The sequence below is a fragment of the Microtus pennsylvanicus genome, chromosome 8 (genome assembly GCF_037038515.1).
Source record: "Microtus pennsylvanicus isolate mMicPen1 chromosome 8, mMicPen1.hap1, whole genome shotgun sequence".
Lineage (NCBI taxonomy): Eukaryota > Metazoa > Chordata > Mammalia > Rodentia > Cricetidae > Microtus > Microtus pennsylvanicus.
The window spans coordinates 104,711,482-104,783,570 of NC_134586.1; the positions used below are offsets into that span (position 1 = coordinate 104,711,482).

Genomic DNA, 72,089 nt, shown 5'->3' on the forward strand with positions numbered 1-72,089 from the left:
CCGTCTGTGCTCTATGCGCTAGAACCCAGTGCCTGAGCTTTGGGCAAGGGGCTGGAGGTTGAGGAAACACACGCAGAGACAGACCGACACACAGACCTTCAAACGCTGGTACCAAAAGACCTTCTTTAATAGCACCATGGAGGCTTAAATACCCTGCAGTCAATGGCCAACAGGTGAAAATCCCATCCTCTGATCCTCTAGGCAAAGCACAGCTTTTAGTAACTTCCATTAGAAGGCTCTAGACAGGGTAGAGCAGCTGAAGGCCAGGATTCAATTAGTCCCAACATCTTCGCCCTAAATTTTTTATAAAACAGAAGACCTTCCTGTCTTAGGTCTTCTCAGAAGAGTAAACCCTTACCCGTCTTTGGGAGGCCCCTTCCCTGTCTTAGGCAGGCCCTCTTCTGTAGAAGTTGCCTACGGAGGAGTCTCCATTGTTGGTGCAGTATTTGCAACCAAACCTGGAGTACATTCGAGTTACTGACCAATAGGCTCAGAAGGACTTGCTAAGTGACCATATACTACATTCTCATGAGTTGTCTGATCTTACACAGAATTCAGAGATGAATGCCATGGCAACAGGCATTAAGATTGCCGGCAATGGGGTCCCCAATCACCACTAGACCCAGCCTCCCATTTGAGTTATGGTATTCTACCAACCCTTTGGCTAAAACAGAGCACACAGGTATCAACAATCTGGTGTGCTAATTGTAACATTTCAAGGGCTATTCAAGTAACCATGGAGTTGTTTCACCACCTAAGAGGCATTAGCAATATTAACAGATGTCATACAAGTAGAATGATAAATGGAATGACAAATGGAAGTGTGAACAAGACATTTGTTGTACTAGCCATAAATCTACCTGCTCCTACAATAGGACAGTCTCTTGATTTAAATTCAAAAGTCCAAATTTAATGTGGACATTCAGGGCATTCTGAGTCTGGAGAGCATCGTTGACTTGTCTCGCCTGTTTATCCACGGTGTCTGACACCAACGATGTTTGTGCCATTGCCAGTCCTGCGACCATGGCTGCAGCAGCAGACACCGCGATGACAGCAACCACTGCAGCTGTCTCTCCAGAATCTCGTTTCTCTCGATGCAGGGTCATCTCAGTCTGCTTAGTCCTTTTAGTAATTGGCAGTGGTATGATGGCTGGTACCCGACCCAACAAGACAGCACTGAAGTGGTCATCCCAGCAGTCGCTCAGGCCACAGTTTCTGAAAGAACAACCAAGAATATATTTTCCCCCAAAGGTGCTATTCCATACTACAAAAAGGAAAAGAAGAAAGAAAACTAAAACACGGAATTTAATAGTGCCTGGGCTCTCAGAGAAATAATCAAAAAAGAGAAAAAGATAGGAACTACACTCACTTGTATAGGATTCCTTTAAAGTAACATTCATAGCCCAAAAAATATAACAAAGCATAAAGCATTCACAAAGGAAAAGGTTTGATTAATAGAAGCCTGTTCTTTCGCCATATTGCTTAAAGCAGTTCCAGCAGTATAGTTTGAGGAATAGTAAGATGAATACAAAAGACTAGTTTGGCTCACTGATCAACACAAGGGGGTTCCTTACCAGGCTTCATACAGTGCTCTCCGCTTGACTGGGACTTACCAGGAGGCTCATCAAGAGAATGGCAGGTGTCATTCTCAGGCTCATCACAGGATCCTTTCCCATCATTTTCCACAGCCCGAACATATCGCTCTGAAACCCAAATGGGCTTGTCCGTTCCTGGAGGAAAAACACAAACAGCTCCTCTCACCCTAGCCAACAGAGGTGTGGGCTCCTTCCATTGTCCTGTAATAAGGTCTTTGGAACTGGACATGTCCACTACTGGGGTACCGTCCCTGCGGTTCAGCGGTCTTTGCTCCATACACTGAGGTTTTGGGGCCCTGAAGCAGGGCCCTCTGCCAGTTTCTCTGCTGTTGACTAATGGTAGGTGGCAAGGTTTCCCATCTATATCTGTTTTAGAGAGGTAATTATTAGCCCAATGTGCTCCCCTTCTGCATCTAGGGCACATGCCAGGTTTCCTTCTTCCCCTCATTATCAGCTGTGGTCATTCCTTTCGAAAATGACCAGGAGTTCCGCAATTAGAACAATTACGGCCTCTGGCCCTCTCTCCCAGTCCTCTTACGTTTCTCTGAGGTTGAATAGCTGCTGCTATAACCTGGCCTTAAATGAAATTTCTTTTTTTAATTAATTAATTTATTTTTAATTTATTTATTTATTAAAGATTTCTGTCTCTTCCCCGCTACCGCCTCCCATTTCCCTCCCCCTCCCCCAATCGAGTCCCTCTCCCTGGTCAGCTCGAAGAGCAATCAGGGTTCCCTGCCCTGTGGGAAGTCCAAAGACCACCCACCTCCATCCAGGTCTAGTAAGGTGAGCATTCAAACTGCCTAGGCTCCCACAAAACCAGTACGTACAGTAGGATCAAAAACCCATTGCCATTGTTCTTGAGATCTCAGTAGTCCTCATTGTCCGCTATATTCAGCAAGTCCGGTTTTATCCCAGGCTTTTTCAGACCCACACCAGCTGGCCTTGGTGAGCTCCCGATAGTACATCCCCATTGTCTCAGTGTGTGGGTGCACCCCTTGTGGTCCTGAGTTCCTTGCTCATGCTCTCTCTCCTTCTGCTCCTGATTTGGACCTTGAGATTTCTGTCCAGTGCTCCAATGTGGGTCTCTGTCTCTGTCTCCTTTCCTCGCCTGATGAAGGTTAGTATTCAGGAGGATGCCTATATGTTTTTCTTTGGATTCTCCTTCTTATTTAGCTTCTCTAGGATCACTAATTATAGGCTCAATGTCCTTTATTTATGGCTAGAAACCAAATATGAGTGAGTACATCCCATGTTCCTCTTTTTGGGTCTGGCATACCTCACTCAGGATAGTGTTTTCTATTTCCATCCATTTGCATGCAAAATTCAAGAAGTCCTTGCTTTTTACTGCTGAGTAGTACTCTAATATGTATATATTCCATACTTTCTTCATCCATTCTTCCATTGAAGGGCATCTAGGTTGTTTCCAAGTTCTGGCTTTGAATGAAATTTCTATCTATATCTCTACATATCCTGATATATTCATTTAAACTCTGTTTTGTGAGGGTGTAATGCTTCCTTACAGTATCTATTAAAGTTTTCAAATACAAGTTTCTTTATTATAGGCATGGCTGTTGTCTCATCTCCAAACAATCTACCTGCTAATTGTAACAGTCTATCTACATAATCTTGGAATGGTTCCGATGGTCCTTGTAGAACTTTTGATAATTGATCCCCAGCTGCTTTGTTAGGCAGGGCCTTCCACGCTTTAGTGGCAGTTGCAGCTATTTGGGCGAATACTCCTGGATCATACAGAATTTGTTTCTGCAAATCAGCATAAGTCCCAGCCCCAGTTAACATATCTAGATTACGTTGAGCTTGACCCACTGGAGCATTTAAGTGGGCCGTTTGCTTACAATTTTCCTGATATTCCCCTCGCCATAGGAGATAATCTCCCCCAGATAAGACAGCACGACATAATTGCTGCCAATCACTTGGTGTTAAATTCATAGCAGAGAAAGATTCTACCATGGCCAACGTGAACAGTGCTTGAGCCCCATATGCAGCTACAGCTTCCTTTAATTGCTTCATTTCTTTAAATTGTATTGCCAAATGCTGGCGAATTATTTGCCCTGGGTTGTTGGTGTCTGGCACCTCCATCACCGGTGTACAGGAAGGAAACAAACTCCCTTGTTTTGTTCAGTGCCAGAGCCCCTACTCAACTGAGACCACCAACCTTCATCATTATAAGCCGGTGGGGCTGAGGGAGTTGGGTGTGAATTTTTTCTTACTTTATGTTTTCTCAGTTTTCTTACGAGATTTCTTATTTCCTTACATATGATCTCCTCCTCTTCTTCTGATGAATTCACACTATCCTCATTATCCTCCACAAACTCTAAATCATCAAACTCCTCCCTATCGACTGACTCTTTTCTGAACAAAGAAAAGATACCTCCCATCTTAACTCCTCAATATATCCCCATCGGCCAGGAACCACGCTGTCTGCTTACCTCTCTGGCGGGGCTAAAACCTCCGAGGGTGACCTCTCAGCGTTCCCTAGTTCCTGATATCTCCGAGGGACCTCCAATTGCCGAGTACCGCGGCCCCCATCTGCACTCTATGAGCTAGAACCCAGTTCCTGAGCTTTGGGCAAGGGGCTGGAGGTTGAGGAAACACACGCAGAGACAGACCGACACACAGACCTTCAAACACTGGTACCGAAAGACCTTCTTTAATAGCCCAATGGAGGCTTAAATACCCTGCAGTCAATGGCCAACAGGTGAAAATCCCATCCTCTGATCCTCTAGGCAAAGCACAGCTTTTAGTAACTTCCATTAGAAGGCTCTAGACAGGGTAGAGCAGCTGAAAGCCAGGATTCAATTAGTCCCAACAATATTGATATGTTTTCCCACATTGCTTACACATGTACCTTTTCTCTCCAATATGATTTTTTTTCAGGGTTGATAAGGTTACCGAACTCAATGAAGGATTCTTCACTATGCTTAAAAACAAATGATTTCACTTCTGTATGGATTCCAACATCTTTCATTCTCTATGTGTATCTCCTTAATAAGTTCTGATTGAATTTATTTCCACATTGTGTTCTCTTGTTAGACTGATTAGAAAGGAGATTCCTAAATGTTTCCTTATGTTGTTGATTCTTATAAGGTTTCTCTCTAGGAAAAGGTTCAAGTATCTCTTGTGATTAAGTGATTCAGAATGACTTCTTTTTTTCCCAATGTTTCTGATGTGTAAAGGTTTCCTTAAAATGAGGTTGTTTCCCTTTATATTGGACTCTGAGGCACACATGTAAGAATGAATAACCAGCCGGGCGGTGGTGGCACACGCCTTTAATCCCAGCACTCGGGAGGCAGAGGCAGGCGGATCTCTGTGAGTTCGAGGCCAGCCTGGTCTACAAGAGCTAGTTCCAGGACAGGCACCAAAGCTACAGAGAAACCCTGTCTCGAAAAACCAAAAAAATGAATAACCAATGATTTTTCTTACATGCAAAGGGCTTTCACATCCTCTTATTGCAAGAGGCATTTCTTCATTAAACATATTCTTTGGAATTAGTTGGCGGTTGTATCACACTGGTTATTGTATTCATATCCCAGTCTTCTCAACCACCTGAGCTCTGCAGAAATGAGAGGACCATTACTGTAAACAAAGGAAATGTTGCAGGCTGAGTCATGAGGTCCCCTACATCTTTGCTATTAGAGAGTTAAGAGCAAAATGCCTCCAACAGTGAGGACAATATGTGCCACATGTAAAACCATGTCATAAGTAAAGAAGTCGAGTGTTGACTGCTTCACTAAGAACTATGAAAAGGGCGAGGTGGTGGTGGTGCACACCTTTAATCCCAGCATAGAGAGGCAGACCCAGGCAGATCTCCAAGTTCACAGACAGCCTGGGCTACAGAGTTAGTACCAGGACAGCTAGGGATACAGAGAAAAACCCTGGTTCAAACAAAAAAAGCAAGAAAATTTATGAAGGAACTATATTACCGTCTTAGAGAGTAAGAACAATTATTGCTCTCTCAGCAGATCAGAGTTTGATAAAACAACATTCGTGTGAAGGGCTCACAAGTTCCTGTTACTTGATATGAAAGATCCGTTGCCCTCTCCTGGCCTCCACAAATCATTTTGGCATTTGTGGTGTACAATTGTTGGACTCTAGCATCCAAACACCGAGAAGGAGTCGCCCCCAGAGACCATCTCATGCACCACAGCCGATGCAAAAGCATGAGGATTTTATTAATTCTGTCATGACAGGGTCCCCCAGCATTCGGGAAGCCGAGTCTACTTTTAAAGGGGCCACAGAAGCAAGGGGGGTTGTTCTTTGACTATTCTGATTGGCTTATTTGAAAGGACTATTACCAATAATTGACTGGAGAGCTGTTGCCAGATCAGATGAGGTAAGAGGTCATTTTGACCCCTTTTCCCAGGGGACTGAATCAAAACATACGTAGATGGGTAATTGTTCAGGAACTGAGTACGTGCGTGTGTAGCTGTTAGGTCCTTGGTTCCCAGGGGAGGAGGGGAAGCACTATGGCACAGAGGCTGAGAGGATTCAGAATTGTCAAAAATGGCTTCAGGATTGTCTTAAAGTCTTAAATTCCCTCCTCTTATTTGGTCAAATATCTCAATCTTGAGATATTAGTAAATTTGGAGGACCACTTGGATCTGTACACAGAGATTAACAAACCAGTGCTGTAGGCCCATCATAGATCAATAGAAGGCACCAGGTCCTGTTGTCCTGGGGGTTGGGAGAGTTAGGTTTGTCCCCAATTACAGGACGTATGAGAGGTGATATTGTTGAAACTGTCAGATGAGGCTATTTCTTCATACTAGGGAGGTCCTGCTGACAAGCATAGCCAGCAAGATTGTGTCAAGCTGGGGTCAGTACTATTTAGCAAAGAAAAGGCTCCCACTATCAGATTAAACAGTCGCTGGCCTGTATTAGAGCTTGCCAGCAGTGAAACAGGGGTAGCAGAAGAGTTCTTAGGACTAGGAGTGGAGCCCAGGGCCCTGGAAAGGGGGGCTACCTTGGCCGGGGCTAGCTGGCCCTGGTCAGGCAATACCGGATTGGGCCCTAGTACTATGATCATAAGAGCTGTTACAACTTGCAGGGTGAACAGAATCCCTATGTCTTCCCTTTCTGGATCATACAACCATAAACCCTAAGTATTGTATGTTAACCAGTTAGCTCTCTCTCTTTTTTTTTTATCCTCAGTGAAAGTGATTGTGATTTTAGATTTTTCTGGTGTGATACGGGTGAAAGAGACTAAGTCCTTTTTGTTAACCCTCAACCAGGAGACATTGACATTGATTTTACATCCCCAGGAGACATTGACATTGGTTTTACATCCCCAGGCAGCACAATAAAATACTTTAGGACCCCCATACTGCTTTTTCCCCCCCGGACAAATATATCATTCAGAATATTTGCATACAGGATAAAAGTTTCTTGGGTTTGCTCAGTATCCTCCCAAGAGGCTGTTGCTAAAACACACAGGTCAAAAGTTAGCTGGGGGAACCAGGCATCCAGGGGATGAACTGCAGTGGCTAGCTTTAAGGCTGGCCCAGTCTCAAAGTTAGTCCGGGTCCAGGTTAAGTCCTGAGGTATAAACATCAGGGCAAAGATCAGCAAGCCTGGCAGAATCAGCCCTCCTTGAGAGGATTTTGGGTACGCTGAAGCTTTTATTTGGATAGTCCTGGGTCGTCCTGTGGATGTGCAGCCTTGATGTGAGACGCATGGATCCAGACTGCAATACCGTCCACTTTGAGGACAGTAGGTGTAGGGTCCCTTTCAGCGAAGTCCAAGATTCTGAGAACGGTGTCTCCGAACGTACACAGAACCGCCAACCTGGAACCGGTGCGAGATTTCCAGGTGCCAGGGATGGTGTTGGGAGGTGCCGGCAGAGAAGCAGGGAGAGTAGCTTAGTCCAGCGGACAGCAGCAGGGATAGCTAGGGCCCCTTTAGGGAGGGTCTAGTCCGGCCGGCAGCAGCAGGCTCTGGTCAGATAAATACCATTTTATGTCCCAAGTCTTTCCCAACACCCATGGAGACAGTCCCGCTTCTCACCCCTGGGAAACAAGTGGGGGAGATGTCTGAACCCCCGTGTTTAAATATTTTTTTCCCTTCTCCGCCCCCCCCCCCCCCGTACACCCCAGAATCGGACACCTGGGTGTACAAAAGGATCTCACCCTAGGTATTTCTGGCTGATCTGGAACTTGCTATATAGAACACACTGTTCTTGGAAACCTAAAGAACAACACCTCCCACTGCCAACTCTCTAACATTGGATTAAAGGCATGCACTACCATAACGTATTGGACAATATTTGCTTAACCACGTAAAGATGTGTTGCAGGACTTCCGGGCAGGGAGAGTAAGTAGAAAGAGGAATTTAGGCTAGGAAGAAAAGAGAAAAGAGACACCAGGGCGATTTCAGGAGCCAGCCAGTCAAACACAAAGAACACAGGAAAGTAGGACTTACAGAATGAAAGAAAGGTAAAAAGCACCGAGGTAAAACACAGATGAACCGGGCGGTGGTGGCGCACGCCTTTAATCCCAGCACTCGGGAGGCAGAGGCAGGCGGATCTCTGTGAGTTCGAGGCCAGCCTGGTCTACAAGAGCTAGTTCCGGGATGGGCACCAAACTACAGAGAAACCCTGTTTCGAAAAACCAAAAAAAAAAAAAAAAAAAAAAACCCACAGATGAATAGGGAAAAAGTTAAGTTAAAAGAGTGCATGGGACAAATCTAAGCTAAGTCTGAGCATTTATAATTAATAATAAGTCTCCATGTCTTTATTTGGGAACTGGTTAGCAGCTCAAAGAAAATTCTAACTACAATACCCCAGTGCTCATTGTTTTGATTGAGGGTTGATGCAGGTGGGCCCAGTTCATTAGGAACACTTGTACCCCTGGGCAGATGGTCCTCCAGGGCGTAAAATAACAGACTGTGCTACCTGTTGAGAACAAGCTGCTAATTAACTCGCCTCTGTCTTCTGCTTCCATTCCTAACACCAGTTTCATGTCTTCATTTCCTACTCTGACTTCTTTTGATGGTGATAGAGTGTGATGTGAAAGTGGAAAACACCTTTATTGTCCAAATTGACTGTGGTTGTGGTGTTTTATCACAGCAATAAGAACCCTCACGAAGACAAGGGCATGTCTAGTACATTGGCAGAAATGGATACTTAGAAACGTGTGAGAAAGTCATGGGATTTTACCTCATCCCTTATCTTTGAGGTTTCTTATCAAGCCTTAGGTGTGTTTCCTATGTTTGAACCTACTTGGGGCCTGCTTCTACTCTTTAGTCCTTTATTCCCGTGGGGCACGAGATAGGAATGGACTGACCTAACTTAAGGCACTATCTCTATGGAAAGGGCACACGGCAAATACGGGGTGTGTGACGCAGTGAGTTGAGTGCATCCCAAATCCCAGAGTGTGTTGTCTTACAATGCAGTGAAATCCCGGAAAGGAACAGGTTCATTCCACAGGGGACGGATAATACGTTAGAGCTTTTGTTTTAAAATTTGTTGTTATTGTTGTTTATTTTTGCTTCCTTAATTGTTTTGGTTTTCCGAGACAGCTTTTCTCTGGTACTGTGGTCTGTCCGGGAACTAGTTCTCTGGACCAGGCTAGCCTCCACTTAGAGATCCCGATTAGAAATGCCTGCACCATGCCGAGCTTCTTTGTTTCGTTTTTGGTCAGGGTCTCACCATGTAGCCCTGAAAGGCTTTGAATTCACAGAAGTTCGCCTTCTAGAGAGCAGGCAGTCAGGACTTGAAGCTGAGCTTTCCTAAAATGTTTTGATACTTTTCGCGGGCGGAGTACAGTGCGCCAATCAGGGACCATATTACTAAAAGACGCTGAGCTGTCCAATCAGGAGTACGGATGGTTGCAGCGCTTGTGCCGTAAGCCTTTTTAACGCTTGTTACCGGGGGATTCTTGTGAGTACCTGTTTGGGGCGATTGTGCGTTCTGCGGACCTCTTTGGGAGGACACCTAGACACATCAGAAGCACACAATGGTGAGTGTGCCTTGGGCTCCTGGAATCCTGGGGGGCGGATGTGGGACTTTAGTTGCTTTGGAGTTATGTGACGCCAGCACGCGGGGTTTCCTCTGGCGCTGTGAAGTCCGGTGGAAGGTGGAGTCTGGCTCAGCAATGCCTGTGCCCACCTGTGCTTGAAGTGTGCACCCCACAGGCGGCCTTGAGCCCCGAGCGCCCCACTTTTGTGTCCTGTGAAGCCGCTTCATCACAATCCCAGCACTCTTGGGTGGGTCCTTGCCATGAACCTGTGCTACACGGATTTTTGCAGCGCTGGCGGGTTGTTGATCCAGCTTGTTGATCATCCAGGCTGTGCTGTGTGGGGACTTGGGTGATCTGTGGAGTTTTCGGTTTGTACTGGTTTAGATTTTTTTTTTCCATTATTACCTTGGATTTCATTTCACGCTTCTTCACTCCCCTACCCCATCTGGTCTGACTCGGAATTGTTTCCCTTACCTCTTGGTGTGAGAGAAATTTCCCACAGAGCTGTCTCAGCCCCTTAAAACCTCATCCAAGGTGGTTTTGCATTTTTCCTTTTGTTTTGTTGGGTTTTGTTTGTTGTTTGCTTGGTTGGTTTTACTTAAGTTTTACAAAATGATACTATTCAGGGGAACATGGGGTAGCCCTGAGGCAAAGGCCAAGACAACCTGAATTCAGTGGAGAGCTTGGTAGGTTGTTGTTTGATGAGTCCCATTGTCCAGATGTTGAGAGCTCCACGACCCTGAGCTACCGCATCTGCTGTTTCCCTGGAGACTGGAAATGCTTCTATCCATCCTGTAAAAGTGTCCACAAGTGTTAAGAGATAACAGTTCAAAGCCAGGTCTGTTTTAGTCCCTGTAAGCCTCTTACAGAAATCTTTTAAATTGAGCCTGCCTGATACAAATGAACAAAGCTTACATATGTATGGTTTTTTGTCCATGGTTTTTTGGTCTCTGTGCTCTCGCTCCTTCCCCCTTAGCCATTCTCTCTCCCAGCACCACGCTGCCTGAGGCACTGGCCCCTCCCCCACTCCCTCTAGCCCAGACTCCCGACTCCTGTGGAGCAACATTCTTTCCCCACCCCGAGTTTGAGGTTCAAAGTCAACTTCCACCTTCCCTCCTCCCCCTCCTACCACACAGCTCCACTCCTGGACTGCCTCTCCATACTGGGTTAGTCCCTCCCCTGCTCCATTTTCTCTTCCAAATCTCTCTCAGGTAAAAAAGCGGCCAGCTTCCTTTTCTACTAATCGGTCTGCTACCTCAGTCAGTACAAGATATTAGAAAAGAGTTAAAAAAAAAAAAAGGTTGAGGATGGTCCCCAAACTCCTATACGGGAATTGGTGAAAATGGCCTTTAAAGTTTTTAATGCCCGAGAAAAATCAGCTGAGTCTTCCCGACAGACAAAGCTACAACAATCTACAGGCCCAGGCCTTACCAGTTGCCCTAAGGTCACAGGAAGGGGGACAAGGGAAGTCAATCACAGGGCTCTATCAAGCGTGGCCTAAATGGTCACTTGGCACCATATTGCACTACACCTGCTCCGAGGTTGTGCCTTATCTACCAGCAACCTGGACACTAGAAATCACAATACCCCCATGCAGGCTTGTCCTCTATGCCAGGCCACGGAGGTCCGGCCTCACCAACATCAGCAAGTGAAACTGTGCAGCCTTCAAACGTCTCAGCCTTGCAAAAGATTGATGCTGCCCAAACGTGGTATATCCCGTAACCCTCTCCTAGCCTAGGGTCATGCTACAAGTGGCAGATAAGTCCATTACTTTTATTCTCACTCGGGCCTTAAGTTTCCCTCACCAATTTCAGCTATGGGGGTAGACGGGACCTGTTCCTCCCCACTTAAAACTCTGCCACTGACCTACATTCTTGTAGGACAATTTTTCTCCCATTCTTTCTTAGCTATACCTGCTTGCCCAGCACCCTTACTGGGTGGAGATGTCCTTAGCCACTTCCCCAAAGCTTTGTTCTACTTCTTGGAGTCCCTTTTAACCCCACCCATCTCCAAGACTCTATTTGACAGGTTCACTCCTCCTGCCAGTCATGTGCCCAGGCCAACCCACAAGGAGCTTTCCACATATACCAGCTTTGTGAACACCAGCTGGGCAAAGATTGACAGGTTAATTTCACCCATGCCTACTCAAAAAACTTCTGTTATCTCTTAACACTTGTGGACACTTTTTACAGGATGGATAGAAGCATTTCTGGTCTCCAGGGAAACAGCAGATGCGGTAGCTCAGGGTCATGGAGCTCCTGTCAGAAGCTCTCAACATCTGGACAATGGGACTCATCAAACAACAACCTACCAAGCTCTCCACTGGATTCAGGTTGTCTTGGCCCTCGCCTCAGGGCTACCCCATGTTCCCCTACGGGCCTGAGCCCTTTTGAGTTGCTTTATGGCAGGCCCTTTCTCCTTAACCATCACCTCCCAGTTCAAACTCCTCCACTGGCGGGGTACCTACCCTACCTCTCCCTTTTAAGGTTCCTTCTCTGTTCACATGCTGACTGTTGTCTTCCTGCCACCACACCAGTGGACCCTAATGCCCCTAAACCTGCGCCACTCTCCCCAGGGGACAGAGTACTCCTCACACAGTTAACTCCTAGCTTTTTCGAGCCTCACATAGTAATCCTCAGCACCCCCTCGGCTGCCAAGCTCTTGGGACACCCATGCTGGGACCGTCTCTCAGCTCAAGCAGGCTCCTACTCAAGACACGTGGTCTGTCCAGCAGACAGGACCTTCCACCCTCCGGTTTTCCAGGATGCCGCAATGAAGGGCCTACCTGCTCCTCATTCTGGCACACTCATCTTTAGCGATAACAACTTTTTTCCTAGACACCTGCCTTCTCATCTCCCCCAAGGAATGATGCTTGCCTTCTCCGGGATGACAGTTCATGGGATGCCTTTCCAGCCACACCTCTCACTAAACGTGGACACCTGGCTCTCCCCTTCCCCACGCTGCCCCATGCCCGCAGGAAGTAGCCGCATTTGAGTCTACGCCCTTTTTTCCAAAGAGAGCCTAAATGTTTGTCATAATTACCATTCCAATTTTCTGTCACCCCTATAGCCAAAGAGTCTGGAATGTTAGGTTGGGAGTATAGGCCCCAGTCCCTCTGCATCTATCCCAGGCCTGGTCTGGACTTCAAATCCCAGCAGGCCAGGGTACTTAAGTGATCCCCCAGAAGAAAAACACAGTGGTCTCTCTCCCTCCCAGTAGTCTTGTTTCCCAGTTTCCCTGTTTCCCCTCGGGGCCACCCGAGAGCACAGATCTTCCATTAAACCTGGATATTTCTTAATTTGGCTTGTTTTGATTTGGCTTGATTGGGAATTTTTGCATCGTCAGCGAGCTAATATTAGGAAATATCTGCAAATAGAGATACTTTGACCTTTTCCTTTCTAATTTGTAGCCCCTTGATCTCCTTCAGGTGTCCTACCGCTCTAGCTAGCAATTAAAGTACTACATTGAGTAGATATGGGGAGAGTGCACAGCCTTTTCTTTTTTCTGATTTTAGTGGAATTTCTTTACATCTCTTTCCATTTAATTTGATGTTGGCTATTGACTTGCTGTAAAATGCCTTTACTATGATTATATATGTCCCTTGTATCATTAATCTCTCCTGGATTTTTTTCCATGAAGGGGTGTTGGTTTTCATCAAAGTGACATCTAATGAGATGATCATGTGTTTTGTTTTGTTTTTGTTTATATGGGGGAGTACATTTATTTTATGTTTTGAATCATCTGTGTATCTCCGCGATGAAACCTGCTTAATCATGGTGGATGATCTTTTTGATGTGTTCTCGGGTTTGTATTTTACTGAGTATTTTTGCATTCATGTGTAAGTGAAATTGGTCTGTAATTCTCTTTCTTTGTTGGATCTATATGTGGTTTGAATATCAGTGCAACAAATGGCATAACAAAATTAAGTGGGCAATATTCCTTCCATTTTGCTTTTGTGGAATAATATGAAGAGCATTGGCATTAACTCTTTTTTGAATGTCTGGTAGAATTCTGAACTGAAACACTTTTTGGTCCTGGATTTTTTTGGGGGAGAAGTGTTGAGAAACTTTTAATTACTCCTTTTTCATGAGGGATTATATTTAAATTGTCTGTCTGATCTTGGTTTAACTTTGGTAAGTAGTACCTATTGAGAACATTATCTGTATCTTAGGTTTTCCAATTTGGTGGAGTCCAGGTTTTTAAAACATGTCCTTATGAGTCTCTGGATTTTTTTTTTTTTTGGTGTATGTTGTTATGCCCCCTTTTTATTTATTTCTTTCTTTTTGTTAATTTGGATAGTCTACCTCTGCCTTTTAATTAGTTTGAATAATGGTTTGTCTGTCTTGTTGATTGGTGGTGACGGTGTGTGTTTGTGTGTGTGCGTGCATGTGTGTGCTTTCCCTTCTTGATTTTGCTGGTCACAGATTATTTATTTTCTGTTTTTTCATGAATATAGTTAACCTATATAGGTTAGAGTTGTACTTTTAGACTTTCTAGACACTTAGATTTAGAGTAAATATTGTTTAAATTTGACTTTATCAAGGAATATCCTATTTTATCCATTTATGGTATTTGGAAGTTTTGCTGGGTATAATAGTGTAGGCCATCATCTGTGGTCACTTAAGAGTTTACAGCACCTCTGCCCAGTCTCTTCTGACTTTTAGTTTCTATTGAGAAGTCAGTCTTACTAATAGGTCTGCCTTTATGTTACTTGGTTTTTTCCCTTACATCTTTTAATACTCTTTCTTGTTCTGTATGTTTAGTGTTTTAGAAAGAGGGTTTCTCTGTAGCTTTGGAGCCTGTCCTGGAACTAGCTCTTGTAGACCAGAGATCACAAATTCACAGAGATCTGCCTAACTCTGTCTCCCAAGTGTTGGGATTAAAGGCATGTGGACCTACGTGGTGTTCTTTTTTTTTTTTTTTTTTTTTTGATTTTCGAGACAGGGTTTCTCCATAACTTTTGGTTCCTGTCCTGGAACTAGCTCTTGTAGACCAGGCTGGCCTCGAACTCACAGAGATCCGCCTGCCTCTGCCTCCCGAGTGCTGGGATTAAAGGCGTGCACCACCACCGCCCGGCTACTTGGTGTTCTGTATGCTTCTTGTACTTTTATAGCCATGCCCTTGTTTAGGTTAGGATAGTTTTTTTCTATAATTTTGTTGAATACTTTCTGAACCTTTGAAGTGGTATTCTTCTTCCTCTATTTTTATTTTTCTTAGGTTTGATCATTTTATCGTGTCCCAGATCTTCTGGATGTTTTGTGACAGGAGTTTTTGAGATTTAACGTTTTCCTTGATGGATGTATCCATTTCTTCTATTGTCTATTCAACACCTGAAATTCTCTCTTCAACCTATTGCCTTCTGTTGGTGAAGCTTGCCTCTGTAGTTGCTGTTCAAATTCCTAAATTTTTTGTTTCCAGAATTTCCTGAGTTTTTTTTTTTTTAATTTTATTTCCGTTTTCAGGTCTTGAAAAACTTAATTCATTTCCTTCCTTTGTTTGTTTGTATTTTCTTGGCTTTCTTGAGGGGATTTATTCATTTCCATTTTTAAGGACCTCTTAAATATTCATGTAGTCAGATTTAAAGTCTGTTTCTTGTGCTTCAACTATGTTGGGATATTCAGGACCTGTTGTAAGATAGCTGGGCTGCAGTGAAAACATACTGCCTTGAATGTTATTGTGTTTTTATACTGGCATCTAGGCATCTAAGTTTGGGGTGAATTATAGGTCTAGGTACTGATTTCTGGATGTATCTTTGTTGGATGGGTGTTTTGTTTTTTGGTGTCTGTTTCCCCTCTGGGTTTTCATAGAGTCTGATGGCTGTGTGTTGCCTGCTAGGAACTTGTCTTTAGATCAGATAGTTGTGGCCACAGGGGGTTCCAGATAAAATGTGTTTCTGGGTGTTGAAGCTGACACTTAGGAATGGGAATAAGCCAGGGGTCCTTTGGGGTTCGCAGGAGAGAGGAGAACAGAGTGTTCATCTAGGTCTACTTATTTCATCTTCTTGGATTGGGGGTAGACAGTGAAGCGAAGTCACCCCACAGTTCTGCTATAGCACTGAGGATGAGACTTAGGGCTTGGATCTGTAGGAACTGAAGGAGAGGGGGGCAGATCTACAGACAGTTGACTTCTTCCCAGACAGAAGAGGTCTGTTGTTAGCAGAGAATGCCTGCTCTGAGCTGGGGCTTGGGGTAAAACAACAAGTGGGCAGAGGGAGGAAAGGAAGAGAAGGTCTGCGGGATCCCCAGGAGATGTGGGCAGAGGGGGCAGGAAGGCTGTGTAAGTGTTCTGTTGCAGAGATGGGGATGATGGGGGCGGGGGGAGTTGCCTTTGGAAGAGAGGAGGGGGTAGTGAAGGAATTCAGTTTGTTTAACCTTTCTCCTGGCCTGCTCAGCTGCTGTGTTCCCAGGGAATGGCTGCTGGTGTGAGAGACTGGGAAATGAGATGAGCTGGAGGAAGGAATGTGGGAGGAGAAGGTCTCTGTGATCTGTTGGGGAGAGGAAAGGGAGACCACAGCAGGTTTTCTGTAACAAAGCTGGATGTGAGACTCTGGACTGGATTTCAGGAGCAGAAGGGAGAGTGTGTGTCACCTTCATCCTACCATTGCCCTGGGAGAAGTGGCATGCAGTGATCAAATTTGAGATTAAAATTGGAATTTTGCGAAGTTTTCCAAACTTTGCCAAATATGAAGAAGGGCAGCGAGTCTGGTGAAGAGCTTCATGGAATTAAATTGAATTTCATTGCTGCTCCTGGTTTTGCTGTACACTGTTTGGAGCAGAAGAGATTGGGAGTGTGCTTTCTGTAAGGAGTCATTTTCAAGATTACATTCCTTGAGGAGAAGTACTAACATTTCAGCTCCTCCCTTAGCCTTCAGATAGCTGGGTCTTGTAGGTAATGTAATTTCTGAGCAATTGAAAAGCTTCGAAATGTTCATCAGAGAGAATGACAAACAAGCTGCTTACCTGCTGGAGACATTGTTTTGTTAAAAATTGACTTGAGTGTGCTGTACATTATAATACATTTATTACACTTGTATGTGTGGTCACTATGATTTTCATTTTATTGTTGATTTTTATTTAGTATTTAATATATTTTTTTCTTTCTTTTTGTCTTGTTTTGTTTTGCTTTTGGCAACAGAGTTTCTCAGTGCAGCCCTGAAACTAGCTGTGTTGACCAGACTAGCTTTAGACTTGGACTTCTCCCTGGCCTTCCTCATGCATTCTGGGATTAAAGGCTTGTTCCGCCCCTTGTGTACCAGCAGGCTGGCCTGGAAAGCACTGCATAGCCAAGGAGAATCCTGAACCTTGATACAGTAAACTCCTTCTCTCTTCCCTTTCCCATAGCCACACCATGTCCACCACATCACATACCTACTACCGTTCCCGTCCCAGTCCCACCTACGCACAGATCCCATGGAGCCTGCCTTCTCCATGCTCTGTGTAGACACTCAGTCCAGTTCTGAATCATACAGGAAGAGGTTAAAGATAGAACCCATATATGAGGTAAAGAGACAGCATTTGTTTGACTCTGTACCTTTCGGTTATCTGGCACAGGGTAGTTACATTTCCAGTTCCATCCAGCACTTCAGTTTGGTCCTTAGGGAGTCATATTCCAGCGTGCATGTGTGTGATATGACTGTTATCCAGTCATCAGCTGATGGACATCCAGGCTGATATTTCTCCAGCCATTAGGACTAGAGCAACCATGACCATGAATGTGAGTATCTGTTGTAGTGTATGGATTGTTTTCATTATACGAGGAGAGATGTACGCTGGATGAAATAATATTTCTATTTTTCCCTTTTGAGACAAGCTCACACTGATGGCTTGTTAATTGTAGCACTTTAAACCCTCACCCACGGTGAGTAAGGATTCACTGTTCTCATCCTCCATGGGGTTTGAGGTCTTCAGGCTTGCACAGCAAGCTTTACACCTGGTTACCTGTATCCTACCCCTACATATGTTTTACTGTTTTATTATTAAAAGATAACAGCCGTTTTAAATATATGTTTATTGTTGGGAATTTCCTACATAGAAGTGATATAATCGTGTCTAGCCCTTACACCATCAGCACAACCAGCTCTTAATTTTATGTGCCTTTTGGTTTCCTTTTTAGTTTTTATAACCCACTGAGTTCAGCTAGCCTGTGCAGATGTGTGTGGCCGTGCGCTGCAGCATGACAACTTTTCAGTGGCCACACTGGAGAGCAAAGACTCTCCATCTCCAAAATACCAATCGTTTCAAATCCTTTTCAGTGGCCACACTGGAGAGCAAAGACTCTCCATCTCCAAAATACCAATCGTTTCAAATCCTTTTTTGCCTGTGTGTGACCTTCTTGAGAACCAATCCCATTATGCCAAAAAAAATTTTTTTTCTTTTTTTATTTTTCTTTTCTCTAGGTCCTCCCCCCTCCGTCCATATCTAGGAAGGTGAACATCCAAACTGGCTAGGCTCCCACCAAGCCAGCACATTAAGTAGGATCAAAACCCCGTGCCATTGTCCTTGGCCTCTCATCAGCTCTCATTGTTCGCCATGTTCAGAAAGTCCAGTTTTATCCCATGCTTTTTCGGTAACAGTCCAGCAGGCCTTGGTGAGCTCCCAGTAGATCAGCTCCACTGTCTCGGTGGGTGCACCCCTCGTGGTCCCGACTTCTTTGCTCATGTTCTCCCTCCTTCTGCTCCTCATTGGGACCTTGGGAGCTCAGTCCAGTGCTCCAGTGTGGGTCTCTGTCTCTATCTCCATCCATCACCAGATGAAGGTTCTAGGATGATAAGCAAGATATTCGTCAGTATTGCTCTAGGATAGGATCATTTCAGGTTCCCTATCCTCAGCTGCCCAAGGAACTAACTGGGGACCTCGGCTTGGACACCTGGGAGCCCCTCTAGGGTCAAGTCTCCTGCCCACCCTAAAGTGGGTCCCTTAACTAAGAATTGTGGTTCCGTGCTCCCCTATCCAACCTTCCTTTATCCCGATCCTCCTGTTTCCCCAAGTCCCCCCTCCTTCCCTTCTATCTTTTCTCTCCCCATCTCCCCTTACCCCCATCCCACCCCACCCCCAAGATCCCACTTTTCTCCCCGGCAATTTTGTCTACTTCCCTTATCCAAGAGGATAACTATATGTTTTTCCTTGGGTTCACCTTCTTACTTAGCTTCTTTAGGTTCACCTATTGTAGACTCCGTGACCCCTATTTATGGCTAGAAACCAATTATGAGTGAGTACATCCCATGTTCATCTTTTTGGGTCTGGGATACCTCACTCAGGATAGTGTTTTCTATTTCCATCCATTTGCATGCAAAATTCGAGAAGTCATTGTTTTTTACCACAGCGTAGTACTCTAGTGTGTATATATTCCATACTTTCTTCATCCATTCTTCCCATTGAAGGGCATCTAGGTTGTTTCCAGGTTCTGGCTATTACAAATAATACTGCTATGAACATAGTTGAACAAATGCTTTTGTCATGTGATAGAGCATCTCTTGGGTAAATTCCCAAGAGTGGTATTGCTGGGTCCAGGGGTAGGTTGATCCCGAATTTCCTGAGAAACCGAAACACTGACTTCCACAGTGGTTGCACAAGATTGCATTCCCACCAGCAATGGATGAGGGTACCCCTTCCTCCACAGCCTCTCCAGCAAAGGCTATCCTTGGTGTTTTTGACTTTAGCCATTGTGACAGGTGTAAGATGATATCTCAAAGTTGTTTTGATTTGCATTTCCCTGATTGCTAAAGAAATTGAGCACGACCTTAAGTGTCTTTTGGCCATTTGAATTTCTTCTGTTGACAATTCTCTGTTCAGTTCAGTGCCCCATTTTTTAATTGGGTTAATTAGCATTTTAAAGTCTAGTTTCTTGAGTTCTCTATATATTTTGGAGATCAGACCTTTGTCTGTTGCGGGGTTGGTGAGGATCTTCTCCCAGTCAGTAGGTTGCCTTTGTGTCTTAGTGACAGTGTCCTTTGCTTTACAGAAGCTTCTCAGTTTTAGTAGGTCCCATTTATTCAATGTTGCCCTTAATGTCTGTGCTTCTGGGGTTATACCTAAGAAGCGATCTCCTGTGCCCATCTGTTGTAGGGTATTTCCCACTTTCTTTTCTATCAGGTTCAGTGTTTTCGGGCTGATATTGAGGTCTTTAATCCATTTGGACTTGAGTTTTGTGCACGGTGATAGATATGGGTCTATTTTCATTCTTCTACAGGTTGACATCCAGTTGTGCCAGCACCATTTGTTGAAGATGCTTTCTTTCTTCCATTGTATACTTTTAGCTCCTTTATCAAAAATGAGGTGTTCATAGGTTTGTGGAATAAAATCCGGGTCTTCTATACGATTCCATTGGTCGACTTCTCTGTTTTTATGCCAGTACCACCCTGTTTTCATTACTGTAGCTCTGTAATAGAGTTTGAAGTCAGGGATGGTAATGCCTCCAGAAGATCCTTCATTGTATAGGATTGTTTTGACTATCCTGGGTTTTTTGTTTTTCCATATAAAGTTGATTATTGTCCTCTCCAGATCTGTGAAGAATTTTGATGGGATCTTGATGGGGATTGCATTGAATCTATAAATTGCCTTTGGTAGAATTGCCATTTTTACTATGTTGATCCTCCCAATCCAAGAGCAAGGGATGTCCATCCATTTTTTGGTATCTTCTTCAATTTCTTTCTTCAATGCCTTAAAGTTCTTGTCAAATAGATCTTTCACTTCCTTGGTTAGATTTACCCCAAGATATTTTATGCTGTTTGTGGCTATCGTGAATGGAGAAGCTTCTCTGATTTCCCTCTCTGCTTCCATATCCTTTGTGTGTAAGAGGGCGACTGATTTTTTGGAGTTGATCTTGTATCCTGCCACATTACTAAAGCTGTTTATCAGCTGTAAAAGTTCTTTGGTGGAGTTTTGGGGGTCGCTTATGTAGACTATCATATCATCTGCAAATAACGAAAGTTTAACTTCTTCCTTTCCAATTCGAATCCCATTGATCCCATTATGTTGTCTTATTGCTATTGCTAGAACTTCCAGCACTATATTGAAGAGGTATGGCGAAAGTGGACAGCCTTGTCGTGTTCCTGAGTTAAGCGGGATGGCTTTGAGTTTCTCTCCATTTAATTTGATGTTAGCTGTCGGCTTGCTGTATATAGCTTTTATTATATTTAGGTATGACCCTTGTATCCCTAATCTCTCCAAGACTTTTAACATAAATGGATGTTGAATTTTGTCAAATGCTTTTTCAGCATCTAATGAAATGATCATATGGTTTTTTCTTTCAGTTTATTTATATGCTGGATTACATTGATAGATTTTCGTATATTGAACCAGCCCTGCATCTCAGGAATGAAGCCTACTTGATCATAATGGATAATTTTTCGGATGTGTTCTTGGATTCGATTTGCCAGTATTTTGTTGAGGATTTTTGCGTCGATATTCATGAGTGAGATCGGCCTGTAATTCTCTTTCCTGGTTGAGTCTTTGTGTGGTTTTGGTATCAGAGTAACTGTAGCTTCATAAAAGGAATTTGGTAATGACCCTTCTGTTTCTATATTGTGGAATACATTGAGGAATATAGGTATTAGGTCTTCTTGGAAGTTCTGGTAGAATTCCGCATTGAAACCATCTGGCCCTGGGCTTTTTTTGGTAGGGAGGTTTTTGATAACAGCTTCTAATTCTTCGCAACTGACAGGTCTGTTTAGATTGTTCATCTGGTCCTGGTTTAATTTTGGTAAATAGTATTTATCTAAAAAAGTGTCCATTTCTTTTACATTTTCCAGTTTAGTGGCATATAGGCTTTTGTAGTAAGATCTAATGACTCTCTGAATTTCCTCTGTGTTTGTGGTTATGTCCCCCTTTTCATTTCTGATCTTACTAATTTGCAAATTTTCTCTCTTCTGTTTGACTAGTTTGGATAGGGGTTTGTCAATCTTGTTGATTTTCTCCAGGAACCAGCTTTTTGATTCATTGATTCTTTGGATTGTTTTCTGTGTTTCTATTTTGTTGATTTCAGCCCTCAGTTTGATTATTTCCAGTCTTCTACTCCTCCTAGGTGAGTCTGCTTTTTTTTTTTTTTCAAGAGCTTTCAGGTGGGCTGTTAAGTCTCCAATATGTGCTTTCTCTGTTTTCTTTAAGTGGGCATTTAGTGCTATGAACTTTCCTCTCAGCACTGCTTTCATAGTGTCCCATAAGTTCGAGTATGTTGTTTCTTTATTTTCATTGAATTCGAGGAAGACTTTAATTTCTTCCTTTATTTCTTCCTTAATCCAGGTATGGTTCAGTAGTTGACTGTTCAGTTTCCATGAGTTTGTAGGCTTCCTGGGGGTAGCATTGTTGTTGAATTCTAACTTTAATCCATGGTGGTCTGATAAGACACAGGTGGTTAGTAATATTTTTTTGTAGCTGTGTAAGTTAGCTTTGTTACCGAGTATGTGGTCAATTTTCGAGAAGGTTCCATGAGCTGCAGAGAAAAAGGTATATTCTTTCCTCTTTGGGTGGAATAATCTATAGATGTCTGTTAAGTCCATTTGCTTCATTACCTCCATTAATTCTCTAATTTCTCTGTTAGGTTTCTGTTTGATTGACCTGTCCTTTGGTGAGAGAGGAGTGTTGAAGTCTCCTACTATTAGTGTGTGCGGTTTGATGGCTGCCCTGAATTTTAGCAATGTTTCTTTTACGTACGTGGGTGCCTTTATATGTGGGGCATAGATATTCAGGATTGAGACTTCTTCCTGATGAATTGTTCCTGTTATGAGTATAAAATGTCCCTCTCCATCTCTTCTGATTGATTTAAGTTTGAAGTCAACTTTGTTAGAAATTAGTATGGCCACACCTGCTTGTTTCTTAGGTCCATTTGCTTGATAAGCCTTTTCCCAGCCCTTTACTCTGAGTAGGTGCCTGTCTTTGTGGTTGAGGTGTGTTTCTTGTAGACAGCAGAATGTTGGATCCTGTTTTCGTATCCAGTCTCTTAGCCTGTGCCTTTTTATAGGTGAGTTGAGCCCATTGACATTAAGTGATATTAATGACCAGTGGTTGTTAACTCTGGTCACTTTTTTAGTAGTAGGGTTTGTGTGTTTCCCTTCTTTGAGATGCGCTGGTGAAGGGTCTCTAGATGTCTGAGTTATTGTGGTCATTGTTGGACTCCTTGGTTAGTGATTTTCCTTCTATTATTTTCTGTAAGGCTGGATTTGTGGCTACGTATTGCTTAAATTTGTTTTTATCCTGGAAAATTTTGTTTTCTCCATTTATAGTGAACGAAAGCTTGGCTGGATATAGTAGTCTGGGCTGCATCCATGGTCTCTTAGTTTTTGCAGTACATCTATCCAGGACCTTCTGGCTTTCATGGTTTCCATAGAGAAGTCAGGTGTAAGTCTGATAGGTTTACCTTTATAAGTAAGTTGGCCGTTTTCCTTTGCGGCTCTTAATATTCTTTCTTTATTCTGTATATTTTGTGTTTTGATTATTATATGGCGAGGGGATATTTTTTTTTTTTGATCCAGCCTATTTGGTGTTCTGTATGCTTCTTGAACCTTCATAGGTACTTCCTTCTTCAGGTTGGGAAAGTTTTCTTCTATAATTTTATTAAGTATATTTTCTGGACCGTTGTGCTGCACTTCTTCTCCTTCTTCTACTCCAATTATTCTTAGGTTTGGTCTTTTTATTGTGTCCCATATTTCCTGAATGTTTTGTGATGAGAGTTTGTTGGACTTGCTGTTTTCTTTGATCAGTGCGTTTATTTTCTCTATGGTATCTTCAGTGTCTGAAATTCTTTCTTCTATCTCTTGTATTCTGCTGGTTATGCTTGTTTCTGTAGTCTCTATTCGTTTACCTAGATTTTCCATGTCCAGCCGGCCCTCTGTTTGTGTTTTCTTCTTTGCCTCCTTTTCAGTTTTCAAGTCATGAACTGTTTCCATTATCTGCTTGATTGTTTTTCCTTGCTTTCCTAGGGTATCATTCACTGATTTACTCAATTCCTCGAACTTTCTGTTACACTTCTCATCCATTTCTATAAGGGCGTTTTTTTATATGCTGTTTAAGGGTGTCAATCACTTTCATGAAGTCAGTTTTTTCTACTTCTTGATTAAGGTGTTCATGTCCTCCTGTTGTGAGTTCGCTGGCTTCTGGTGGTTTCGTGTTGTTTTTCAGATTGTTGGGTGAATTCCTGCATTGGCGTCTCCCCATCTCTTTCTCCCAATATTCTCCTATGAATCTTCTTTTACAGGATCAGGTCTTCTTGCCGACTGATGTACCTTCCCAGTGATGTCACTCCCCAGTGATGTTTCTCCTTGTGTCCAGATCGGATCTCCTTGCTGCTTGGTTAGCTCGCACACAAAGGGCCCACCCTGCTTGCTGCAGGCAGGCTATGGAGACAAAGGAGCTACCGCCTTCCCCTTTGCACTCCCCTTCGGGTTCAGTCCCAGCGCCCAAGCAGGCAGAGCAGGGAGGCGCTCTGCCACCAAGGAAGGGAGGGGGGGAGGGCGACAGGGGGTGGGGGGATCTGGATGTAAGCTGGATGGGATAGGAAGAGAAAGGAGGTACCGTGCAGTGTAGCCCCGAAGGTTGATCAGGAAGTGTAGGCGGGCTGTTCTCGGGTGCAGCAGCACTCACTCACCACAATGATGTTTCACTAGGTGCCCGGATCGAAACTCCGTGCTCCTTGGTTTGCTTGCAAACAAAGGGCCCACCCTGCTTGCTGCAGGCAGGCTATGGGGACAAAGGAGCTACCGAGCTCCCCTTTCTATGCCAAAATTTTTGACGGACAATATTGAAAGTGCTTTGGTGACTTTAAGAATTTGAAGCATTCATTTTTCTGATATTGTGCGCCTTCTCAGTAAGCATATTCGTTTCCCTTATGTCTTTGGCCAGAGACCTACTTTAAAACTAAAATGTTCATATTTAACATAGTTATTATTTCTGTAACTGATGTAGTTGTAAGTCAGTAAGAAATCACTTGTTTAGGTTGATCTTCTAAATTAAACACAGGGAAGAAGAATGAGCAAGAAAAAGGAAATATAATTCTTCCCTTAAATCTTAAGCTGGAAATGTGGGTCAGAGAAATTGTTCTAAATTCAAACTGAGGACTCTTACATCGTTTGCAATATGGCAGAATCATCTCTTAATCAAATTTTCATTTTTTCCTATAGCTTTCTGTCTTAATTAGGATTTCTATTACTGTGGTGAAACACCATGGCCAAAAATCAGGTTGGGGAGGAAAGGGTTTATTCAGCTTATACTTCCACATTGCTGTTTATCACCAAAGCAAGATAGGAACTCAAGTAGGGCAGGAACCTGGAGCCAGGAGCTGATGCAGAGGCCATGGAGGAATGCTGCTTCTCATGACTGTTATGGTTTTGGTCCCTTTAAGAGACAAGCCACACCCATTCCCCTCCCCATCCGCTGAGGCAGGCTGATCTTCAGCTTCCGGCCTGAGCTTGCTCTCTTTTCCATCTTCCTCTTGGAGAGGCAGCTTCGCTTCTGCCTCCCCACTTCTCTGCTTCCCCCCTTCTCTCTCTCTCTCTCTCTCTCTCTCTCTCTCTCTCTCTCTCTCTCTCTCTCTCTCTCTCTCTCTTTCTCTCTCTCTCCCTGTCCCCCTCTTCACCCTTCCTCCTCCATAACTCCCTGAATAAACATTCAACCTCATCCATGTTTCTGTCTTCTGCCCGCCATGTGTCTCCCTGCCTGGGACCAGCCATTGCTCTGCCTGGGGCCCACTGCCTGCTGCCACATGGCCCGCCACCACTGCTCTGAGATCAGCAGCCGTCTCTGCCTGGGACGGCTGCTCCCCGGGCCTGCTGTCTGCCGCCACATGGCCCGCTACCACCATTTGGGACTTACAGCATTTCTGCTGCCTACTGCCACAGGGGATCTTGCAGCATTTTTTAAAAAAGAACAACAATGACTTTCTCAGACTGCTTTCTTAAAGAACCCAGTGTAGCATGAAAAATAAAAACCCAGGGACAGATATTGGGGCTCAGTCTGAAAGCCAGAAAAGCAAAGCAGCCAGCCACTGCCTCTTACCTCTTCCTCAGACCCAAATGGCAGTCCTGCCTCCACAAATCCTCAGAATGAGCCTGAACTGGGACCTGTTTCCTTCCATCTTCTATTCCTCTAGTGTGCACCACCTCTGCCTGGCCTCTATGATTAACTAGTGTGGTTACTGGGATTAAAGGTGTGTGCCACCACTGCCTGATCTGCACGACTGACCAGTGTGACTGTTTTTACGCTCTGATCTTCAGGCAAGCTTTATTTATTATAACACAAATGATATACCACTCTAACCCAGGACGGAGGCTGGAGAAATGGCTCAGCAGTTAAGAGCACTGACATCTCTTCCAGAGGACCCGGGTACAGTTTCCAGCACCTACCTGGCAGCTCACAGCCTACATGAGTGAGGGTGCTCACGGGTATCAACAGCTAGCTGGGAGACTGAAAGAAAGAGGAATTGGTTGCTGGAGGATGCAGCATCCACAGAGGATTAGTGTTTTGACTGACAGGATGTCATTTGGTAAACCTGCCTAATGCACATGACATTCCCAGAGTCATCAGACTCTAAACATATGCAAGCCCAGTTGTTTAGAAGAAAAAATATTGTAACAACAGAAAAAGAAAGATTATTCTTGAACATTACTTTTCACACTGCAGGTTACCTTATTGCGCATGTACCTCAGACTGAAGTAAGTGCAGGTCTGCCTATTTCCTCTATGTTCCATATGATTCCCAAAAGGTATTTGAGTACAATAAGGAGTTACCATGCCATTACTAAAGGGACTGCTTGTTGCTATTGTTAAAGCAGATATCGGTACAGCCCATTAAAGATGTTTGTCCAAAGGATGCCCACACAATGCTAGGTTCATTGTCCCAGTCCCTGTGTTTGCTCTGTGCTTGCCTGCTTCGCTATTGTTCAGTGGTTAGTGCTAATCCTGTCATCAGTTGCATTTGCTTTGCTTGTTTGGAATTTTAGTTTGCTCACCCTCGTTTCTTCTACTAAAGTATTCAACACTTTCTACATTCATGTTCATTTCAAGTTCTCTGATGTAGGACAGAACACAGCTCTGTTCTTAATCTTAATTGCACAAGCATAGCCCTTACTGAAATTCCTGACTCTTTGTCTCCTCTGAACCTTCCTGGTCCATGCCATTTCTATCAACCTTTTTTTCTTAGATTCATTCAATGTGTTCTAGATTTTTCCTTCTCTAAAGAAAATTTATTTTTGCCAGTTCCTCCACATTCCTTCCAAAACAAGTTCTAAATGCCCACAGAGAACCTGCTTAGGTTTATTTACAACAATGGTCCCATTTTTAAAAAAAATGTATTTGTTAGGCCAGGCAGTGGTGGCGCACGTCTTTAATCCCAGCACTCGGGAGGCAGAGGCAGGTGGATTTCTGGGAGTTTGAGGCCAGCCTGGTCTACAAGAGCTAGTTCCAGGACAGGCACCAAAACTACAGAGAAACCCTGTCTCGAAAAAAAAAAATGTATTTGTTATGTTAGGCTTTTCCATCTGTCTGTCAGAAATGACTCAGAAAACAGTGACTTGAGGCAGAATGAGTTTATTATTTTATCTCACAATTTAAGGGTAGAGTCTGTAAAATGCAGGATTCTGAAGCAGCTGATCAAATCACACACAATCAGAACTAGATTGGTGTATAGTTGCCTGTGTCTCGGCTCCCACCTTCCACTAATATAAACCCTTTATATTTCATGAAATGCTGCATCTCGAATAGGTGGGTGTGTTGTTTTACATGTGAATAGCCCTCATAGGCTCATATGTTTGAAAGCTTCATCCCAGTTAGTAGAAGTTAGAATTAGGATAGAATTAGGAGATGTGGCAATATGTGGGAGGGGATGTCATTAGTAGTGGTCTTTGAGTTTCAAAAGCCCATTCCAGGCATTGTGTCTTGTCTCTGCCTGCTGCCTTTCCTCAGGAGTAAAACATTCAGCTACTGTTCCCACCCCATGCCTGTCCTGATTCTTCTGTGACAATCATTGACTGTGTGAGCAAGCCCTGATCAGTTGCTTCCTTTTATAGTAGCTGCCTTGATCATGAGCTCTCGTCTCAGCAGCAGAATAGTAACTGAGACTGTGCATCTGCCTTTCTTACAGCAAAAACTCAAGACAGTATCCTATGGATGTTTTGGGTTAACCTTTATCTACATAATCACTTATAGAGCTGTCTTCAGTAATTTCTGTCCTAGACGATTCTGTATGTCATCAACCTGGCTGTTAAAACTAACCATCCTAATATGTGCACTGTTTTAGGAACCGGTGGCCTTTGTGGATGTAGGTGTGATCTTCACTGTAGAAGAGTGGGCGATGTTGGATGATAGGCAAAAGAAGCTCTACAGAGATGTGATGAAGGAAACATTTTTGAACCTGCTCTCCATAGGTAAAGATAAATAAATGAATAAAAGATAAACACCAGCACACTGCCCTTGCTTATTCAGTCAGCAGGCAGAGAGCAACATGTGTGGTATTGTGGTTTGAATTCCTGCAGGGAATGTTTATCGAATTTAATGAATGCATCCATGTCATAAGAACTAGATTCTACTTGTTTCTAAGCATTGAATTTGTCATAATGAACTCTTTGGGTTTATTTCTAGAGGAAACACTAGAAGAAAATATCGAAGAGGACCACAGAGATCTCAGCCAAAATCTGGGGTAATTTTTATTCAATAGAAAGCAATTTACAGTCGGGTGGTGGTGGCACACATGTTTAATCCCAGCACTCGGGAGGCAGAGGCAGGCAAATCTCTGAGCTTGAGTCTAGTCTGGTCTACAGAGTGAGTTCCAGGGTAATCAAGGCTATACAGAGAAACCCTATCTACAAAAACAAACAAAAACAATTTACATCAAACATTTGAGTGGTAGGACAACTAACTGCGAACCTACCAAATGATCCAAATATATCTAATTGCAAATTGATTCTACACCAATTTCTGTAACAGAATATTGAACTGTGTCATTCAGTATTTGAGTTTCTCATCTGTGTAATCGAGTAATATCACCAATGTGTCATGTAATAAGCTCTGAAAGAGCCCAGTAGTCTAGACCTTCTCATAGCCCTTATAAAAACCATATGGTCACCTCTCTCTCAGGATTACCCCTGTGAACCTGGTAAGCAACTTCTGTTTTATGATGCTCTCAGTTCCTGTGTTAAACACCATGACCAAAGTCATCTTTTGAGTAATGGGGCATATTTTGGTTTACACTTCCATGTTATAGCCCAGCAAGGGAAGGCAGGATAGGGGCTTAAAACAGACAGGGACCTGGAGGCTGGAACTGAACTGAAGACCGGGGAGGAAGGCTGCTTTCTGGCTTATTCCTCATGGATTACTAACATACTTTTCTTACAGCTCCTGTACTCCTGCCCAGGAACATATTACCTAACATGGCCTCATTAATCAGGAATTAAAAAATGCTCCCACAGCCTTTGCTTACAAGCCAATCTGATCTAGCCATGTTCTCAACTCTGGTTCAGGTTGAACTGATAACAAACTAGCCAACACAGGCTAAGTATTTCAAATGTCAAAATATCATACTGTTAGAGGACTATGTGATTATTATGACTGTCTGCTAACACCAGGACTTTTGCCTTCATATTCACTCTTTCTATGTTTGTCACTTATTTTATGTGTATGTATATGTGTGCTTGTATTCACCACCTGTGCAAAACCATTTGTGGAGACCAGAAAAGGGCATCAGATCCTTCAGATTAACAGGAACTTATGTGCCCTCCACATGATTGCCGATGGAGGATCTGCTCGAAGAGCTGAAATTGTTCTTTATATCTGACCCTATGATACAGCTCCTTCATAATTCTTAAATAAATATCAACACTCTATGTCTTTACACATGCCAGGGTCTTTACATATGGTTCATATTGTCCTTAACATTGGAGACATTCTGCTATTGCCTCAGGGATAGTATGGTTGTAGTGTACTCCATAAGCCAGCCTCAAATATTTTTTTTCTACAGTAATGCTGTTCTCATTGTTTTTGCAGAACTCAAGTAGTTGAGAAAGACTGTGGATATCAGCGTGATACTGAGTGTGATGAAAACCAGGAATCTACTCCAAAGAATATGGTTAATAATGACGTGCCTCCTGCAAAAACAGTATATGAAAGCAGATTACATGAAAGGAATGTCATTGATGATTCATCCTTACAAGTTTATCAAAGAGACCAAAGTAGAAGCAATGAATTTCAATGTCAGGAAGCTGTGGTGAAGTCTTTTAAACCAACGAAACATTGGAACGATATCAGTCATTCTGAATCACTTCAGGTACTTGAAACCTCTCCTAGAGACAAACCTTATAAAAACCAACAATGTAATGAAGCCTGTAGGAGTCTTCCTTCTGATCAGCCTCAGGAGAGAACTCACATTGGAGATAAACTCAGTGAGAACATCTTAAAGAGATGTACACGTGACCAGAAAGATCACGGAATCCATACAGGAGTGAAACCCTTTGTGTGTAAGCATTGTGAAGAAGCTTTCATTGATTCCAGTGACCTCATCAACCATGAAAAAAGTCATCTTGGAGAGAGAAGTTACATTTGTAAGCAACATGAGAAAACATGTTTTGAGAAACATGAAGTAACTCACAGAGAAGTAAAGCCTTATGAATGTAAGCATTGTGGAAAAGCTTTCACCCATTCTAGTAATTGTAACATTCACGAAAGAAGTCACTGTGCTGAGAAGCCTTATGCACATAAGCATTGTGAAAAAACCTTCACCAGTTCCAATTCTTGTAACACTCACAAAAGAATCCACACTGGAGAGAAATTGTATACATGTAAACATTGTGACAAAACCTTTGCCACTTTGAGTTCTTATAACACTCATGAAAGAGTTCACACTGGAGAGAAGCCTTGTGCATGTACGCACTGTGGAAAAGCATTCACCATTCCCAGTCTGCATAACTGCCACAAACAAAATCATAATGTAAAGACTTCTTATGCCTGTAAACATTGTGGAAAGGCTTTCAACAGTTCCAAGCACTGTAAAATTCATGAAAGAACTCACACGGGAGAGAAGATTTATGCATGTAAACATTGTGGGAAAGTCTTCAGCACTCCTTATTATCGTAACATTCATGAAAGGATTCATACTGGAGAGAAGCCTTACTCGTGTAAGCACTGTGGAAAAGCCTTTACCCGCTCCATTTATCTTAAGAGACATGAAATCGTTCATACTGGAGATAAGCCTTATGCATGTAAGCATTGCGGGAAAAGCTTCTCCACCTCATGTTATCGTGACCTTCATGAAAGAATTCACTCTGGAAAGAAGCCTTATGCATGTCAGCATTGTGGGAAAGCCTTCAGGAGTTCTTCTCATCAAAAGAGACATGAAAGAATTCACTCTGAAAAGCTTTATGTACATAATCATTGTGGAAACGGCTTGACTAGTTCTACATACCATTCATGAAAGAATTCATACTGGTGAGAAACCTTGTGTGTGTATTCTTGTGGCAAAACCTTTGCCATTTTGAGTTCCTGTCATAATCAAAAGAATTCACATGTAAGCATTATGGAAAAACCTTTGCCCGATCCAGTTATCTTAACATTCATGAAAGGAGTCACAGTGGAGAGAAACCTTGTGCATCTAAGCATTGTTGAAAAAAACCTTCACTTCCAGTTGGCATGACAGTCATAAAAGGCATCACGCTAGACAGTAGGCAAATGGATGTAAGCATTGTGGGAAAGAAACCTTATGTAAGCACTGTGGAAAAGCCTTCCCCATTTCCAGTTGGTGTAACGCTCATGAAAGATTAGAAGATGCCATACATCTGTGATCATGTGGAAAAGCCTTTAGCAATCATAGTTCTGATTATATCCATAAAAGAATTACATAGTGGTGGAAAACTTTGAAACGGATGTGGAAAATCAATTTATAATGTTCAGAAACATCTTCCGGGCCGGGCAATAGTGGTGCACGTCTTTAATCCCAGCACTCTGGAGGCAGAAGCAGGCGGATCTCTGAGTTCGAGGCCAGCCTGGTCTACAGAGCTAGTTCCAGGACAGGCTCCAAAGCCACAGAGAAACCCTGTCTCAAAAAAAAAAAGAAAGAAAGAGAGAGAAAGAAAGAAACATCTTCCGTATAGCCAGAATATGCCTGCATTTCTGTTTCACATCCCTATACAAACCCGTGTGAGTGGGTAGCACTTCTACCAGCGTAAGTATGCGATGCTGCATTTGATCAGCTCGCCTCCATTGTGAGGGTTGAAAGAAAACTGGTCATGAGGTGCATCAGCTAAGAGTAGTTCTCATGCAAAACCTGATTATCTCAGTTACCTCCCTGGGTCTTACACTGTGTAAATAAAAACCCGAGTCTTGAAAGTTGTATTCTGACAATCACATGCATACTTCCCAATAAATACATACACAGAGACATACAAGTGAGTAATGAAGTGAATAAAATGTTCAAAGCAGTGGAAACAAAAACTAATAGATACATTTTTAAATGTAGAAACACTGAGAGAACAAAGTGTGATTCTTTTTGCTGTTGGTTCTGTTTTGATTTTTGAGACAGGTTTTTGTGTGTGTGTAAGAGTGTGTAAAACAGCTCTAGCTGTCCTGGAACTAGCTCTATAGAACAGGCTGGCCTCAAACTCAGAGATTCGCCTGCTTCTACCTCCCAAGTGCTGGGATTAAAGACGTGTGCCACCACCACCCAGAAAAGGTGTAATACCTAACTCATGATATGTGACTCTATATATGATAAAAACCACTTACAAGATGTGGAATAATGTCTGTTTTGCCCCCTATGACTAGGACAGTACCTTTGAATACAACTATACTAGTGTTCTGAGTGAGGATGGGCCCAAAGACTCGTAAGTTTGAATACTGGGTTTCTAACCGAAATGGGTACTGACTGAGAATGGAGAATATCTGTCACTCTCAGGAAGTTTTAAGGTGATACAAAAGATAGTCACACTCCCAGTGTATTCTCTGCCTCCTTGTTATGGGATAGCATGGCCATTCTTTGCTATCACAGATACACTCTCTAACTGCAAGCCAAATATAACACTTGCTTTTAAAACTTGTTTTAGCAGTTGTGATCCATCACAGCTATAGAAAACACAACCTTCTTTGGACTTTAAGAAGATCCATCCAAATCCAGTCAAGAGAATTTTCATCACAAAACTGTAAAAAAAAAAAAAAAAAAAACAAAATGAATTACGTGTCATTTTGGATATGATAAAAAAAATTTTCATGTATTTGAATCTCATGTAAGATATAATAACTTTCTGGAAGTTACTCCAGAATATTTTAGAAATGAACAGTTGGAGGAAAGTATAGTCAAATTCTGAGCATTTTTGTTATTGGCCCATTCTTTCACAGGAGTTTTGCTTTCATTACGTTTTTGTTGTTGTTGTTTTTATAGAGGAAAGGGTTTATTTGGGATTATCGTGTCCGAGGGCTAGGAGCCCATCACTATGGTGACGGGCAGCCCCACAGGCGGCAGGCAGGCATGGCACTAAGAGGAAGAAGGCAAGATGTGGTTTCTTTTAGTCCAGGTTATCTTTTCACGTCTGAGGATTTAGAGCCAGAAACCACAAATGAAAGAGAAGAGAGATTTATCTTTCTGAATATGGGTTAATGTACTTGTTTTCTAGTTGATTCTACGTGTCAAACTGTTTTCTGATTTAAGATTTCTTTATAGCTGAATGGTGTCCCATTGGTGATTAGAGAGGAGGCTGGGGAGGGCACTAGCTGGATGTGAGGGCTGTGAGGAGAAAAATGGGAAGACTGGAGGCAGAAGTTTCTAGTCGGGCACAGGATGGGAAAGGTGAATACAGGAAAGAGAAACAAATACCAATGTTTGATAATGCTTAAAAGTTGTTATTTTGCACATACCTAAAGTTATATACAATACATATTAGTGCAACTGAGATTATGTATCCGCACATGGATATACGTACATGTGTATATCAAATGACGTTGTATCATTTGACTTTGTAGTGCCTCCTCCCAAGAATCCTAATAAAAACACCAGTATGAGAAATCTCCATTTGATTTGTTTAGGATAGTCTGTGTGATTCCCAAAGTAATTTAGGGGCTTTCTCTTTCCTTTGGTCATCTCTGCAAGCTTGAAGGTAAGTCAGTTTTGCTGCACAATTTGGATGCAGGACTTCGAAGGATTTGAGCTGGATCTAACGACAAAACCACCTTCATTTAATTTTTTTTTTATTTTTAAAGGTTTATTTATTATGTACACAGTGTTCAGCCTCCATGTATGCCTGAAGGCCAAAAGAGGGCGCCAGGTCTCATTAAAGATTGTTGTGAGCCACCACGTGGGTTGCTGGGAATTGAACTCAGGACCTTCAAAAGAGCAGTCAGTGCTCTTAACCACTGAGCCATCTCTCCAGCCCCACCTTCATTTAATCTAACCGGCATGGTAATAGATTTAGTGCAAGTTGCCAAGTAAGAGAAGCAGTCCCTAGCCCTCCCCAGCTGTGACTTCTATTGTGGTTTGAATGGGAATGGCCCCATATGACCCTATATTGGAATGACTGATTTCCGCTTGGTGGAATTGTTGGGAAGATTAGAAGACGGGGCTGGGGTGGCCTTGAGGTTTCAGTGCTTACGTTCTTCCACGTTAGCTCTTTCTCTCTGCCTCCAACTTTCAGGTCATGACGTAAGGTAAGGGCTTAGCTACTGCTCGGAACTGCTTGCCTGCCTGGTGCCAGACTGCCTGCCATGCTAATCATGGGCTCTAACCTCTGCAAGCATGAGTGCCAAGAAATGTTTTCTTTTCCACGCGTGTGTGTAGTTTTTCAAGACAGAGCTTTTCTACATAACAGCCCTGGTTCTCCTGGAACTCACTTTGTAGAATCTGTCTGCCTCTGCCTCCCAAGTGCTGGGATTAAAGGTGTGCAGCACCCCACCCAGCAAATCTTTTCTTTCGTCACAGCAATAGGAAAGTAAGAACCATATGAACCCCAACAGTGATCAGCCTGACAAGATACCAAAGAGTTAGGATTGTGTGGTGGTAACCAGCTGCTGTATAATTGAAGACCTTCTCAACAGGACAAAAATCATTCCTGGTACTGGAAACCTGATCTGGGCTAGCAAGGTCATGGATTTTAGGAAATCTATATCTGGGGCTGGAGAGATGGCTCAAAGGTTAAAAGCACTGATAAGAGGTCCTGAGTTCAATTCCCAGCAACTACATGGTGGCTCACAACCATCTGTAATAAAATCTGCTACCCTCTTCTGGCCAGCAGGCATAGATGCAGGCAGAACACTGTATACATAATAATTCTGAAGAAGAAAAAGAAAACCTATGTCTGCCAATTTGCTAGGCTAGCATAATTCCTGAGTTTTAAAACAAGTATAGTCCTTTTTAAAAACTTTAGAGCAAACAGTTCTTTAAGCCTAATTTCATAATGCAGAGATCAGCTGATAGCTGAGACCTCAGACCTACTTGATACAACTACAGTGCAGGTCCTGCCCCTGAGGCTCAGAGAACATCTTAAAAGGGGTGGCAAGATTTTAAGAACCAGATTAGAAGGATTTATTGAGTGAGGTGGTCTCTTAGAAATGGCAGAGAAGTTACACCTATAATACCTCAACATTGTGTGCCCAACAAGAACAATGACAACAGACAGGGAAGTAGGAGGATTCCACCCTTAAAAAAGAACTATAAACAAATAATGAGACAGAACTATCTCCCAGGTGTGAGCCCTGTATTGGTTACAGGGTGGCCAAACCTAAAACCAGAGATACCTAAACAAGAACAGTATCAGGAGGTTGTGATCATATGTTTATGAATATGTGTGTGTGTGTAAAAAAGACAAACTGTCATCAATTCCACAAATTATTGTGAGAATGTATGAAGGGTTGGAGGGAGAAAAGGGAAGGGGAGTTGTGGTTGTTATTTAACTACTTTTTAAAAATAGGTGGGAATGTTGACTCAACAGGAGTGTTTACCATTTTTTTTTGGCAGAGGACTCGGGTTCAGTCGCAGACACACTCGTGGTAGTACATTCAATGCCTCTGAAGTCTGCAGGTCCTTACAAGCACAATACACAGAAACATAAAATATGTACATAATTGAACTTATAAAATATTTACTTGATAATGTTGGCATGATTTTGGTTCCCTGCCATTTCTGTTTCTTGGAAACCCGAGGCAAACAATAAACTCTACAACAATAGCAAGCATATAAGGAAATGAATTGCTGCCTGGGGAAATTAATGCTTGATGAAGAGCATTGGCTATACTTCCAGATGGCTTCACTTTGTTTCCCACCATGGAAGTCAGGTGACTTTCACATACATGGCTTTCTAGTTCCAGAGGATCTGACTATATGCCTCTTTTGGCTGTCCACAGGCACACACACTATTGTGTATGCACACATACACAGGCAGACATAGAGAATAAAAATGATTATTTTTTTAAAACCTGGCATAAGTTTTCTCTGTGGAGGGGTCACAAAGCCAGTGAGAAAGGAATGGGTCATCCTTGTAACTTTCCATAATTTGAGAATGTATATGTTTTCTCAGCAGGTTGTTAAGATAGCTCACTGGATTCGCAGTTGGTAATAATGGATGACTGCTTCCTAGCAGGTTGCATAGCAAATTCATAGACTTTGAAGGCTGGGGGATAGAGAGAAAACTCCCAACTCAGCTCCAGCTTGATTTCTCAATGTACTGTGATAAAAGTACATGTTCTCTTTGGCCATAGGGTCTTGCTGTCAAGTTCTGGTGGGCAATCATGGATCACCTATATTTTGCGGGAGATGCTGGTTCCTCCCTGGCCAACAAGCTCTAGGAAGTGTCTGAAATTTGGCACTGAGTTCCCAGTTTAAACAATGATTCTTGGAGCAACGTTACTCATCAATAAAGAATGTCTCCATTGAAACATTTTATGTCTTTACTAAGGTTTCTACATGCTTTTTTATTTTAAGATGTATTCATTTATTTTACATATATGAGTGTTCTGTCTGCATGTATAACTTTATGCCAGAAGGAAGCATCAGATCCCACTATAGATGGCTATTAGCCTCCATGTGGTTACTGGAAATTGAACTCAGGACCTCTGGAAGAACAGCCAGTGCCTTTAACAGCACCTACCTCTCCATCACTTCTATATGCTTTTTCCATAATAGTGTTTTGGTTCTGTCCAACATATATCCTTATAACAACTGCCCTGTGTCCTTATAACTTTCTCCCCAGTGTTACCCTTTTGGCCTACATTTTATATATGATGTGTTCTAATATTCACTCTTCCTCCCTCTAATTGTCTTTTTCTCTCTATCTGGTCTTTCCTTGCGTACATTGTTAGTACAAATATTTAATTGTGATTTTAATCTGCATAAAAGGGACAACATAAGCCATTCGTCTTTCTATGTCAGGTTCACTCACTCATGGTTTTTCCCAAACCCACCAAATTGTCAGTAACTTTCATAATTTCTTTGCTTTTAACACTGTAATAAATTTCCACTGTGTCAAAGTCTTTCACCTGTCTGTAGGGTGTCGCTTTTTCCCAAAATGAAGATTTTTGTTGTGCATAAGCTTCTCGGATTCATGAGGTGTCATTTATTAGTTATTAGTGTTAGTGTCAGTGCTAACAGTGTTCTGTTCAAGTCTTTTCCTGTGCCAGTGAGTTCAAGGCTATTCCCCCACTTTCTCTTCTTTGGAATTGGGTTTTTTGTTTTTCTTATTGTTTCTTTTTGTGTAGCTTTGGAGTCTGTCCAGGAACTTTCCCTGTGGACCAGGCTGACCTCCAACTCACAGACATCCACCTACCTCTGTCTCCTCAGTGCTAGGATTAAAGGCATGAGACACTACTGCCTGGCCTGGAGTTGAGTCTTTTGCAGGGTTATAAGGATCTATATGGGTTCATTTGCAGATTTTTAAAATTATTTTACCTTTTTTTCTTTTCTTTCTTTCTTTTTTTTTTTTTGACAGTGTTTCTCTTTGTGTAGCCATGGCTGGCCTGGAACCCACTCTATAGACCAGGCTGGACTCAAAGTCACAGAGATCCATCTACCTCAGCCTCCCCATTGCTGGGATTAAAGGCATTCACCATCACCTCCCAGCTGAATGATGTTCTTTTGAGGCTTTGATTGTAAGGGCTATGTTTTTAGTTTGTTTTCTTTTTTCCATGATAAATACCATGACAAAAAAAGAATCAACTTTGAGGTGGGGCTTCTTTTTGACTTATACTTCCATGTCACAGTCCAATCATACAGGGAGCCAGGGCATGAAGTCAAGCCTGGCAGGAATCTGGAGGCGAGAACTGAAGCAGAGGTGATGGAGAAATCCTGTTTATTGCTGTGCTCCTCATAGCTTACTCAGCTACCTCGTTTTCACAGTGTGGGCCCAGCACTCTAGGCGCAAACCACCCCAAGTGGGCTGGGCCATTCCACGTCAATCATTCATCAAGAAAATGTCCCCACAGACTTGCCTACACCTTAATCTAATAGAGCTTTTTATCCACTTAAATTCCTTCTCAGATGTGTATCTTAGCTTGTGTCAGGTTAACAAAATCTAGCCAACACAACTGACCCCTTGTCAACATGACATTCAAAGACATCACTACTAGTCTATAAACCTCCATATTTTTGTCCCCAAATATTCTTAATATCTAAATGTAAAGCATATTATAACTTTAGAAGTCTTCCAGTGTTTAAAAATTCTAACACTTTAAACATTTTATAATAACTTTTTTACATGTTTTATAATAAGTCGTTTTTAAAAACAGGCCCAAAAGCTCTCTACTGTGGGCTCCTGAAAATCACAATTTTTTTATTTCTCTTTTCCAAATCCAAAGAACCAGTGCAGACTTCCACTCAGATCAAAGGAAAACCAAAACTCTACAGTGTAAATCAAATGATCTAGCTCTGTACATCGTATCTGGAATTTGCTCAGCATATTCGGATCTTATTTTACATGGTCTTCAGTCTTTTGGTTCTGCCATGCACAGAACACATAGCTTGACTTGATAGCCTCAGACTCCACTGCACAACTGCTTCAGTCCTAGGAAAGCTTCCCATTGCTTTTCCAATGGCTCCTGAAGTGATCCCAGGAGGCCATTGATGAAAAGAAATTGTGCCAAATCTGAGTTTCTCCAAACCTTTTTCTATTCTGTCGTTTCCAGTTCAGCCCAACCTGCACAGGTGGATCTCTGTGAGTTCAAAGCTAGGCTGGTTCTAGGACAGGCTTCAAAGCCACAAGAGAAACCCTGTCTCGAAAAAAAAGAATAAAAGAGAGAGAACAAAAGGGAAAAAAGAGAAAAAGAAACAGATTGTGAGACCTGCAAAAGTATTATTTTATATACAATGTTTTACTATATATAGTATGAAAACCAGCTATACTATGTGTGCAAGTGCCTGCCCTAATATTCATTATTATCATTATTATTGTTATTATTAGCTATAACAGCAAGTTTGCCTACCACTGTAGTAGCCTGGGTGAGAATGGCTCATATAGGTTCATAAGTTTGAATACTTGGTTTGGAATTTGTGGAGCTGTGTGAAAATGGTTAAGAATTATGACCTTGTTGAAATATCTGTCACTCTAGGCAAGTTTGGAGGTTTCAAAAGGCAAGTGTTTAAGTTGGAGTGCTTAAAGTAACAGACCTTATAGAATGAATCCCTATCTAGAAAGGAGACCTATTAGCATGACTTTTAGGCTGTGCTTCAGCTAATCCATTAAAGCTTGCAGTAAACAAAGTCCAAGAATACAGTAGCTGCTCAGTCTACATGACTGGATATCTCAGCTAGATTTCCTCAGTATACACTAAAATCCCAAAGAAGTAGGCTCCAATGCCAGTGAAAGAATAGACTTGAAAGCAGACAGGCCAAGAGCAAAAGCTTCTTTAGTCCATGTCTTTATATAAATCTCCAGGAGAAGGTGTGTTCCAGATTAAAAGTGTGTAATTTGCCTCAAGAGCCAAATTAGAACTGGATCTTCCTACTTCAAAACTCAAGCAAAATCCCCCCATTGGTTTGCCCTCCATTGTTTGGATTTCAGTTAATTCCAGATGTAATCAAGTTGACAACAAAGTATAGCATTACAAGTAGCACCCCAGTGTGTTCTTCTGCCTCCTTGTGGATTAAGATGTGAGCTCTCAACTGTTGCTGCTACTATGCCTTTGCCCCGCCGTCACAGATTCTAGCCCTCTATAGCTGCAAACCCAATGAAACACTTTGTTTTAAAAGTCACATTGGAGTTAGTGGTTTGTCAGAGCTATAGAAGAGAGAAACCCAGACAACCAACTTAGGTTCCAAGAAGAACCATGTCCAGCAAATGAAATTTTCATTACAGACTAAGAAAAGGCTGAGTCATTTTAATAAGATGACATTTGTGAAAATTTTATGTAGTTGAATCTTATCACAGAAATAAATACTTTTTAAATTTTGTGCAGACTAATTTAGAAAAAAGCGGTGTGAAAAGGGTACAGTTAGATTTTGAGAATTTTAATTATTGGCTCAATCCTACACAAGAGCCTTCACTATGTTTTTATTTGGACAATATGGTTTCAGTGGTTACTCCAGGTTATATTTTCACACCTGAAGATTTGGAGCTAGGAGCTACAGAAGAGCAAGGAGAAGAGAGATTTTTATCTTTCTGGGTTACTACAATTGTTTTCTAGTTGATTCCATTTACCTGAAAATGATGTTGGGGTAGATCTAGAGAGGGGAGAAGCAGGGAATGAGTGATAATACAGGGAAAATGTAGAAAATCTGGAGGAGGGGGAATTTAAATTGGGGATAAGATGAAGGTAGTCAATACGGGAGATGGAGGAAGAACAGATACTTATAGGATGTTTGATACATCATCAAAGACTCATTATGTGTTACATAAAATTACATACAAAACATATATGTGAATATAATATATGCATTGCACGCACGTGTGTGCATGTGCGCGCACACAGACACACACATCTTAAATGAAGTTATATCACTTGAGTTGACAGTGCGTCTTCCTAGATACTTGGCACCTACCCCAGCAACTCTTAAAACCTCTTATTTTTAAATGAGTCAAAATTTTTATTTATTCACTTTTGCATTTGAAGTACTCTTCAGTGATATCCCTGGCCTGAGATTCTTTGCTATAGTCCTCAACCACTGTATAACTACACCCAGCCACTTTCCATGGCTTCCCCTCTTGATCAATTTTACAGAGGTCTACCTATTTCCTAGTTTCTTGTTGTCATCAACCTTAATTGGGTTGATTTGGTGGTTATCACGAAGTTTCTCCATGAACATGACATACATAGGCTCATCACAAGTGTACATAAGCACACAAAGATGGAGTTGGCTCTTATCTAAGGCTTTGGCAGCTTCGTGTAAGCCACCTGCTAGGGAATCACGTATGAGGATGGTCTTCCATACTCTTATAAAGCAGTACTGGCATCCATCACACCTCCAGCAACAAATGCCTGCCTAGGCCATAGCTGTGAATTACAGGTGAGGCCAAATCTTGAACACACCCAAGCATCCACCTCCACACAATTTATCAATTGCAGGGAAGGAGGGGTGTAGGGGAGGGACTTAAAACCTTTTAATATGATATTTTAAGCTCTATTAAATGTTCAATGAAATCTTAAAATGTTAAATAGTTCTATAAAACAATATTTATTTTACCATGAAATATAATTGTCATTCTGGTATTACAATTAGCATTGATACATAAATTTTAATAATGATCTATTTTTAGGAATTTTTAATTTTATTTACACTTATAGTGAGTTTCATGTATAGCAAAATAATAAGACAAAAAATTGATTTATAACATTTGGGATGCCTCTGGATAATACGTATTATAAGTCTTTGAAAAATTGCTCTAGAAATTTTTTTAAAGTTTTTAAATTTTTAATGTGTATGAATATTTTGCCTGGACATATGTCTGGACACCATGTGCAGGTCTAGTACCATAGAAAATAGAAGAGGCATTGGATTCCCTGGAAGTTGAGGTGAAGATGGTTGTGAATCACCATGTGTGTCTTGGGGATAATTCAAGTTTTCTGGAAGAGTAGCAAGACTTCTCAACCACTGAACCATCTCATAGTCCCCAGAAATATTCCTGATATACAAATGTTAAGTGTAAAATTTTATATATTGGTGGATATATATATATATATATGTGTGTGTGTATGTATATATATATATATATATTATAATAGAAAACTGCTTGGCAATTTTTCTGTGAAATTCTACTTTCATAGTAAGGATAACAAGATGTACAATACCAATCAAAAGTCACAGTCAAAATCGAAGTATGCTTATTCCATGCATAAGAAAATTGACCATGTTATTAAGTATTAAAATAACAATACTATCTCATATTTCTAAGACACATTATAACTTATAAAATAAGACCAACAGACGGTCTACTCAGGTTCTCTTTAATGACAGTTTTTTTATACTTTATTGTTTTTAATTGAGTTATGTATCTTCCCCACTCCTCCTCCTTCCTCCCCTCTTCCCTCCCATCCTCCTCCTACTCCCAAATTACTCAGGAGGTCCTTGTCTTTTTCTCTTTCCTAGTCAGATCCATGTAAGATCTCTCTTAGGGTCTTCTTTGTTGTCTAGATTCTCTAGATAACTGTAGCCTGGTTATTCTTTGCTTTATGTCTAAAAGCCACTTATGAGGTGAGTAAATATTATATTTGTCTTTCTGGGTCTGGGTTACCTCACTCAGGATAGTTTTTTTCGAGTTCCATTCATTTGCCTCCAGTGAAACAAATTTCAAGATGTCATTATTTTTTACTGCTGAGTAGTACCCAATTGTGTAAATGTACCACATTTTTCTTATCCATTCTTCAGTTCAGGGGCATCAAGGTTGCTTCCAGGTTCTGGCTATTATAAATAATGCTGTTATGAACACAGTTGAGCAAATACCCTTGTGGTATGATTGAGCATCCTTTGGATATATGTCTAAGAGTAGTACTGCTGGGTTGATTGATTCCTAATTTTCTGAGAAATCACCATACCGATTTCCAAAGTGACTGTACAAGTTTGCACTCCCACCAGCAATGGGGCAATGTTCCCTTTACTCCACATTTTCTCAAGCAAACGTTGTCATTAGTGTTTTTGATCTTAGTCATTCTGACAGGTGTAAGATAATATCTCAGAGTTGTTTTGATTTGCATTTCCCTGATGGCTAAGGATGTTGAGCATCTCCTTAAGTGTCTTTTGGGCATTTGAGATTCGTCTGTTGAGAGTCCTCTGTTTAGGTGCTACCCGATGTTTTTTATTGGATTATTTGTGCTTTTGATGTCTAGTTTCTTGAGTTCTTTGTATATTTTGGAGATCAGTCCTCTATCACATGTGTAGTTGATGAAGATCCTTTCCCAGTCTGTAGATTACCATTTTGTCTTTTTGATTGTGTCCTTTGTTTTACAAAAGCTTCTCAGTTTCATAAGGTCCCATTTATTAATTGTCAATCTCAGTGTCTGTGCTACTGGAATTATATCAAGTAAGTTGTCTCCTGTGCCTAGGTGTTCAAGGCTACCTCCCACTTTCTCTTCTATGAGGTCCAATGTGGTTGGTGTTCTGTTGAGGACTTTGATTCATTTGGACTTGAGTTTTGTGTGTGGCAATAGATATGGATCTATTTGCATTCTTCTACATGTTGACATCCAGTTATGCCAGCGCCATTTGTTGAATATGCTTTCTTTGTTCAATTTTATAATCTTAGATTCTTTGTCAAAAATCAGTGTTCATAGGTTGTGGGTTGATATCTAGGATTTTATTTCAAAGTCATTGGTTCTCCTGTATGTTTTTATGCCAATACCAAGCTGTTTTCATTACTGTAGCTCTATAGTAGAGTTTGAAGTCAGGGATTGTGACACCTCCAGAATTTCCTTTATTACACAGGATTATTTTGGCTTTCTGGGGTTTTTTCCATATGAAGTTGAGTATTGTTCTTTCAAGGTCTGTGAAGAATTTTGCTGGGATTTTTATGGGTATTGCACTGAATATGTAGATTGTTTTTGGTAAGATTGGCATTTGTACTATGGTAACCCTACTTATCCAAGAGCATGGGAGATCTTTCCATTTTCTGATGTCTTTAATTTCTTCCTTCAAATATTTAAAGTTCTTGTCACATGGGTCTTTCACTTGCTTGGTTAGAGTTATCCCAAGGTATTTTATGTTATTTGTGGCTATTGTAAAGGGTGATGTTTCTCAGATATCCTTTTCAGCTCATTTATCATATGTATATAGGAGGGCTACTGATTTATTTTTGTAGTTAATCTTGTATCCTGTTACATTACTAAAGATATTTATCAGTTGTAGGAGTTTCCTGGTGGTATTTTGGGGTCATGTATGCATACTATCATATCATCAGCAAATAGTGACAGTTTGACTTCTTCTTTTGCAATTTGTGTTCCTTGATCTCCTTTTTTTTCTTTGTCTTATTGCTCTGGCTAAAACTTCAAGTACTGTATTGGATAGATATGAAAAGAGTGTACAACCTTGTCTTGTTCCTTATGGCAGTGGTATCACTTTGATTCTCTCTGCATTTAGTTTGATGTTGGCTGTTAGTTTGCTGTATATTGCCTTTATTATGTTTAGGTATGTTCCTTGTACCTCCTCTTTCCAAAACTTTTATCATGAAGGGGTGCTGAAATTTGTCAAAGGCTTTTTCAGCATCTAATGAGATGATCATGTGGGGTTTTTTTCTTTCAGTTTGTTTATATTGTGGATTACATTGACAAATTTTTGTATGTTGAACCATCCCTGCATCTCTGGTATGATGCCTACTTGGTCATGGTGGATGATTTTTCTGATGTGCTCTTATATTCGGTTTGCCAGTATTTTATTGAGTTTTTTTTGCATCAATGTCTATGAAGGAAACTGGTCTGTAATTCTCTTTCTTAGTTGCAATTTGTTTGGTTTGGGTTTCAGAGTAACTGTAGCCTCATAAAAAGAGCTTGGCAATGTTCCTTCTGGTTCTATTTTTAGAACAATTTGAGAAGAATTGGTATTAATTATTTGAAAATCTGATAGAGTTCTGCAATGAAATCATCGGTAGTTGATGGCTGCTTGTATTTCCTTAGTGGTTAAAGGTCTACTTAATTTGCTTGGCTGGTCTTGATTTAATTTTGGTATGTGATATTTATCTAGAAATTGGCCTATTTTCTTTAAGTTTTCCAATTTTGTGGAGTACTGGTTTTTGAAGTATGACCTGATGATTCTCTGTATTTCCTCCGTGTCTGTTATGTCAGCTTTCTTATTTCTGATTTTGTTAATTTGGATATTCTCTCTCTGCCTTTTGGTTAGTTTGGGTAAAGGTTTGTCTATTTTGTTGATTTTTCTCAAAGAACCAATTCTTTGTCTCTTGATTCTTTGCCTTGTTTTCATTGTTTCTATTTTGTTGACTTCAGCTCTCAGTTTGATTATTTCCTGTCATTTAGTCCTTCTGGTGAGTTTGCTTCTTTTTGTTCTATGGCTTTCAGGTGTTCTGTTAATTCACTAATGTGGAATTTCTCCAGGTTTTTAATGTAGGCACTTAAGACTATGAACTTTCCTCTTAACACTGCTTTCAAATTGTCTCATAAGTTTGCATATGCTATGCATTTATTTTCATTGAATTTTAGGAAGTCTTCAATGTCTTTCTTTCTTCCTTCCTTGACCAAGTGGTGATTCAGTTGAGCATTGTTCAGTTTCCATGAGTTTGTGGGCTTGTTGCAATTAGTGCTGTTGCTGAATTCAAACTTTAAGCCATGATAGCCCAATAAGACTCAGGGGATTATTCCAATTTTTTTCTATCTGTTGAAATTTGCTTTGTTACCAAGTATGGTTGATTTTTGAGAAGGATCTATGAGGTGCTGAGAAGAAGGTATATTCTTTTGTGTTTGGGTGAAATGTTCTATAGATGTCTGTTAAGCCCATTTGAGTCATAACATCCATTTAGATTCTTTATTTCTCTGTTAAGTTTCTGTGTGTCTGTCCTGTCCTGTGGTGAGAGGGTGTGTTGAAGTCTCCCACTATAAGTGTGTGGGGCTTGATGTGTGATTTAAGCTTTAATAATGTTCCTTTTACAATGAGGGTGCTCTTGCATTTGGGGCAGAGATGTTCAGAATTGAGACTTCATCTTGATGGATTTTTCCTGTGATGAATATGAAATGACCTTCTTCATCTCTTTCAACTAATTTTAGTTTGAAGTCTATTTTGCTAGATATTAGGATAACTACACCAACTTGTTTTTCAGGTCCATTTGATTGGAAAATCTTTTCCCAACCCTTTACTCTGTGTCGGAGACAGCAAAGCACAGCCCCCCTCTACATGCGGTTCCTGAGTTGCAGGAAGTAATAATTCCCTCCAGGCAACCCAGTGGCAGCTAAACAGCGTGTTACTTGAGGGCCAAGGAGAAAACACCAACATGCCACTTGGCAATGATTCTAGTTATAACAATTCTATTTAGTGTACTTGTTCTTCGTGTTCTTTTTCTCTTTCCCACACCAGTGGCTTCTGAACATATGGATGTGCTGTACAATAATATGAGTCTTCCTGATCAGATAGAGCGGGCAGGCACTGAAGATGTAAAGCAGGTTATGGGGGGGAAAAAAACCTCACCAATGATAGACTTGGGGAAATTTGAGAAAAATGCAGAAATTCTTTTTTTACCTGATTATAAAACTTGGCAAAATAATGACACGGACAGAAAAGAACTTGACTATGACGAATAAAGTTTTTGAGGAACTTAGGACTTTTAGGGCTGCCTTATAAATTAAAACTGGAATCGTGAGGACCAACAATAGGAAGGGTACGACTATGGAATAAAACCCACTGAACTATGCTTCTCTAACTGCAAGAAGGTAGCCTCTGAGATGAAAGCTTCAGAAGTTGTTTTATGATTAACTCAGCTAAGAATTAAGAATATAGTGGCTGGCATGGGGCTTGGGAACTGGGAAAATGTCATAATGAATGATGATGTTCTGATTTCAAAGAATCCTTTTACTTCTTGTGAACTGCTTTGCCCAGGGAATGATTAACCTGTGGCAAGAAAAAAGAATCATTTTCCTGTGTAAAATTCACAATAAAAGACTGAGGTTTGAAGATCATGGCAGAAAGAAGCACAATAAAAAGTACTTGCCATGCAGCTGATAGCCTGTTAGCTTGCATCAGAGTCCTGTGTTCATGTACTCATTTTGCCTTCCAGACATCCCAGATTTAAGACCCTCTTCTCTGCTGAGGCTGGCCCCCCGCAATTCTGAGGTAATATCTGTCTTTGAGGTTAAAAATGTGTTTCCTGTATGCAGCAGAAAGGTGGATTCTGTTTTTGTAACCAATCTATTAGCTTATGTCTTTTTATAGATGAACTGAGCCCCATGATATAAAAAGATAATAATGACCAGTGATTGCAGGTTTCTATTATTTTCTTGTTGTTGTTGTTGGTGGTGGTGGTGGTGGAGGGGTGTGTGTGTGTGTGTGTGATTGTGTTTCTCTTTGGGATTTTCTGGTGTGGGATTTTCTATTGCCTGTGTTTTCGTGAATATAGCTAACTTCTTTGGGTTGGAGTTTTCCTTCTAGTACTTTCACTAGGGCTGGATTTGTGGATAGGTATTGACTAAATCTGGTTTTGTCATAGAATATCTTGTTTTCTCCATCTTTGTTGATTGAAAGTTTTTACTGGATATAGTAGTCTTGCCTGGCATCTGTGGTCTCTTAATGTCTGTATAATCCCTAACCAGGACGTTCTGGCTTTCACTGTTCCCATTGAGATGTCGGGTGCAATTCTGATAGGTTTGCCTTTATATGTTACTTGGTCCTTTTCCTTTGCAGCTCTTAATATTCTTTATTTATTCTGTATAATTACTGTTTTGATTATTATGTGGCAAGGGGACTTTGATTTCAGCCCAGTCTATTTGGTTTTCTATAGGCTTCTTATATTTTTTTTGGATTATGTATTTTTTTTATTGATAAAAGGAGAATAAAGAAAAGAAAAAACAAATTTCCACCTCCTCCCAGCCTCCCATTTCCCTCCCCCTCATCCCACTCTTCTCCCCCTCCTCCCACCCCTCTCCCGTTCCCCCCACTCCTCTCCCCCTCCCTCTCCAGTCCAAAGAGCAGTCAGGGTTCCTTGTGGTAAGTCCTAGGTCCTCCCCGCTCCGTCCATATCTAGGAAGGTGAACATCCAGACTGGCTAGGCTCCCACCAAGCCAGCACATTAAGTAGGATCAAAACCCCGTGCCATTGTCCTTGGCGTCTCATCAGCCCTCATTGTTCGCCATGTTCAGAAAGTCCAGTTTTATCCCATGCTTTTTTGGTAACAGTCCAGCTGGCCTTGGTGAGCTCCCAGTAGATCAGCTCCACTGTCTCAGTGGGTGGGTGCACCCCTCGTGGTCCCGACATCTTTGCTCATGTTCTCCCTCCTTCTGCTCCTCATTGGGACCTTGGGAGCTCAGTCCAGTGCTCCAGTGTGGGTCTCTGTCTCTATCTCCATCCATTGCCAGATGAAAGTTCTAGGATGATATGCAAGATATTCGTCAGTATTGCTCTAGGGTAGGGTCATTTCAGGTTCCCTATCCTCAGCTGCCCAAGGAACTAACTGGGGACCTCGGCTTGGACACCTGGGAGCCCCTCTAGGGTCAAGTCTCCTGCCCACCCTAAAGTGGGTCCCTTAACTAAGAATTGTGGTTCCGTGCTCCCCTATCCAACCTTCCTTTATCCCGATCCTCCTGTTTCCCCAAGTCCCCCCTCCTTCCCTTCTACCTTTTCTCTCCCCATCTCCCCTAACCCCCATCCCACCCCACCCCCAAGATCCCACTTTTCTCCCCGGCAATTTTGTCTACTTCCATTATCCAAGAGGATAACTATATGTTTTTCCTTGGGTTCACCTTCGTACTTAGCTTCTTTAGATTCGCCTGTTGTAGATTCCGTGACCCCTATTTATGGCTAGAAACCAATTATGAGTGAGTACATCCCATGTTCATCTTTTTGGGTCTGGGATACCTCACTCAGGATAGTGTTTTCTATTTCCATCCATTTGCATGCAAAATTCGAGAAGTCATTGTTTTTTACCGCAGCGTAGTACTCTAGTATGTATATATTCCATACTTTCTTCATCCATTCTTCCATTGAAGGGCATCTAGGTTGTTTCCAGGTTCTGGCTATTACAAATAATACTGCTATGAACATAGTTGAACAAATGCTTTTGTCATGTGATAGAGCATCTCTTGGGTAAATTCCCAAGAGTGGTATTGCTGGGTCCAGGGGTAGGTTGATCCCGAATTTCCTGAGAAACCGAAACACTGACTTCCACAGTGGTTGCACAAGATTGCATTCCCACCAGCAATGGATGAGGGTACCCCTTCCTCCACAGCCTCTCCAGCAAAGGCTATCCTTGGTGTTTTTGACTTTAGCCATTGTGACAGGTGTAAGATGATATCTCAAAGTTGTTTTGATTTGCATTTCCCTGATTGCTAAAGAAATTGAGCACGACCTTAAGTGTCTTTTGGCCATTTGAACTTCCTCTGCTGAGAATTCTCTGTTCAGTTCAGCGCCCCATTTTTTAATTGGGTTAATTAGCATTTTAAAGTCTAGTTTCGTGAGTTCTCTATATATTTTGGAGATCAGACCTTTGTCTGTTGTGGGGTTGGTGAAGATCTTCTCCCAGTCAGTAGGTTGCCTTTGTGTCTTAGTGACAGTGTCCTTTGCATTACAGAAGCTTCTCAGTTTTAGTAGGTCCCATTTATTCAATGTTGCCCTTAATGTCTGTGCTTCTGGGGTTATACCTAAGAAGCGATCACCTGTGCCCATCTGTTGTAGGGTATTTCCCACTTTCTCTTCTATCAGGTTCAGTGTGTTCGGGCTGATATTGAGGTCTTTAATCCATTTGGACTTGAGTTTTGTGCACGGTGATAGATATGGGTCTATTTTCATTCTTCTACAGGTTGACATCCAGTTGTGCCAGCACCATTTGTTGAAGATGCTTTCTTTCTTCCAATGTATACTTTTAGCTCCTTTATCGAAAATGAGGTGTTCATAGGTTTGTGGAATAAAGTCCGGGTCTTCTATACGATTCCATTGGTCGACTTCTCTGTTTTTATGCCAGTACCACCCTGTTTTCATTACTGTAGCTCTGTAATAGAGTTTGAAGTCAGGGATGGTAATGCCTCCAGAAGATCCTTCATTGTATAGGATTGTTTTGGCTATCCTGGGTTTTTTGTTTTTCCATATAAAGTTGATTATTGTCCTCTCCAGATCTGTGAAGAATTTTGATGGGACCTTGATGGGGATTGCATTGAATTTATAAATTGCCTTTGGTAGAATTGCCATTTTTACTATGTTGATCCTCCCAATCCAAGAGCAAGGGATGTCCATCCATTTTTTGGTATCTTCTTCAATTTCTTTCTTCAATGCCTTAAAGTTCTTGTCAAATAGATCTTTCACTTCCTTGGTTAGATTTACCCCAAGATATTTTATGCTGTTTGTGGCTATCGTGAATGGAGAAGCTTCTCTGATTTCCCTCTCTGCTTCCATATCCTTTGTGTATAAGAGGGCAACTGATTTTTTGGAGTTGATCTTGTATCCTGCCACATTACTAAAGCTGTTTATCAGCTGTAAAAGTTCTTTGGTGGAATTTTGGGGGTCGCTTATGTACACTATCATATCATTTGCGAATAACGAAAGTTTAAATTCTTCCTTTCCAATTCGAATCCCATTGATCCCATTATGTTGTCTTATTGCTATTGCTAGAACTTCCAGCACTATATTGAAGAGGTATGGCGAAAGTGGACAGCCTTGTCGTGTTCCTGAGTTAAGCGGGATGGCTTTGAGTTTCTCTCCATTTAATTTGATGTTAGCTGTCGGCTTGCTGTATATAGCTTTTATTATATTTAGGTATGACCCTTGTATCCCTAATCTCTCCAAGACTTTTAACATAAATGGATGTTGAATTTTGTCAAATGCTTTTTCAGCATCTAATGAAATGATCATATGGTTTTTTTCTTTCAGTTTATTTATATGCTGGATTACATTGATAGATTTTCATATGTTGAACCAGCCCTGCATCTCAGGAATGAAGCCTACTTGATCATAATGGATAATTTTTCGGATGTGTTCTTGGATTCGGTTTGCCAGTATTTTGTTGAGGATTTTTGCGTCGATATTCATGAGTGAGATCGGCCTGTAATTCTCTTTCCTGGTTGAGTCTTTGTGTGGTTTTGGTATCAGAGTAACTGTAGCTTCATAAAAGGAATTTGGTAATGACCCTTCTGTTTCTATATTGTGGAATACATTGAGGTTGAGGTGTGTTTCTTGTAGACAGCAGAATGTTGGATCCTGTTTTCGTATCCAGTCTCTTAGCCTGTGCCTTTTTATAGGTGAGTTGAGCCCATTGACATTAAGTGATATTAATGACCAGTGGTTGTTAACTCTGGTCACTTTTTTAGTAGTAGGGTTTGTGTGTTTCCCTTCTTTGAGTTGCGCTGGTGAAGGGTCTCTAGATGTCTGAGTTATTGAGGTCTTTGTTGGACTCCTTGGTTAGTGATTTTCCTTCTATTATTTTCTGTAAGGCTGGATTTGTGGCTACGTATTGCTTAAATTTGTTTTTATCCTGGAAAATTTTGTTTTCTCCATTTATAGTGAACGAAAGCTTGGCTGGATATAGTAGTCTGGGCTGCATCCATGGTCTCTTAGTTTTTGCAGTACATCTATCCAGGACCTTCTGGCTTTCATGGTTTCCATAGAGAAGTCAGGTGTAAGTCTGATAGGTTTACCTTTATAAGTAAGTTGGCCTTTTTCCTTTGCGGCTCTTAATATTCTTTCTTTATTCTGTATATTTTTTTTGGGGATGTTTTTTTTGATCCAGCCTATTTGGGGTTCTGTATGCCTCTTGAACCTTCATAGGTACATCCTTCTTCAGGTTGGGAAAGTTTTCTTCTATAATTTTGTTAAGTATATTTTCTGGACCGTTGAGCTGCACTTCTTCTCCTTCTTCTACTCCAATTATTCTTAGGTTTTGGTCTTTTTATTGTGTCCCATATTTCCTGAATGTTTTGTGATGAGAATTTGTTGGACTTGCTGTTTTCTTTGATCAGTGCGTTTATTTTCTCTATGTTATCCTCAGAATCTGAGATTCTTTCTTCTATCTCTTGTATTCTGCTGGTTATGCTTGTTTCTGTAGTCTCTATTCGTTTACCTAGATTTTCCATGTCCTGCCGGCCCTATGTTTGTGTTTTCTTCTTTGCCTCCTTTTCAGTTTTCAAGTCATGAACTGTTTCCATTATCTGCTTGATTGTTTTTCCTTGCTTTCCTAGGGTATCATTCACTGATTTACTCAATTCCTCGAGCTTTCTGTTATACTTCTCATCCATTTCTATAAGGGCGTTTTTTATATGCTGTTTAAGGGTGTCAATCACTTTCATGAAGTCAGTTTTTTCTACTTCTTCTTGATTAAGGTGTTCATGTCCTCCTGTTGTGAGGTCGCTGGCTTCTGGTGGTTTCATGTTGTTTTTCAGATTATTGGGTGAATTCTTGCATTGGCGTCTCCCCATCTCTTTCTCCCAATATTCTCCTATGGATCTTCTTTTACAGGATCAGGTCTTCTTGCCGACTGATGTACCTTCCCAGTGATGTCACTCCCCAGTGATGTTTCTCCTGGAGTCCAGTTCGGATCTCCTTGCTGCTTGTATAGCTCGCAAACAAAGGGCCCACCCTGCTTGCTGCAGGCAGGCTATGGGGACAAAGGAGCTACCGAGCTCCCCTTTACCCTCCGTTTTGGGTTAGGACATAGCGCTCATGGTTCTCCTCCTGGTGGTCTGCATGACAGGCCTTTTTTTTTTTTTAAAGTTCTGGTTCTGTCCAATTTAAGTCAATTTTTAAAAAGGTAATTTAAATACCAAGCTGGTGGTTTCTGTTCCACATGCTTATATTATTATCAATAATCAGTCTAGTCTCTAAGTCTTTGATATGGAGGACAAGCTTTGGGCTCCATGGTTAAGAACACTGACTGCTCTTCCAGAGGACCCAGGTTCAGTCCCCAGCACACACATGTATTGGGGGCTGCAGACCCCTGGTCCCTTGACTTTCTTTGCCTGCCTCAGACCCTTTGCCTGCTGGAGTGAACTGAGCAAAACAACTTGTTTATCTGTGCCTGCAGCTGCTCTGAGCAATAGACCCTGATGGCAGGGGAGTGGGTTCTGGTGAGGCCTGCAGCTGAAAGACCCCAAGAGCTGGGGTATGGCTATCAGTTAAGGATCCCTATATAAGCTTCCCTGGAGCACAATAAACTTGGCATTCTTGTATCAAGGATGACCTGTGTCCCCGTGTCTCTGTCTGTCTGGGTGTGCATGTGTTTTTAAATCTCCAGCTTAGTTTCCAGCTCGTGTGCAGGCGCTACACACATGACAGGTAACAACTGTCCTTGACTCCAAGATCTGACACCCTGAAACATACCTGCAGGCAAAACGACCGTGCAAATAAAAGATAAGTTTTTTAAAAAGGATAAGCTTTACATTAGAGATTGCTGATGACAGTAAAATATGATACAGTCAACAGATTAACCCAAAACTAAAATATTATACAATATTTATTGATTTAAAATTATCTTTAGAATACTCATGTATATATGTAATATGTACCTCTTTTTATATTTCTTCCATGATACAATTCAGCTTATAAGTAAGTGGTAATATGAATTAAATTTTCAGGCTGTCCTAAATTTCTTTTTGTTCACAGTGTAACTAAAGACACTTTCTTGAAAAGTTAAAGCATTAGTTGGTATGGTTTTTGCTTAATCATCATCTCAGCTTTGAGTCTGTAAGGAATCGAAAATGCCCTCATTGCTCTCAGAACACAATAGCTTCTACTCCAGTGTACAATTTCATTATCATGAGCAAGCCTTCCTCTCAGAAATGATCCTTTAGACTCTGCCATTCCTAAAATGGAAAGACTGAGGACAGAACTTAGCCCTGTGATTTCAGAGTTATTTAGGTAATTAATATGGTTAAAAACAAACGTTATGTTTCATCAAAATAATTTGCTCATATTTTTCACTATGCCAGATTTCTACTTAACATATTAACATATCAAAACTTATATCAAGTTATCTTTTATTTGCTTGTTTACTTTGTTTTTGTTTTTTTGAAATGGAGTTTCTCTGTGTAGCCCTGACTATCCTGGAACTCACTTTGTAGACCAGGCTGGCCTCAAACTCACAGAGATCCACCTGCCTCTACCTCCCAAGTGCTGGGATTAAAGGTATGTACCACCACCACCTGGCTTCAAGTTTACTTTATAATCTTTCGCGGTCAAACTTTTGCCAATTGTATGTGTTTTTTGTTTGTTTGTTTGTTTGTTTGTGGGGTTTTTTTTGTTTTTTGTTTTTTCGAGACAGGGTTTCTTTGTAGTTTTGGAGCCTGTCCTGGAACTAGCTCTTGTAGACCAGGCTGGTCTCGAACTCACAGAGATCTGCCTGCCTCTGCCTCCCGAGTGCTGGGATTAAAGGAGTGTGCCACCACTGCCCGGCCCAATTGTATGTGTTTTGGTTGGATGTTTTGCCTGTGTGTGTGCATGCTCAGTGAAGGCTTGGGGCCTGTGGAAGTCAGCAGAGGACTCTGCATCCCCTGGAACTGAAGTTATAGATGACTGTGAGCCCCCAACTGATTGCCAGAAATTGGAGCCATGTCATATGCAAGAACAATAAGTACTCTAAACCACTGAACCATTTCTGTAGCCCCTACAGCTCAATTTTCAAACAGGACTTCAATACTGAAGTAATTGTTCTTTCGGATGTTCAAAAGCCATATTTGGAAACCTGTACCAATGTGCACAAGGACCACAGGAATAATATTGTGGACCTGTCTCCAGGTCTACTAATTTCCACGGGACTACAGGGCACCTCAAAATTCCCCCAGGAAAAACCACTGGTGAAGTCTTAAATACCCAGTATCTCATGGACTGTAATCTAAACTGACCCTAACAGCAACAACTATAATAACAGCTATAAGTAACAATAGTTTTTATAATAATAACAATAACAGTAATTATAATGGTTACTTTTGGCCATCCCTAATGGTTTTATACCCCAGCAGGAAAGTATAACCAAAGAAGAAAATGATTGGTATGAGACAAAACAAAGCCTAGACTTTGAAAGAGACAAATGATAATTCAGGCCTTATATAGGCCTTCCCATTAGGACCTGTTGTAAGATGTACTAACATACTGTGTAGGACAATCACAGCACAACACACACACACACACACACACACACACACACACACACACACACACACACCAAGCGTGTGGGCACCTGAAAGTTTGGAGCATGCTCCCCTTAAATGAAAAGCTATAAACCTGGTCGGAACAAGCTTTACCCAGCTTTAAAAAAAGAACTTGGAGTACGATGGAAACTGTCATTCTGACTGCCTCTGAGAAGGTGAAGGTGATTAATTCAGGCATTTAAGCGCAAGGCTGCCCTCATCTTCCGTCAATCAGGGAGGCTGTTGCTGCCCTTCACAAACTGTCCAATGAGGAGCGCGGATATTCGAAAGGCCCCCTCCGTGCCACCATGTTTGAGTCCTGTGTTGTCGAGGAGGCCTGCTGTGCTCGGTTTGCACTACCTGTCTCTCCTGGTTTCGAGCCGATTGGGAAGAACACGTGCATGCATCTGAAAGAGGAAATGGTGAGTGTGCCCCGGATCCTGGAATCCTCCTGCAGCGCTGTCGCCTGGCCGGTCCCCTGGTGCTGTCCAGCCGGTGTGCCCCGCTGGCTCGCTGATCCCCAGAGCTCTGGAATTGTGTGCAGAGAAGCGGCCGGACACCGGATCCCGTCCGGTTCTGTCCCAGGGAAGCTACTTCGTCCCGGGCCCCTGTCTTCCTGGGGTGAGTCGTCCCTGGGATGTGCACCTCAGCACTTACGGCAGCGCTGGCAGGTTGGTGACGCAGAGTCCAGGCTGGTGTGAGAGGACGTGGGCAGTGAGAGCTGTTGCTCGTCTGCCCTTACAGGTATATCTGGGCTGCTTTCGATTTTTTTCTGTCGTCACCTATCTGAATTATATTCTTTTTAGTGCCGCGGTTCAATAGGACAGGACTTTGGCTTTAGGCTACATCCCCAAACCTCAACTCATCAATTAAACTGTGTGTGGTGGGTGTGTTCTGCTTTTTAAAAAATGGTGATTTCTAGAGGGTATTTGATTTTGCCCTCTGTGAGCGTGGGCCAAAATTCCCAATCTTAGAAGAAGGAGAGAGACCTATTTTTTTTTCAGTGACCATTTCAAAAATTAGGATTTTTGAAAAGCTTTGCTAGACCTGGTGTTTGTGAGCCCTTTGGAGGGGATCAGGTGCTTGCGGTTGTATTGTTGTTTGTGTGCCCTGAGATGCTTCTCCAAGAAGAAGGAGCTGAGTCTGAGAGTATTTATCACATGGCATTCTCTGAGGGGATCTCCATTTGTACAGTCCTTAGGCTGGGGTATTCAGTTTCTTTACCATTTGAAGTTGTCATGGTCAAGAACTTTTACTTCTAGTTCTTTTCCTGTTACTGCGAATGTGTTCCTGGTTTTCTCTCTCAGCTCAGTCATTATGGGAATAGAGGAATGTTCTTGCTTTATTGAATGTTGATTTTATATTCTGCTATGTTTAAGAAAGTACTAAATGCTACAAAGAAAATGTTTACTTTTTTAAATTCCCTCTGTGTTGTATTCATACTCAAATTGAAGGGATTTTTAGCAGTGTACTAGATAATTCTAGTTAATGATAAGTAAAATAATGAGCATTTGCATATTAAGACGAGAAAGACAAACTTGGAGAGGGTAAAATACTCCCATTGTGGATGAAACAGTATACTGTTACTTGAATGTGAGTTTAAATTACTTGTACATTGAAATTTTTAAAACTCAGGGTAAACTGTACTTGGAAAAGAACACTTTTAATTTTCTGGTAGAAGTTGAAAGGAAAATAAGTACCAAATCAATCGGAAAGTTTAGGCCTCAGGAGATGACACAGCTATCAAGAATACTTGCCAATTTTGCAGGGGACTTGGGTTCTTTTCCCTGCAGCCAGGTTGGGCAGCTCACCAATATCTGTAAACCCAGCTCCCATGGACCTGACATTCTCTTCTGGCCTCTAGAGACTGCACACGGGTGTTATACACGCAGACATATCAAAAAAATAATACAGAATGAAAATCAAGCAAAATAGTTTATTGCAATGAAAGCAGTTACACATAAAAGACATACACATTTTTGTTAAAATTATCCGTTTAAATGTCAAGATTGTGTGTGTGTCTTTGTGTACAAGTGTGCATGCGCACACCAGTTACAAGGGAGTGACAGAGAACATTAGACTAGAAAACTTAACTGTTTTTCTTTGATGGGTAAAACTAATTACATGAAAGAGATGGAGTTTAGTAGTTGTGGTACCATTGTTGAAGGGATTAAAAACATTAGCCATTGCTGGTCATAATGAAATCCTGAAATCTCAGCAATTGCAAGACTGAGGTGGGAGGATTGCTGTCAGTCCAGTGACATCCTCAGCCGTAAATAGTGTCAAGTCCTGTCTCAAAGACAAACCAAAACAGCTTGATCAAACATCTGTGCCACAGGAGAAATTACTTGAGTTCTATCTTCTAATATGATGGGCATTTAGAGCGCACTGTAAATGAGGGGAAGACTTTTTACCAAGGAAAGAATAGTTATGCAGCAATATATAGTTTAATTTCCCCAGCCATCATGGCAATGCCTCTTTCAAAAGATCATATGAGTTCTGTATAGTAACGTCGTTCTGTTGTTTACCTCTGAAACAAATGAATATTTTCAGGGTGTACCTAGGGTTAAGGTCAAGGTAGATTCAAGGTATGAAGACAGGGTCAGTTTCTAAATAGTGTACTTATGGACCATTGAGTTTAATTAGTGCAGCCCTTATTTACATGGGCAAGGGGTTCTATACAGAAATACGGCAAACATAACAAGGCCACACTCCAAAAGAAAAATGACTCTCCCTCCCCAAGAAGCCACCAACTAAAACTAGATTTTCAGTTAAGAATGGGGCTTTGGAAGCCTCTCCCAAGTCCATTGCTGGGCTTTTTCACTGGCATGATCCCTTGTGTGGGTAACCACAGTGATTGTTAATTCATGTATGCAACAGCCATGTCAGGTCCAGAGCACAGCATTTGATAATACTGCTCCCCGTGCCCCAGCGCTTACATTTTCACTTCAGTTTTTCTGCAATATTTCCTGAGTCTTGGGAATAGAGGGTTGATATAATATCCTATTTATGGTTGAGCACACACAGTTATTTTCATAATTTAAACAGTAATGCTTCTCTGTCTTAACTACCATGGCTACAGTAAGAAGACCCTTTGACCCAGGTTGGGGAAGGAAGCCCAGACATTCAGAAGGCCTTGAGTGTGTCAACATCAGCACTTAGAAACACAACATCAGGGACTTGTCCCTTAGGACCTTTGACATTCCTAGCCATGGTTTTAACCATGCTAAATTATCAGACGTGACTTCCATCTTCTGCCACAGGCCTGAAATTTCATTGGCAAAGCTCCTTAGCTCCATAAACATCTTTTCCAGTAGGCCCATCTTGTCTGGCATATCAGTATTGTAGCATCCAGGATTCAGCTCAGGATAAAATCTTTGGTGCCTCTTCTCCCCCAGCAGCTTTCATAGTACCACTCAGCAGCACTCTGAAAGATAGCTACCCGGGGATTTCCTGGTCAGCTCATGATTGGTTTCCCTGTATCCAGTAACCAAGATGTGTGGTGTCTTCAACAGTAGAATTTTATCGTCTAGTTATGGTTGGTAATCTAAAGCAATGAGAATAGCCTATATTGTTTGGGGTGCTACGGAAGCTTCTCTGACCAATAACTCATATGGTGGTGACCTGTGCCTGACCCTGACATTTTTATTTAGTCCCTGTGGCTTTTAGGGAGAAGCATTATTCACTAATGGGTGGTACTTTTGCTTGCTTAGATCTTTGTGGGTTTGTGGCCAGCCTGGTTTATAGGCAGAGCTCCAGGCTAACAAGGGCTACCTCGTAAGGCTCTGTTCCCCACCCCCTCCAAGAAAAATGCATTTTAAATTAGTTTACAAGCTAGTGCTGTTTTATAACACTACTTTACACATCTTTAGTGGTTAACTCAGTTCTTAACCCTCCTTTCCCCTACGTTCCATCCTCGTCCCTTCTTAAACCTTTAGCTTCCAATATTTTCTCACTGATCATTCATATGACATATGTTCTAATATCCCCTCTCATTATGTGTACTGTAGTATATGTGTGTTCACTCAATATATGTATGTATTTATTTAACTTGGATTGCAAGATCATAAGTGCCCAAATAACTTTTTCATGTGTGTTTTATTTTTTAAGCCTTATTCTGGTTCCTCTTTTGCCATCTCTGTCATTCCCACACCTGATTGAGCCCTTCAGTCCCCAGTATTCCACTCTCTACTTTTGTCTTATCTGCATTCTACACCTCCATGCATCCTCCCTGCCAATAGCCTGGTTTTGCTTTCTTCTCCTCCACATGTACTTGGTGTTAGAAACACACAAAAACCAAAGATTTGAACCTAGGAACCTCATATGAGGAAAAACCTTGCAGTGTTTTTTTTTTTTTTTTAGCCTAGATGAACTCACTCAGTATAATTTTTTTCAGTTCTGTCCATTTACATAAAAATTTTCATTTTCAAAAAAAAATTTCATTTTCTCTACAACTGAATAGTCTGCTGTGTAGATAACACCATATTTTCATTATACATTCTTAAGTCGAAGGATATCTAGGTTGATTCTTTTTCCTACCTGTTGTGAATTGCTCAGCCGTGAATATGGATGTGCAAGTGTATCTCTATAATAAGGTACAAAGTGCTGAGGGCATATGCCCAGGAGTGGTATAGGCAGGCGATATGATAAATCCACTTCAAGTTTTGAAATTTTTTATATTATTTTGCATGGGTATTTTTCCTACATGTATCTCTGTATATTGCATGTATGTATGTGTTCATGAAGAGCATAAGGTGTCAGATCCCCTGGAACTGGAGTTAGACAGTTGCGAGGTGAATGCTGAGAATACAGCCTGGGGGTTCTGCAAGCGCTGCCTGGGCTCTCAACTGCTCAACAGTCTTTTCAGCCCTATTTCTATTTCTTTAGAATCCTCCAGGCTATAGCCGGGCGATGGTGGCGCACACCTTTAATCCCAGCACTCAGGAGGCAGAGGCAGGCCGATCTCTGTGAGTTCGAGACCAGCCTGGCCTACAGAGCTAGTTCCAGGACAGGTTCGAAAGCCACAGAGAAACCCTGTCGCGAAAAACCAAAAAAAAAAAAAGAATCCTCCAGGCTGATGAGCACAGCATGTGCACTAGTTTACATTTTCACCAACAGGACAAGGGCCCCCTTTTACCTGCATCCAGGCCAGCGCTTGTCATTTTTATTCCTCGCGATAGCCATTTTGACTGGAGTGAGGTGGCCTCTTAATGTAGCTGTAAAATGCGGACAAATGAAACTAGATCCTTATCTTTCACTTTGCACAAAACTCATCCCCAAATAGATTAGGACCTTAACAACTTAATATCCAGAAATTTCTCGATGAAAATTTTGTAAGTGCGGTTCAGATGACAAGCACAGGTAAGGAATTTCTAGATAGGACTTCAAGTAAAACAAATGGGATTTCATAACACTGAAAATGTTTTGTACAACAAAGAGTCAATTACATGAAGAGGCAGGCAGCCCACAGAAGGGGAGAAAATCAGCTAGCTATACATCTAAAAGGGATTAGTGTCTGTAATACAAAGCGATTCAAAACAACATAAAAAGAATCAAGGCATCAAACATCCTAATTAAAAAGTCGACTGTAGGGCTGGAAAGATGGCTTAGCCATTATGAGCACTGACTGTTCTTCCAAATCACCCCAGTTCAATTCCCAGCACCCACATGGCCCCTCACACTGTCTATAGCTCCAGTCCCAGGGGATCCAGCACCCTCACACAGACATACATGCAGGTAAACCACCAAGGCAAATTAAAAAAGTGGACTGTGGAACTGAACAGAACATTCTCATGAGAAGAAATAGAAATGTCTTATAAATACAAAGTGTTCAACATTCTCAGCCATTAGGAGATGCAGATGGAAAGTGGTGGGTGTGTGCCGGGCGGTGGTGGCGCACGCCTTTAATCCCAGCACTCGGGAGGCAGAGGCAGGCGGATCTCTGTGAGTTCGAGACCAGCCTGGTCTACAGAGCTAGTTCCAGGACAGGCTCCAAAGCCACAGAGAAACCCTGTCTCGAAAAACCAAAAAAAAAAAAAAGTGGTGGGTGTGGCCTCATCCACTGGAGTATGATTAGCCTACCAGTAGCCACGAAGAAATACTGACTCTCCTTCTTCCTTGTGTGCCCCTCCCAAATCCATGCTGGAACTTAACTAACATAACGTCAAGTATTGTGGGAATTTCATACTTATATGCATCCATGATAAAGAGATTGTTTTGGTGTGTGAGTGTGACACTGAGTTCCTAAGAATATATCTTGCTGCTGTAAGGACCAACCTTTAGCAGATCAGGAACTGAGAGGAATCCATGAAGTTGGCAAACTAATCACTCGACTTTTCTATCTTAGGGAGTAAGACTTAATTCTCTAGGGCTGACGAGGTGGGGCTAAACTTAACTTTCTAAGGCCAATGCAAAGGGAAACACACACACACACACCTTTAGAGAGTCTCCCTATCATCTTCTTTTTTTTTCTTCCCTCTATCCACGTGTATCCCTTCTATCTCTCTTGGCAGTTCACACTAACCATTTCCCTATGTTTTTTAGGAGCCAGTGACCTTTGAGGACGTGGCTGTGAACTTCAGTCCAGGAGAGTGGGCTTTCTTGAATTCTAGTCAAAAGCAGCTCTACAGAGATGTGATGACAGAAACCTTTATGAACCTGATCTCCATAGGTAAAAACAAGACGCTATGATTCTTTTACCTGTTCAGTGGGAGAGCAGCTTTTCTTGCTTATTTGTATAGTTTCATGAACTGAAATATTGAAAGGGGACGTGAAGGTATTTGTAGCATACCAAGTCATACTGTACCACAGCAAACGGTAGACTTTAATAAGTGTTTTCTAGTGTTGGATAAGTCATAATGATTTCTTTTGATTTACTTCCAGGGAAAACAGAAGAACACATTGAAGAGGAGTATGTGAATGTCAGAAGAAGTCTCCGGTAATTCACACTCAAAAGGGGGAAATTTGCATGAAGTATTTGTAATTTATTTTAGGGAAGATGAAAACCAAACCAATGATCCAACTACATCTAAATGTAAAATGGCTCTATGACAATGTTTCCTAAAACCTGTATTAGTTTGTCCATCCAGAGTTGTTGGGAATTCCATCTCTGTGCTCTAGTAATATTTCCTAAATGTGTTACAACATCAGGCAGTGTAAGACATTCTCCAGTGATTTGAGCTATACAATCTCCTCTTCATGCACAAAAGTATTTAATCTATTTTTATCAGGTTGACTTTAGGACTTGGATATATGCTTCTATATTAAGTACAGTGAATTTCAGTTTTAAATTGGGATCTAGCTTCAATAAATCTCGTGAAGACAACTCAGGTATTTCTAATTTCATCATGCTTGCTTCATACCTTTGCATGAGTAATTTTTCCCATTGTTAACTGGTAGAGACATTTCCAAAACTTATTCCTTGGTAATTTCATACATGTGTGCAATGTATCTAATCATAGATGTGTCCTTTTCCTTTCTCGCCAACTCCTCCAGCATCCTTCCTCACATCCTTTTCTAGTAACTACATGGTTTCTTTGTAGAAGTTGTTTTTTTTTTTTTTAAATAATCCCTGGAGTCCCATTAGTATTACCTGTATAGCAGTGGGTACAGGGTATTCCAGTGGAGCATGAGGAACCCACAAGGGTCTATACTCTTTTTTTTTTTTTTTCGAGACAGGGTTTCTCTGTGGTTTTGGGGCCTCTCCTGGAACTAGCTCTTGTAGACCAGGCTGGTCTCGAACTCACAGAGATCCGCCTGCCTCTGTCTCCCAAGTGCTGGGATTAAAGGCGTGCGCCACCACCGCCCTGCTGGGTCTACACTCTTGAAGAAAAATTCTTTATACAAATAAAGTCCACATTTAGTATTGTCCCTTAAGTCAGGCCCTTTCCATGTAAATCTCAAAGTTGATGTCATTCTGCTGCTGCCTCCTAAATACTCTATTAATGGGAGTTAATGGGAGTGAGTCACAGCATCCAGCCTCCCGGGCCTCTCTTGGCTAATCTTAAAATGTTATGCTCTTTTGTTTCCTTTTTCTTTTTGCAGAACTCAGGTAATTGAGAGAGACTGTAAATATGGACATGGTTGTCAGTGTGGAGAAGCCCACCACCCGATTCCAGAATATGTTGATAATGAGCACATGCCTTCTGAAACGGCAGTACGTGAACGCAGTATGTGTGCAAGAGGCACCATTGGTCATTTACCCTCAGATGTGCATCTCACAAGTGAAGCTGGAAAGAAGCCATTTGAGAATGAGGGCTATGTGGAAATAGCTTTCCAACATGAGAAACACTATGCAGATTTCACCTCTTCTGAATACTTTCAGGTACTCAAAAGTCCCAGGAAGATAGTTCATAAAAAGAAACAATCTAATGAAGCGTATAGGATTCACACTTCTGACAAAAATGATGAGCAAATTGACGGTGATGGTACATGTCACGAATACAATCAGTTTGATAAAGCCGTCAGGAAATACACTTACGTTCGAATATATGAAAGATTGCACACTGGAGTGAGACCATTTATGTGTGCGCAATGTGGCGAAACCTTTGCTAATTTCAGTCAGCTTGTCTACCATGAAAAAATTCATACTGAGAAGCAATGTTATGTGTGTAATCAGTGTGGAAAGGCATTTAGACACTACTCGTACCTTCAGAAACATGAAAGAATCCACAGTGGAGATGCACCCTATGTGTGTAAGCAGTGTGGCAAAGCATTCATTCGTTCATCACACCTTCTTGTCCATGAAAGAACTCACACTGGAGAGAAACCTTATACCTGTAAGCATTGTGGAAAAGCCTTCAGCCATCACAGCGCCTGTTATAGACATGAAATAATTCACACTGAAGAGAAACCCTATGTTTGCAAGCAATGTGGAAAAGCATTTACCTGTTCTACGTCCCTTCGCAACCATGAAAGAATTCACACCGGAGAAAAACCTTATGCGTGTAAGCAGTGTGGCAAATCCTTCATCCAGCGTGATGCTTGTTACAATCATGAAAGAACTCACACTGGAGAAAAGCCCTATGTATGTAAGCAGTGTGGGAAGGCATTTACATGGTCCACATGCCTTCGAAACCATGAAAGAACTCACACTGGAGAGAAACCTTACACATGTAAGCATTGTGGGAAAGCCTTCACCCATTCCAGTACCCGTTACAGTCATGAGAGAATTCATACTGGAGAAAAACCATATGTATGTAAAAAGTGTGGAAAGGCATTCATTCATTCCAGTCATCTTATCAGCCATGAAAAGATCCACACTGGGGAGAAACCTTATGCATGTAAGCATTGTGGGAAAGCTTTCATTCAACGTAAGGCCTGCTACAATCATGAGCGAACTCATACTGGAGAAAAGCCTTATGTATGTAAACACTGTAAAAAAGCATTTAGGTGTTCCACATACCTTCGCAACCATGAAAGAACTCATACTGGAGAGAAACCTTACATATGTAAACATTGTGGAAAAGCCTTTACACATCAGAGTGCCCGTTATCGTCACGAACGAATTCACACTGGAGAGAAACCATATGTATGTAAAAAATGTGGGAAAGCTTTCAGTGATTGCAGCTATCTTGTGAAACATGAAAGAATTCATTGGCGAGAAACCTTTCACATTCAAAAATAAGAGAAGCTTTTGTGTCTTCCACATCCCTTTATATGCATGGAAGCCAACAGAAAAGAACTGGAAATTTACAGCAATGTATCTGGTGACTTTGCCTGTGGATAACTTACTTATGTTGTGAGGTATGAAAGAAGAGTGTGAACAACTCACAAAAAGGCTCGGTGGGTAAAGGTGTTTATTTCTAAGTCAGGTAATCTGTGTTCCATCCCAGGGTCCCTTCTAGTGAAAATAGAGAATTCCCAAATGTTTACCTCTGAGTTCCATGTACACACATGGACTCACACACAAACTGAATGTTTATTTTTAAAAACAGTGGAGATTAACTAACTGAAAGCTACAAAAGTGTAGCTGTATCCCCAATATGCAAATATATATAGGATAAAATCCTATTGCACTGTGCGTGGTAGAGCATGCCTTTTATTCTAGCACTTGGTGAAGGAGGGATGGTAGAGAACTAAAATGGATATAGTGGGTTTGAGCACCACATGGGAAGTTTAAGAAGAACTAGATATAAGCAAGTGGAATTTTCTTTACAAAATGAAAAGATGGTTCCACTGTTAAAAGCACATACTGCTCTCCCTGAGGACCTGAGTTTTTCAGCATCCACACAGTGTGGCTCACAGCCAGCTCTAATTCCACATCTGAGATGTGATGGCCCTCTTCTGGCCTCTGCAAGTACAGAACACATGTGATACACGTACTTAGAAATAAAAACACATCTTTAAGTAATTATGTGTATAAAGCAAATAGAAAGTTGTGGATTTTTTCAAATAAGAAAATTTGTGAAATGTTATGTAGTTCAATCTTATAAGAATAATAAATGTGGAGACTGAACAAATTTATTTGTACAGAATATTTCTGGAAATAACCTGGAGTACAGTAAAATTATGAGCATTTTTGTCATTGTTCAAGTCTTATATGTAACCTTTTACATTGTTTTTTTATAGTTTTGAAATAAGATTTCATAAACAATGTCATAATTTTGCTTGCCTGTATTGCCTACTGTTTGGAATGTTGAAGCTACCAAGAGACTGTCCCTAACAATAGCAATCATATAAAAAAAATTGTGTTGAGGTAGTGTAAGTTTGGTTAACTAGTTTCATTTAAATGGTATTGTTTAAATGAAATGAGGTAAAACTTTCTCAACTTTACTGTAGAGCTGTTGGATTCTTTGAACTGAGATGCATTTTTACTAGAACAGTAGACTTAATTTCACCTAGTTTGTTGGTAATTATGGTTCATTTGAAAGTAAAAATATATGCTTCTTAAAAGCATTTTCTCATATGTCATATTTTTTTAAAGAATATTTACCACTTTAATGATAAACTTACAGAACCAAAGTTCCAGCATAGTACAGGAGGTAGGAAGGAAAAGGCAGAGCCGCCTCCCACGTGCCCATTTATCCGTAGGCATTCGCCCAAGGCAAACCCCGCCCCCTAAAGGGGCTGTCTTAACCCTAAACTTTAATATATGACAGAAAAAGTAAGCTACTTCTAGCACATCAATACTTGGATTTCATGAATATATTGTTAATTTAAATAAATATTTAACTTATAAGTCCAATTACAGTTACTAATTTAGAATTATTAATTTATTAATAGGAAAATAGAATGCCAGTGTGCAAATATGAAGTTGTACATAAAGATTGAAATTAAAAGAGCATTTTTGAAAAATAACCCAGTGTTTATGACACTTTGAGTAGAAGGCATTCCCTGAAGATTGGTGTCTCTAGGAAGAGCTCTTGGATCATCTTGAATCATCTGTACAAAGTTAGCCTTTTTTTTTTCACCAAAAAAACCCAGGTGTCTCTATGATATTTTACAAAGGGTTAAATAATCTTTTTTTTTCTCTTTTTTTTTTATTGAGAAAATGAGAAAAAAAACAAGTTTCCACCTCCTCCCAGCCTCCCATTTCCCTCCCCCTCCTCCCACCCTTCTCCCCCTCCTCTCACCCTTCTCCCCCTCCCCCCACTCCTTTCCCCCCTCCCTCTCCAGTCCAAAGAGCTGTCAGGGTTCCCTGCCCTGTGGTAAGTCCTAGGTCCTCCCCCCTCCGTCCATATCTAGGAAGGTGAACATCCAAACTGGGTAGGCTCCCACAAAGCCAGCACATTACGTAGGATCAAAACCCCTTGCCATTGTCCTTGGCGTCTCATCAGCTCTCATTGTTCGCCATGTTCAGAGAGTCCAGTTTTATCCCATGCTTTTTCAGTCACAGTCCAGCTGGCCTTGGTGAGCTCCCAATACATCAGCTCCGCTGTCTCAGTGGGTGGGTCATATGTCATATTTTTAAAAAGTATTATTAATTCCTTTGCAGTTTCCTTATATTTATGTGAAAATGGAAATTTTCTGGTGTTTACATAGATTTTTATATGTTGTACTTTTCAATGTATGTGTTGTTCCAGTAATAGTGCTTTGTTTCTTTTTTGTTTGTAGACAGGATCTCACTATGACTGGTCTAGAACTCACATAGTTCCTGCCTTTGCCACCAAAGAGTTGGAATTAAAGCTTGCACCACCACACCTAGCTCAAATTATATTTTTGTATATGTGTTTTATCCTTATTTATTTATTTGCTTCTTTGGTTGGGTTTGGGGGGATATTTGTTTTTTGAGAAAGAGCCTCATACTGTATCTATGACTGTGCTATTTAGACCAGTCTGACATCAAACATAGATTCACTGGCTTCTGACTTCCAATGGCTGGGATTAAAAGCATGAACCAGTACACTTGGCTGTGTGTTTATATGATTAAGCTCACCTGCATACGGGTGCCTGTGGAGGCCACAATCATCAGATCCTTGAAGCTGGAGTTATAGCATGTTGTCAAACAGCTGTGATGGTGCTGGGAACTAAACTCATGTTCTCTGAAGACCAGCGAGGAATCTTTTTTTTTTTTTTTTTGGTTTTTTGAGACAGGGTTTCTCTGTGGTTTTGGAGCCTGTCCTGGAACTAGCTCTTGTAGACCAGGCTGGTCTCGAACTCACAGCCCGGCTTCAGTGAGGAATCTTTAACTGATGAACCATCTCTCTAGCCCTTCCTTGCTCTTAATTTTTTCTGGCGGTTTTATTCACCTATATAATTAATTTTAGTCCTTTTCTCTTCCGCATTCCCTTTTCATCTCTGTCCCTCTATTTCTGGGATCCTTAACAAATCCCCTTCTTAGTTCCATATTCTGTGTGGGCCCCACTAAGGCTAATTTGAGTTTCTTGCTCAAGCATGCATTAGAGATCATCTACTGAAGGGCAGATTGTCTGAGCCTAAGCCACTGCAAAGATGGCTGTTCCTCTACAACCATTAATTACCAATAATCCCCTACTGGATATGTGCAGGTTCGTGTTTCCTTCTCCTATCCATGGAGAAATGTTCACAGGCCCAATCTTGTGTGGATCTAGTGTAGATAACTATAGGCGCAGTGAGTTCTTAACACACACACACACACACACACACCATTCTTTTAGACAGTATCTGTTCTGGCAGTGGCTGTGTAGACCAGGCTGGTGTCTAACTCAGTTCTACCTACCTCTCTCCTGTGTTGGGACTAAAGTTGTATTACACTATGCCCAGCAAGTTTTTACATGTTTTTGCTGCATTCACTCCTTCCCATCTTTCGTCTTTGTTCCACCCCCACTTCTGCACTGTTACCTGAACCCTGGAGGGAGTAATATCTCTGATCCATTTAGGAATCAACACTCTACCATTACTTAGTCATGGCACTTGATCAGACATGGGATTCTTTGCCATTACCTCCTACAGTAGGGAGCATTAGGGAGCATCTTTGATGAAGGATGTGTACAACATTAATCTCTGTGTGTAAGTGCTTACAAGATGGCTTAACAAAGTGACCATGCTATCCACATAGTAAGAAATCCCCTTACTCCAGGACCTGTGACCCCACCAGCCACAGACTTTAAAACTGGATTTGAAGGACCAGGCATGCATCTCTCTTGTCACCAAATGAAGTTTCTAGTACAGGGACATATCCAATTGAGTTGTTGATCAAAGGGATCATATGAAAATCTCCAGAGTTTTACAAAGACAAAGACTGCTCCCCACAAACTAACAGCAAGGTTCCATTGCTGAAAACAACACCCACACAACTCATAAAATGTGGAAAAATTGAGTTGTTGCCTACACAGAACCCTCACCCCCATCTTCTAGTGTCTTTGGTATGAGAAGTTACTCTGCAGGCTACTTGAAGAGGAACATACACACCAACCCAGCCACAAACCCCATCATCTACAACCTGTCCTGCCTGCAAAATATACTAGGGCAATGATGACACAAAGCTTGTGGGAATAAGCAATCTGTGACTGATTTGACTTAAGCCCTACTCCTCAAGACAGAACCCATTGACACCCACGGAAGCAAACTGGATAGCCAAGAACACGGGACTAGATAGCCCAAGAGCTAGGGTAAAATCAAATACTACTAGTGTAAGAAGAAAAAGGGTCAATAGTAATGGTGTTTTGCTATACGCACAGACCAGTTCCTTATTCAGTCATTACCAGAGAAGCTGCTTCCTGCAGCAGGCGGGAACAAGCATGGAAACCCATAGCCAGACACTGCATGGAGAGAGTCTAAATGAGATGTCGCCTCCCTCAGAGCTCAGGGAACCCGTAGAATAGGATAAGACCCAGAGAGGATGAAGAAATCCATGAGAACAAGGCCCTCTGAATCAACTAAGCAAGGCTCATATAACCTCACAGAAACGAAAGCAGCAAGTACAGGACCTATGTGGGTTTGCACCATGTCCTCTGCATAAATATAGCTTTCAGTTTAGTACCCAGGGACGCCTGAGTGTGTGAATGAATACGTCTTTCGTATATAGAATGTAGCATCTCCAAATGGGGGCACTTTGACCTCTCCCATTCCTATTTATTCCTTTTATATAATCTGTCTGTCTTTTATTACCCTAGCCAGGACTTCAATCATTATATTGGATAGTAGTGGTGACAAGTGACCCCTTTGTCTTGTTCATGATTTTATTGGAATTCATTGTGGTTTTCACTATTTAGTAAATGGTGGCTATAGATTTTTAATTTATATCTGTTGAGATATATTCCACCCCTTTCTAGTGACCTCAGGGACTTTATTATAACAGGATTTTGCCAAAAATCCTATGTACACCATAATCACGTGGTTTACATCCTTGGGTCCATTTATATAATTAAATACATCCATTGATTTATGCCTGTTGAGCCATTCATGTATCCTTTCAATGGGACAGGATTTATCAAGGCAAATAATACCCTCTACATATTCCCAGCTCCATTTCTGTTAGCACTCTTGCTGCCATAATCAAGTCCATTAACAAACTGAGGACAGTAGAAACAAATTGATCACAGTTGATGGAGTCTCTGGTGCCTGAAGCACTATCTAGAGTTTGTGCTTAGTTCACAGTTTTTCAGTTTCCTTTTGGGGTGCTGATGTTGGTCTCAGCAGCAGTTGCTGGAGAATTACTGGATAAACTGCTACTAGTACATCTTCTGTAGATCTGGTAGAGGTCTGTCCACCTCATTTCAGTCTTTCAGGGTCTGGTGGATTCTGCAGCTGCAGCAGCTTCTGCACTGGCTTCAGTCACAGCAACAAGTCCAGTCTAAAATTAATTTTTTTCATTTCTTCAGGTTTTTTTTAGTTCTTTACATATTCTGTTTATTAATCATCAGTCAACTCTGTAGTTAGCCAAGATTCTGTAGGCTGTTTTTCTACTCAGTTTCTTCCTTTGTCTTTAAGGTGTGTGTGTGTGTGTGTGTGTGTGTGTGTGTGTGTGTGTTTTAAAATTCTTGTGGGGTTGATGAGTATGGTGTCATATGCCTTTTATTTCCATACCTGGGAGGCAGAGAGAGACATTCAAATCCAGCCAGGATTACACAGTAAGACTCTCTCTTAAAAAATCAAAAGCAAAAAAGCCCAACACAAAGTTGTTGTCTTTGGGTTTATTCCAGGGATTTTTGTTTCTTCAGGAGATTTTTTGGTTGTTTACTTTTATGGGTTTGAATATTTTTCATGTGATTTTTTTCCTGAGTTCTTTCATAGAATGTTTATAATTAAGACATAACAAAGCCTCTAATTTTGCATATTAATTTTTGTATTCTGGCACTTCTATAAATTATTTTCTTTAAAAAAAATCACTTCTAAGGGCAAAGACACTGCTGCTAGACTATAAGAGCCTGAATTTGATATCGAAAACCCACAAAAAAGTAGGAGGAGCAAAACTTACACCAAAAAGTTGGCCTGACAACTGTATGTACACACAGGTATATTTGCTTAGACAAATACATCATAACCACAATAATAAAATTAAATTTTGCTTTAAAACCTAACTGATGGAAAAGCACTATGTAAATAAGAAAATAGTTTAAAGACAGTGTTGCTTGGGGATGCAGTGATTGCTCAAGGGTGAAGAGTACTTTTGCCTATTCCAGAGGACATCCACTTGACTCCCAGCACCCACAGGATACTAACAACTGTAACTGCAGGTCCAGAGGGTTCAATTCCCTATTCTAGCCTCTATGGGCACCAACATTCTAAAAGAAAACAATTGCCAACAGAGAATACTATACCCAGCAAAATGAGGCACAATCGAAGGAGGCATGAATATACAATCTGAAGGCAAACACAAACACACCCAGGCAGTCACAGGAAATAATGAATTTCAGAACAGTCAATCAAAAGAGGTCTAAAAACCACCCCCAAACAAAAATAATGGAAATTAACACACACTGCTCACTAATAGCATTTATTTACCTACTTATTATGGGATCCCCACCCCTTATTCTCAAAGGGATGAGAAGAAATTTCCTAGCAAAATATTTTCCCAGGAAGATAGTGGCCTTCTGCTCTCCTACCCGGGAGATTCTGAGCACAAGGTCACTTTATCAGCCAGCCAGCCAGCCACCTGGTGATAAAGAAGCAGGATGGGAGAGAACAAAAGACATTGCACCTGTGCCCTGGGGAAAGCAGCTTCAAAAAGCCTCTTTGTAGCTATGCCTTTAAAAGCTTACCCCACAGAGGAGATACAACTCCTCTCTCTACCTCGCTGCATCGGGGTTTGGAGACAGGGGTTCCAAACATGTTTGTATTATTCTGATTAAACCTTGCTTATTACAGTCTGGGCCTCTCTGGTGGTCTTTCTCTTGGGGGGGGATGTCATAATCTGGGCACAACACTTATTTATTTAAAGATAAGGTCTCTATATATTTCTGTCAGCCCTGGAACTAGACCAGTCTTGCCTCAAACTCACAGGGATCAAATGTTAACTAATAACTTTTAATATTAATGGTTTCTTGTTATTGTTAAAAAAAAAGTCCACAGAGCAGAAAAATATGTAGAGCTCAATAAAAAATCAATTTTTAAAATAAGCCCACAAAGGCCTTTTACTTATGTGTTTTACATCTTTAGAAAAAGAATCCCAGGATTTTCCCTCCTGTGTATTTTGAAATTAGTAACAAGACAGGGTTGTCCCTTACCCCTTCTTCTTAGGGAAATGCAAACAAAATGACTAGATTTCATTTTATCTCAATCAGAACAGCTAAGGTCAACAAAACAAAAAACAAATGCTGAAGAGGATGCATGGAAAGGACCCTATTCATTCTTGGTGGAACTGCAAATCAAGCCACTCCAGAAATCTGTGTGGAGAATTCTCAAAGAGCTAAAAATCAATCTACCATATGACTCAGCTATACCACCCTTTGGCCAACAGGACTCACCATCCTACTCCATAGACATTGCTTAGCCATATTCACTGCTGCTCTGCTCACAATAGCTAAG

The 72,089-nt window shown here is 41.4% G+C and overlaps 2 protein-coding genes and 1 pseudogene across 3 annotated transcripts; 2 read left to right on the forward strand and 1 right to left on the reverse strand.

Moving 5' to 3' along the window:
- The first annotated feature begins 9,458 nt into the window (after positions 1-9,458).
- On the forward strand, positions 9,459-32,704 carry LOC142856574 (uncharacterized). Of its 2 annotated transcripts, XM_075984192.1 has the most exons (4): positions 9,459-9,568; positions 27,793-27,919; positions 28,134-28,191; positions 29,535-32,704. In XM_075984192.1, exons 1-4 carry the CDS (start codon positions 9,566-9,568, stop codon positions 30,955-30,957), a joined length of 1,611 nt encoding a protein of 536 aa, XP_075840307.1. In that variant the 5' UTR covers positions 9,459-9,565; the 3' UTR covers positions 30,958-32,704. The 2 variants fall into 2 exon arrangements, with proteins under 2 accessions (XP_075840307.1, XP_075840308.1); XM_075984193.1 differs by lacking the exons at positions 9,459-9,568; positions 28,134-28,191 and having other exon boundaries at positions 27,850-27,919.
- A 7,836-nt stretch (positions 32,705-40,540) lies between these two features.
- On the reverse strand, positions 40,541-40,913 carry LOC142855381 (small ribosomal subunit protein eS12 pseudogene; annotated as a pseudogene).
- Positions 40,914-54,992: 14,079 nt separating this feature from the next.
- LOC142856572 (uncharacterized) lies at positions 54,993-67,067 on the forward strand. The gene is given in 5 exon segments (XM_075984188.1): positions 54,993-55,123; positions 61,245-61,371; positions 61,584-61,638; positions 62,745-64,295; positions 64,297-67,067. Coding segments are annotated over 5 exon segments (1,995 nt in total). The 5' UTR covers positions 54,993-55,009; the 3' UTR covers positions 64,445-67,067.
- Positions 67,068-72,089: the final 5,022 nt, after the last annotated feature.

Bases quoted from the DNA above. Each gene is read 5' to 3' on its own strand.
- LOC142856574 (XM_075984192.1), top strand. The intron at 27,920-28,133 runs GTAAAGATAAAT...GTTTATTTCTAG, and splicing joins TTTGAACCTGCTCTCCATAG to AGGAAACACTAGAAGAAAAT. The intron at 28,192-29,534 runs GTAATTTTTATT...TTGTTTTTGCAG, and splicing joins GATCTCAGCCAAAATCTGGG to AACTCAAGTAGTTGAGAAAG.